This window comes from Bos taurus, chromosome 12 (genome assembly GCF_002263795.3).
Source record: "Bos taurus isolate L1 Dominette 01449 registration number 42190680 breed Hereford chromosome 12, ARS-UCD2.0, whole genome shotgun sequence".
Classification (NCBI taxonomy): Eukaryota; Metazoa; Chordata; class Mammalia; order Artiodactyla; family Bovidae; genus Bos; species Bos taurus.
This window is the reverse complement of record NC_037339.1, coordinates 38,051,196-38,123,284: the sequence shown is the minus strand read 5'-3', so window position 1 is coordinate 38,123,284 and position 72,089 is coordinate 38,051,196. Positions and strand designations below refer to the sequence as shown.

General features: G+C 38.0%; 1 pseudogene; it reads left to right on the top strand.

Moving 5' to 3' along the window:
• Positions 1-36,933: 36,933 nt before the first annotated feature.
• Positions 36,934-70,609, top strand: LOC100296100 (leishmanolysin-like peptidase; annotated as a pseudogene).
• Positions 70,610-72,089: the final 1,480 nt, after the last annotated feature.

Genomic DNA, 72,089 nt, shown 5'->3' with positions numbered 1-72,089 from the left:
AAGAATACCCAGGAGAAATAAGAACGCCTTCCTAAGTGATCTGCATGCCACCACGGCTAAGTCACTAAAGTTGTGTCCAGCTCTGTGTGCCCCTATGGACAAAGCCCACCAGGCTCCTCCGTCCACAGGATTCTCTAGGCAAAAATACTGGAGTGGGTTGCCTTTTCCTTCTCCAACCTGAGTGATCAATGCAAAGAAATAGAGGAAAACAATAGAAGGAGAAAGACCACGGCATCCAGTCCCATCAATTCAGTTCAGTTCAGTCGCTCAGTCGTGTCCGACTCTTTGAGACCCCATGTATTGCAGCACGCCAGGCCTCCCTGTCCATCACCAACTCCCAGAGTTCACTCAGACTCATGTCCATCGAGGCAGTGATGCCATCCAGCTATCTCACCCTCTGTCATCCCCTTCTCCTCCTGCCCCCAATCCCTCCTTCACAGTAGTTAGATGGGGCAACAATGGAAACCATGAGACTTTATTTTCCTGGGCTCAAAAATCACTACAGATGGTGACTTCAGCTATGAATTTAAAAGATGCTTGCTCCTTGAAAGAAAAACTATGACAAACTTAGCATATTAAAAAGCAGAAGCATTACTTTGCTGACAAAGTTCCGTATATTCAAAGCTTTGATTTCACTAGTAGTTATGTATTGATGTGAAAGTTGGACAAGAAAGCAAGTGGAGCACTGAAAAGTTGATGATTTTGAACTGTGGTAATGGAGAAGGCTCTTGAGAGTCCCTTGTTCTGCAAGAGGATATAAAAGCAGAAATGACTGAGCGGCTGAACTGAATAGAATGCTCCTGGTAGCCCAACTGACTTCATACTCCAGGATGTCTGGCTCTCAGTTCAGTTTCAGTTCAGTCACTGAGTCATGTCTGATTCTTTGTGACTCCATGTACTGCAGCATTCCAGGCCTCCCTGTCTATCACCAACTCCCAGAGCTTACTCAAACTCATGTCCATCAAGTTGGTGATGCCATCCAACCATCTCATCCTCTGCCATCCCCTTCTTCTCTCATCTTCAATCTTCCCCAGCATCAGAGTCATTTCCAATGAGCCACTTCACATCAGGTGGCCAAAATATTGGAGTTTCAGCTTCAGCATCAGTCCTTCAAAGAATATTCAGGACTGATTTCCTCTAGGATGGACTTATTGGTTCTCCTTGTGGTCCAAGAGACTCTCAAGAGTTTTCTGCAACACCACAGTTCAAAAGCATCAATTCTTTGGTGCTCAGCTTTCTTTATAGTCCAACTCACATAAACACAACTACTGAAAAACTATAGCTTTGACTGGATGGACTTTTGTTGGCAAAGTAATGTCTCTGCTTTTTAATATGCTGTCTAGTTTGGTTATAACTTTTCTTCCAAAGAGCAAGCATCTTTTATTTTATTTTTTTTTTATTCTTCCAATTTTATTTTATTTTTAAACTTTACATAATTGTATTAGTTTTGCCAAATATCAAAATGAATCCACCACAGGTATACATGTGTTCCCCATCCCGAACCCTCCTCCGTCCTCCCTCCCCAAGCATCTTTTAATTTCATGGCTACAGTCACCATATGCTGTGACTTTGGACCCCCCAAAAAAATAAATAAATAAAGTCTGTCACTGTTTCCATTGCTTTTCCATCTATTTGTCATGAAGAGATGGGACTGGATGCCATGGTATTAGTTTTCTGCATGTTGAGTTTTAAGCCAATTTTTTCACTCTCTGATTTCACTTTCATCAACAGTCTCTTTAGTTCTTCTTCACTTTCTGCCATAAGGGTGGTGTCATCTGCATATCTGAGGTTATTGATATTTCTCCTGGAAATCTTGATTCCAGTTTGTGCTTCATCCAGCCAAGCATTTCTCATGATGTACTCTACATATAAGTTAAATAACCAGGGTTACAATATACAGCCTTAATGTACTCCTTTTCTGATTTGGAACCACTCTGTTGTTCCATGTCCAGGTCTTACTGACCTGCATAAGGAATTGCTCAGGATGCAGATCAAGTAGTTTGGTATTCCATTCTCTTTAAGAATTTTCCACAGTTTACTGTAATCCACACAGTCAAAGCCTTTAGCATAGTCAATAAATCAGAAGTAGATGTTTTACTGGAACTCTCTTGCTTTTTTGATGATCCAGCCAATGTTGGCAATTTTATATCTGGTTCCTCTGCCTTTTCAAAAACCAGCTTGAACATCTGGAAGTTCATGGTTCATGTTCTATTGAACCCTGGATTGGAGAATTTTGAGCATTACTTTGCTAACATATGCTGCTACTGCTGCTGTTAAGTTGCTTCAGTTCAGTTCAGTCGCTCAGTCTTGTCTGACTCTTTGTGACCCCATGAATCGCAGCACGCCAGGCCTTCCTGTCCATCACCAACTCCCGGAGTTCACTCAGGATCACATCCATCGAGTCAGTGATGCCATCCAGCCATCTCATCCTCTGTCATCCCCTTCTCCTCCTGCCCCCAATCTCTCCAAGCATCAGAGTATTTTCCAATGAGTCAACTCTTTGCATGAGGTGGCCAAAGTATTTGAGTTTCAGCTTTAGCATCATTCCTTCCAAAGAAATCCCAGGGCTGATCTTCAGAATGGACTGGTTGGATCTCCTTGCAGTCCAAGGGACTCTCAAGAGTCTTCTCCAACACCACAGTTCAAAAGCATCAATTCTTCAGCGCTCAGCCTTCTTCACAGTCCAACGCTCACAACCATACATGACCACAGGAAAAACCATAGCCTTGACTAGACGGACCTTTGTTGGCAAAGTAATGTCTCTGCTTTTCAATATGCTATCTAGGTTGGTCATAATTTCCTTCCAAGGAGCAAGCGTCTTTTAATTTCATGGCTGCAGTCACCATCTGCAGTGATTTTGGAACCCCCCAAAATAAAGTCTGACACTGTTTCCACTGTTTCCCCATCTATTTCCCATGACGTGATGGGACCAGATGCCATGATCTTCGTTTTCTGAATGTTGAGCTTTAAGCCAACTTTTTCACTCTCCTCTTTCACTTTCATCAAGAGGCTTTTTAGTTCCTCTTCACTTTCTGCCATAAGGGTGGTGTCATCTGCATATCTGAGGTTATTGATATTTCTCCTGGCAATCCTGATTCTTGCTTGTGCTTCTCCCAGTCTAGTGTTTCTCATGACGTACTCTGCATATAAGTTAAATAAGCAGGGTGACAATATACAGCCTTGACGTACACCTTTTCCTATTTGGAACCAGTCTGTTGTTCCATGTCCAGTTCTAACTGTTGCTTCCTGACCTGCATACAGATTTCTCAAGAGGCAGGTCAGGTGGTCTGGTATTTTCATCTCTTTCAGAATTTTCCACAATTTATTGTAATCCACACATTCAAAGGCTGTGGCATAGTCAATGAAGCAGAAATGGATGTTTTTCTGGAACTCTCTTGCTTTTTCCATGATCCAGCAGATGTTGGCAATTTGATCTCTGGTTCCTCTGCCTTTTGTAAAACTAGTTTGAACATCAGGAATTTCACGGTTGATGTATTGCTGAAGCCTGGGTGGAGAATTTTGAGCATTACTTTACTAGCGTGTGAGATGCGTGCAATTGTGCAGTAATTTGAGCATTCTTTGACATTGCCTTTCTTTGGGATTGGAATGACAACTGACCTTCAGTTGTGTTCAACTCTGTGGGATCCCATAGATGGCAGCCCACCAGGCTCCCCTGTCCCTAAGATTCTCCAGGCAAGTACACTGGAGTGGGTCGCCATTTCCTTCTCCAATGCATGAAAGTGAAAGTGAAAGTGAAGTTGCTCAGTCTTGTCCGACTCTTAGCATGTGAGATGAGTGCAATTGTCTGGCTCTAGGTGAGTGCCAAGAACATCACGGTTATCTAAGTCATTAACAACCTTTTTATATAGTTCACATGTATATTTTGGGGTTCCCTGGTAGCTCAATTGATAAAAAATCCGTGTGTAGTGCAGGAGACCCCAGTTAGTTCCTTGGTTGGGAAGGTCTGCTGGATAAGGGATAGGCTACCCACTCCATTATTCTTGGGCTTCCCTTGTGGCTCAGCTGGTAAATGATCCACCTGCAAGGCGAGTGACCTGACTTTGATTCCTGGGTTGGGAAGATCCCTGGGAGAAGGGAAAGGTTACCTACTCCAGTATTCTTGCCTGGAGAATTCCATGAACTGAATAGTCCATGGGGTCACAAAGAATTGGACGTGACTGAATGGCTTTCACTTTCATGTGTATTTTGGCATCTCTTCTTAGTCTCTTCTGCTTCTATTCAGTCCTTGCCATTTCTGTCCTTTATTTTGACCATTTTTGTATGTCATGTTCCCTTTATATCTCCAACTTTCTTGAAGAGATCTCTAGTCATTCCCATTCTGCCATTTTCTTCTATGTTTTTCTCTCTAAACCTATGGGATGCAGCAAAAGGAGTTCTCAAATGGGAATTCACAGCAATATATTCCTACTTCAAGTAGCAAAACAGATATTGAATAAATAACCTAACTCTATACATAAAGCACTGGAAGAAGAACAAAAAAAACAACAAGATTAGTAGAAGGAAAGAAATCTTAAAGATTAGAGAAGAAATAAATGAAAAGAAAATGAAGGAAGAAATCAGTTCAGTTCAGTTCAGTCGTTCAGTCATGTCTGATTCTTTGTGACCCCATGAATTGCAGCACACCAGGCCTCCCTGTCCATCACCAACTCCTGGAGTTCACTCAAACTCACATCCATCGAGTTGGTTATGCCATCCAGCCATCTCATCCTCTGTCGTCCCCTTCTCCTCCTGCCCCCAATCCCTCCCAGAATCAGAGTATTTTCCAATGAGTCAGCTCTTCGCATGAGGTGGTGAAAGAAGCAATAATAAAGATTGATAAAACAAAGAGCCATTTCTTTGAGAAGATAAACAAAATTGACAAACCATTAGCCAGACTTATTAACAAAAATAGGGAGAAGACAAGTCAATAAAGTTAGAATCGAAAAAGGAAGGATTACAACAGACAGTGTAGAAGTACAAAGTATCATAATTATGAGAAACTATATGCCAATAAAGTGGACAACCTGGGATAAATGGAAAAATTCTTAGAAAAGCTCAACCTTCCAAAACTGAAACAGAAATAAATAGGAACTGTGAACAAGCCATTTACAAGCACAGAAATAGAAAATGTGATCCAAAATCTCCAGAAAACAGACGCCCAGGGTCATATGGCTTCACAGGTGAATTCTATCAAATGCTTAGAAAGGAGGTAATGCTTATTCTTCTGAAAGTCTTCCAAAAAACTATAGAGGAAGGAGCACCTCAAAAACCATTCTGTGAACAAAACTAGAAAAACATATTACAATGAAAGAAAACTACAGGGAAATATCACTGATGAACGAAATGCAAATTTGTCCAAAAAAAAAAAAAAAACCTAGCAAGCAAAAATCAACAACACATTAAAAATACCATACACCATGATCAAGTCACATTTATCCCAGGGATGCAAGTGTTCTTTAGTATACTGGAATTAATAATTGTGAAACATAGTATTAACACCTGAAAAATAAAAACCATAGGATAATCTCAATAGATCCAGAAAAAGCTTTTGACAAATTCCAGCATCCATTTATGATAAAACCTCTTCAATAAATGGATGCGGAAGGAATTTATCTTAACATAATAAAGGCCACATATGACAAACCCACAATAAACATTGTTCTGAAACATGTAAAAGAAAGCAATTTCTCTAAGCTAAGGAAAAAGACAAGAGGACCCACTCTCACGACAATTATTCAACACAGTTTTGGAAGTCCTAGCTCTGGAAATGAGGGGAAAAAAAAAAACAGAAATAAAAGGGGTTCAGTTTGAAAAAGAAGTAACATTCTCACTGCTTGCAGATGACATGATATAATACATAGAAAACTCTAAAGATACTATCATAAAATTGCAAGAGCTAATCAGGAAATGTATTATAGTCACAGGATACAAAATCAATACAGAGAAATTGCTTGCATTTCCATACACTAACATAAAAAAATCAGAAATATAAATTACATAATAAATTATATTTACCTTTGCAACAGAAAGATTAAGATGCCAGGAATTAAACTACCTACACAGACAAAGGTGCTATACAGAAAGCTTTAGGAAACTGATGAAAGAAACCAAAGACATAAATAGCTGGAGACATATTCCATGTTCCTGGGTAGGAAGAATCAATACTGTAAAAAATATTATACTACCAAATGAAATATATAGATTCAATGAAATCCCTATCGAATTACCAATATCATTTTCCACAAAACTAGAACAACAACAACAAAATCACAATTCTTATTGTGATTGGAATTGACCCCAACTATTCAAAGTAATCTTCAGAAAGAAGAATGGAGCTGGAAGAATAAACCTCCCTGACTTCAGACTATACTGCAAAGCTATAGTCATCAAGATAGCATGGTACTGATACAAAAAAGATAAATAAGGACACCTACCTTTGACAAAGGATACAAGAATATACAACAGAGAAAAGATAGTCTGTTTAACAAGTGGTGCTGTGTAAACTGGACAGCTACAGGTAAAAGAATGAAATCAGAAAAATTCCCAATACAATGCACAATGGAAAGCTCAAAATGGATTAAAGCCTTAAATGTAAGACCAGAAAGTATAAAACACTCAGAGGAAAATGTAGGCAGAACACTCTATAATATAAATCACACCAAGATCCTCTATGACTCACCTCCTAGCGTAATGGAAATAAAAACAAAAATAAACAAGTGGGACCCGATTTAACTTAAAACTTTGCACAGGAAAGGAAAGTGTAAACAAGGTGAAAGGACAGCCCTCAGAACAGGAGGAAATGATAACAAATGAAACAACTGATAAAGGATTAATTTTCAACATATACAGGTAGCTCATGAAGTTCAATACCAGTAAAACAAACCACTCAATTAAAAAGTGGAAAAAAGACCTAAACACACATTTCTACAAAGAAGACATAAGTTCAGTTCAGCTGAGTTCAGTCGCTCAGTCGTGTTAGACTCTTTGTGACCCCATGAATCGCAGCACGCCAGGCCTCCCTATCCATCACCAACTCCCAGAGTTCACCCAAACTCATGTCCATCAAGTCAGTGATGCCATCCAGGCATCTAATCCTCTGTAGTCTGCTTCTCCCCCTGTCCCCAATCTCTCACAGCATCAGGGTCTTTTCCAGTGAGTCAACTCTTCGCATGAGGTGGCCAAAGTATTTGAGTTTCAGCTTTAGCATCAATCCTTCCAAAGAACACCCAGGACTGATCTCCTTTAGAATGCACTGGTTGGATCTCCATGCACCTCAGGGACTCTCAAGAGTCTTCTCCAACACCACAGTTCAAAAGCATCAATTCTTTTGTGCTCAGCTTTCTTCACAGTCCAACTCTCACATCCATACATGACCACTGGAAAAACCATAGCCTTGACTAGACGAACTTTGCTGGCAAAGTAATGTCTCTGTTTTTCAATATGCTATCTAGGTTGGTCATAACTTTCCTTCCAAGGTGTAAGTGTCTTTTAATTCCATGGCTGCAGTCACCATCTGCAGTGATTTTGGAGCCCCAAAAAATAAAGTCTGACACTCTTTCCACTGTTTCCCCATCTATTCCCCACGAAGTGATGGGACTAGATGCCATAATCTTTGTTTTCTGAATGTTGACCTTTAAGCCAACTTTTTTACTCTCCTCTTTCACCTTCATCAAGAGGCTTTTTAGTTCCTCTTCACTTTCTGCCATAAGGGTGGTGCCATCTGCATATCTGAGGTGATTGATATTTCTCCGGGCAATCCTGATTCCTGCTTGTGCTTCTTCCAGCCCAGTGTTTCTCATAATGTACTTTGCATATAAGTTAAATAAGCAGGGTGACAATATACAGCCTTGACGTACTCATTTTCCTATTTGGAACCAGTCTGTTGTTCCATGTCCAGTTCTAACTGTTGCTTCTTGACCTGCATACAGGTTTCTCAAGAGGCAGATCAGGTGGTCTTATATTCCCATCTCTTTCAGAATTTTCCACAGTTTATTTTGATCCACACAGTCAAAGGCTTTGGCATACTCAATGAAGCAGAAATAGATGTTTTTCTGGAACTCTCTTGCTTTTTCCATGATCCAGCGGATGTTGGCAATTTGATCTCTGGTTCCTCTGCCTTTTCTAAAACCAGCTTGAGTGTCTGGAAGTTCATGGTTCACATATTGCTGAAGCCTGGTTTGGAGAATTTTTAACATTACTTTATTAATGTGTGAGATGAGTGCAATTGTGCAGTAGTTTGAGCATTTTTTTGGCATTGCCTTTCTTTGGGATTGGAATGAAAACTGACCTTTTCCAGTCCTGTGGCCACTGCTGAGTTTTCCAAATTTGCTGGCATATTGAGTGCAACACTTTCACAGCATCATCTTTCAGGATTTGAAATAGCTCAACTGGAATTCCATCACCTCTGCTAGCTTTGTTCATAGTGATGCTTTCTAATGCCCACTTGACTTCACATTCCAGGCTGTCTGGCTCTAGGTCAGTGATCACATATTCGTGATTATCTTGGTTGTGAAGATCTTTTTTGTATAGTTCTTCTGTGTATTCTTGCCACCTGTTCTTAATATCTTCTGCTTCTGTTAGGTCTATACCATTTCTGTCCTTTATCGAGCCCATCTTTGCATGAAATGTTCCCTTGGTATCTCTAACTTTCTTGAAGAGATCCCTAGTCTCTCCCATTCTGTTGTTTTCCTCTATTTCTTTGCATTGATCGCTGAGGAAGGTTTTCTTACTTCTCCTTGTTATTCCTTGGCACTCTGCATTCAGATGCTTATATATTTCCTTTCCTGCTTTGCTTTTCGCTTCTCTTCTTTTCACAGCTATTTGTAAAGCCTCCCCAGACAGCCATTTTGCTTTTTTGCTTTTCTTTTTCCTGGGGATGGTCTGGATCCCTGTCTCCTGTACAATGGAGTTGAACGGTTCTATGAAGACCTCCAAGACCTTTTAGAACTAACACCCAAAAAAAAAAAAAAAATATCCTTTTCATTATGGGGGACTGGAATGCAAAGTAAGAAGTCTAGAAACACCTGGGGTAACAGGCTCAATTTAGCCTTGTAATACGGAATGAAGCAGGGCAAATGCTCATAGAGTTTTGCCAAGAGAACACACTGCTCATAGCAAACACCCTCTTCCAACAACATAAGAGAAAACTCTACACATGGACATCACCAGATGGTCAATACCAAAATCAGATTGATTATATTCTTTGCAGCCAAAGATGGAGAAGCTCTATACAGTCAGCAAAAACAAGACTGGGAGCTGACTGTGGCTCAGATCATGAGCTCCTTATTGCCAAATTCAGACTTAAATCGAAGAAAGTAGGGAAAACCATTAGACCATTCAGGTATGACCTTAATCAAATCCCTTATGATTATACAGTGGAAGTGAGAAACAGATTTAAGGGACTAGATCTGATAGATAGTGTGCCTGATGAACTATGGACGGAGGTTCAATGGCTAATAAACATACGATTCTCTCAATATTGCTCATTATTAGAGGAATACAAATCATAAACCACAAGGAAATATCACCTGACACCAGTCAGAATGACCATCATCAAAAAATCCTCAAACAATAAATGCTGGAGAGGGTATGGAGAAAAGGGAATATTTTGGACTGTTGTTGGAAATATAGTTGATTTAATCACTATGGAAAATATTATAGAGATTCCTTAAAAAATAGGAATAATTCTACCCCATGACCCAACAATCCCACTACTGGGCATAGACCCTGTGAAAAGCGTAATTCAAAAATTCACATGTACTGCAGTGTTCATTCATTGTAGCACTATTTATCATAGCTAGGACATAGAAGAAACCTAGATGTCCATTGGCAGATGAATGGATAAAGAAGCTGTGATACATGTATGTAATAGAATATTACTCAAACATAAAAAGGAACACACTTGAGTTCTAATGAGGTAGATGAACCTAGAGTCTATTATACAGAGTGAAGTAAATCAGAAAGAGAAAAATAAATATTGTATTTTAACACATTTATATGGAGTCTAGAAAGATGATACTGAGGATACTAGGGCAGCAATGGAGACACAGACATGGAGAACAAAGGTATGGTTATGGAGTAGGAGAAAGGAGAGGGTGCAATGAATAGACAGAGTAGCATGAAAACGTATATACTACTATATGCAAAATAGATAGCCAGTATGAATTTGCTCTATGACTCAGGGTACTTAAATTGGGGGTTCTCTGATGAGCTAGGGGAATGGGATCAGGTGGGAGGTGGAAGGGAGTTTCAAGAGGAAAAGAACATATATATATATACCTATGACTGATTCATGTTGATGTGTGGCAGAGGGCAATACAATATTGTAAAGAAATTATCCTTCAGGTAAAAATAAATAAATTTTTAAAAAATGTGATAATGGTTTATATCAGTCCACTTATACCAACAAACAGGCCATCCAGAAGAAAATACACACTCATCTTAAATAACACAGTAAACCAAACTGACACTTTATGCACACACACACACACAAACATATTCCTCTCAAATGTACAAGAAATATTCTCCACAGTAGGTCAGAGGATAAGCAACAAAAGACATCTCAGTAAATTTGAGAAAGTTGACATGATATAAAGCATATTTTCTGACCACAGTTCAATTAGACTAGAAATCAAATACAAGAAATAAAACTGCAGAAAGCACAAATATATGTAGGTAAGAAATGCTACTAAACAACAAATGAATCACTGAAGAAATCAAAGAAGAAATTAAAAAAAATGATAATAAAATACATGTAAGTGCCTGAAAGTAGATGAAAGCAAAAGCACAGTAATCCAACGCAGAAAAAGCAGTTTTAAGAGGGACAGTAATAGCAATTCATGCCTACCAAGCAGCACACGCCTAGAAAACAACAAATCTCAAAGAAGCAACCTAACCTTATGCCTATAGCTATAGGAACTACAAAATGAAGAACAAATAAATAACAAAGTTAGTAGAATAAAATAAATTATAAAATATTAAGACAGAAATAACTGAAATTGAGACTAAAAAAAAATACAAAAGATCAGTGAAACAAAGAGCTGCTTCTGTGAAAACAAACAAAATGGATAAACCTTTACCCACAGTCATTAAAAAAAAAAAAAAAGAACCCAAATCAATAAAGTGAGAAATGAAAAAGGGGTCATTACAACATATACCATGAAAACACCAAGAATCATGAGAAATTACTATGAACAAATATATATCAATAAAATGTGGATGAACAGGATGGATTCTTAGAAATGTACAATCTCTTAAGACTGAAATATAAACATATAGAAAATATGAACATGATTATCAGTAATAAAATTGGATCAGTCATTTAAAATTTACAAACAAGCTAAAGTTCAGGGTCAAATACGTTCATAGATAAGTTCAACCATCATTAAGCAAATAATTAACACCTATGCTCCTCAAAATATTTCCAAATGTGCAGAGGAAGACATGCCTATGAGCTCATTCTATGAGGTCAGTATCACTCTGATGCCAAAAGCCAGACAAAGATATTACATACAAAAAAAAAAAAAGAAAGAAAGAAAGAAAATTACAAGCCAACTACACACTCTAGCATATATGCAAAAATCCTCAAAAGAATATTAGCCAACCAAATTCAATATTAAAATGTTTACACAACAGGATCAAATGGGATATACACCAGAGATGTTACATGGTTCAACATCCATAATCAATTCATGTGATACTCTGCATTAATAAATTGAAAAATAAAAGTTATATGATTATCTCAATAGATCAGAAAAATCCTTTCATAAAATTTAATATTCTTTCATTACAAAAACTCTCAACAAAGTTCATATAGAAGGAACATACCTCAACACAGTAAAAGTTATTATGATAAATCCCACAACTAGAACCATGATTCTACGGACAGGGAAGCTTGGTGTACTGCAGTCCATGGGGTCACAAAGAGTTGGACATGACTGAGCAGCTGAACTGAACTGAGAATCATGGTTAATGGTAAAACATTGAAAGCACTTCCTTCAAGATCAGGAACAAGACAAGAATGCCAACTTTGCATTCTTATTCAACACAACATTGGAAGCCCTAACCACAGCATCAGACAAGAAAATGAAATGTAAGTATCAATTAAGTCCACCTCATCTAATGTGCCATTTAAGGCTTGCATTTCCTTATTAATTTACAGAGTCCAACGACACATTGAACAGTCATATGCCATGATTAAGTGGTTTATCCCAGGAATGCAAGGATTATTCAATATAGGCAAATCAATGTGATACACCACATTAAAAGTTGAAAGATAAAAAAATATATATGATACAATCAATAGACAGAGAAAGCTGTCAACAAAATACAATATCCATTTATGATTAAAAAAAAAAAAATGATCTCCAAAACGTGGGCACACAAAGTACCTATCACAAAATAGTAAGGGTCATATATGACAAACCCACAGCAAACATTACTCTCAATGGTGAAAAACTGAAAGCATTTCCTCTAGGATCAGAAACAAAACAAGGGTGCCCACTCATGCCACTATTATTCAACACAGATTTGGAAGTCCTGGCCAAAGCAGTTAGAGAAGAAAAAGAACCAAAAGGAATCCAGAATGGAAAAGAAGAAGTAAAATTCTGTTTGCAGATGACATAATATTATAAATATAAACTCCTAAGCATGACACCAGAAAACTAATAGAGTTAATCAATGAATGTATAAAAGTTTCAAGCTATAAGTTTAATGCATAGAAACCCCTTGCATTCCTATACACCAAAAACAAAATCTAGGAAGAAATTAAGGTGACAGTTCAATTCAGCTTTGGAACAAAAAGAATAAATTATTTAGGAATAAATCTACCTAAGGAGACAAAATCCTGTATGATACTGATAATGTATCTAGTCAGATACTGATAAAAGTAATTAAAGATGACACAAATAGATGGAAGGATATATCACATTCTTAGATTGGAAGAAGCAATATTGTTAAAAGTGACTCTACTACCCAAAGCAATCTACAGACTCAGTTAATTTCCTATCAAATTACAAATGGCACTTTTTTCCAAAGAATTATAGCATTTTTTTTTTTTTACAATTTGTATGGAAACACAGAAGACCCTGAATAACCAAAATAATCTTAAGAAAGAAAAATGAAATGTGATGAAACAACCTCCCTGACTTCAATTATATAACAAAGTGACAGTCATCAAGACAGTATGGTCCTTGAACAAAAGCAGAAACATAGATCAATAGAACATGACAGAAATTCCAGAGATAAACTCCCACACCTGTGCTTACCTCTCTTTGAAAAAGGAGGCAAGTATATACAATGGATAAAAGACAGCCTCTTCAATAAGTGGTGCTGAAAAACTGGACAACTACATGTAAAATAATGAAATTAGAACACTTCCTATAATCAGTTCAGTTCAGTTGCTTAGTCATGTACTACTCTTTGCAACCCCGTGAACTGCAGCAAGCCAGGCCTCCCTATCCATCACCATCTCCCGGAGTCTACACAAACTCATCTCCATTAAGTCAGTAATACCATCCAAGTATCTCATACTCTGTTGTCCCACTTTCTTCCTGCCTTCAATCTTTGCCAGTATCAGGGTTTTTTCCAATGAGTCACTTCTTTACATCAGGCAGCCGAAGTATTGGAGTTTCAGCTTCAATATCAGTCCTTCCAAGAACAATCAGGACTGATCTCATTTAGGATGGACTGGTTGGATCTCCTTGTAGTCCAAGAGACTCTGAAGAGTCTTCTCCAACACCACAGCTCAAAAGCATCAAATCTTTGGCACTCAGTTTTCTTTACAGTCTAACTCTCACATCCATACATGACCACTGGAAAAACAATTGCCTTGATGAGACAGACCTTTATTGGCAAAGTAATGTCTCTGCTTTTTAATATGCTACCTAGGTTGGTCATAACTTTCCTCCCAAGGAGTAAGCATCTTTTAATTTCATAGCTGCAGTCACCATCTGCAGTGATTTTGGAGCCCCACCCCAAAAGTCAGCCACTGTGTCCACATCCATTTGCCATGAAGTGATGGGACCAGATACCATGATCTTAGTTTTTTGAATGTTGATTTTTAAGCCAACATTTTTAGGCTTCCCTTTCACTTTCGTCAAGAAGCTCTTTAAGTCTTCTTCACTTTCTGCCATAAGGGTGGTATCATCTGCATATCTGAGGTTATTGATATTTCTCCCGGCAATCTTGATTCCTGCTTGTGCTTCATCCAGACAAATATTTCTCATGATGTACTCTGCATATAAGTTAAATAAGCAGGGTGACAATATACAGTCTTGATGTACTCTTTTCCAGTTTGGAACCAGTCTGTTGTTCCATGTCCAGTTCTAACTGTTGCTTTCTGACCTGCATACAGATTTCTCAAGAGGCAGGTCAGGTGGTCTGGTATTCCCATCTCTTTCAGAATTTCCCACAGTTTATTTTGATCCTCACAGTCAAAGGCTTTGGCATAGTCAATAAAACAGAAATAGATGATTTTCTGGAACTGTCTTGCTTTTTTGATGATCCAGTGGATGTTGACAATTTGATCTCTGGTTCCTCTGCTTTTCTAAAGCCAGCTTGAACATCTGGATGTTCATGGTTCATTTATTGCTGAAGCCTGGCTTGGAGAATTTTGAGCATTACTTTATTAATGTGTGAGATGAGTGCAATTGTGCGGTAGTTTGAGCATTCTTTGGCATTGCCTTTCTTTGGGATTGGAATGAAAACTGACCTTTTCGAGTCCTGTGGCCACTGCTGAGTTTTCCAAATTTGCTGGCATATTGAGTGCAGCACTTTCACAGAATCATCTTTTAGGATTTGAAATAGCTCAACTTGTATTCCATCACCTCCACTTGCTTTCTTTGTAGTGATGCTTCCTAACTCACACTTGACTTCACATTCCAGGATGTCTGACTCTAGGTGAGATCACATGATCTTGATCATGATAATCATGATCACACCATCATGATTATCAGGATCCTGAAGATCTTTTTTGTGCAGTTATTTGGTGTTTTCTTTCTAACTGTTCTTAATGTCTTCACCTTCTGTTATGTCCATATAATTTATCTCATTTATTCAGCCCATCTTTGCGTGAAATGTTCCCTTCGTATCCCTAATTTTCTTGAAGAGATCTCTAGTCTTTCCCATTCTGTTGTTTCCCTCTATTTCTTTCCACTGATCACTGAGGAATGCTTTCTTATCTCTCCTTGATATTCTTTGGAACTCTGCATTCAGGTGGGTATACCTTTCCTTTTCTCCTTTGCTTTTTGCTTCTCTTCTTTTCACAGCTATTTGTAAGGCCTCCTCAGACAGCCATTTTGCTTTTTTGCATTTCTTTTTCTTGGGGATGGTCTTGCTCCCTGTCTCCTGTACAATGTCACAGACCTCTGTCCATAGGTCATCAGGCACTCTGTCTGTCAGAACTAGTCCCTTCAATCTATTTCCCACTTCCACTGCATAATCGTAAGGGATTTGATTTAGGTCATACCTGAATGGTCTAGTGGTTTTTCCTACTGTCTTCAATTTATATCTGAATTTGGCAACAAGATATTCATTATCTGATCCAAGTCACCTCCCAGCTCCATACTTCTCCATCTTTGGCTGCAAAGGATATAATCAATCTGATTTTGGTGTTGGCCATCTGGTGATGTCCATGTGTAGAGTCTTCTCTTGTGTTGTTGGAACAGAGTGTTTGCTGTGACCAGTGTGTTCTCCTGGCAAAACTCTATTAGCCTTTGCCCTGCTTCATTCCGTATTCCAAGGCCAAATTTGCCCGTACTCCAGGTGTTTCTTGACTTCCTACTTTTGCATTCCAGTCCCCTATAATGTAAAAGGACATCTTGGGGGGTGTTAGTTCTAAAAAGAGACTTAGCAGCAGCAGCAGCAGTTCTAAAAAGTCTCGTAGGTCTTCATAGAACCACTGAACTTCAGTTTCTTCAGCATTACTGGTCGGGGCATAGACTTGGATTACTGTGTTATTTAATGGGCTGCCTTGGAAACGAACAGAGATCATTCTGTCGTTTTTGAGATTGCATCCATGTAATGCATTTCAGATCCTTTTGTTGACTATGATGGCTATTCCATTTCTTCTAAGGGATTCCTACCCACTGTAGTATATTTAATGGTCATCTTAGTTAAATTCACCCATTCCAGTTCATTTTAGTTCACTGGTTCCTAAAATGTTGACGTTCACTCTTGCCAACTCCTGTTTGACCACTTCCAATTTGCCTTGATTCATTGACCTAACATTCCAGGTTCCTATGCAATATTGCTCTTTACAGCATCAGACCTTTCTTCTATCACCAGTCACATCCACAACTGGGTGTTGTTGTTGTTGTTGTTTTCCTTTCACTCAGTCTCTTCATTCTTTCTAGAGTTATTTCTCCACTGATCTGCAATAGCATATTGGGCACCTACTGACGTGGGGAGTTCATCTTTCAGTGTCTTATCTTTTTGCCTTTTCATATTGTTTATTCAGTTTTCAAAGCAAGAATACTGAAGTGGTTTGCAATTTCCTTCTCCAGTGGACCACAGTTTTTCAGAACCCTCACCAAGACCTGTGCATCTTGTGTGGCCCTATATGGCATGGTTTATTTTCATTGAGTTAGACAAGGCTGTGGTACATGTGATTAGATTGGTTGGTTTCTGTGATTACAGTTTAAGTCCATCTGCCCTCTGATGCCCTCTCTCAGCTCCTACAATCTTATTGGGGTTTCTATTACCTAACATAACGCATGAGGATAAACTCAAAATAGATTAAACACTTGAGTGTAAAACAGAAACTGTAAGATTTTTAGAGGAAAACATAGGCAGAACACTCTGATATAAATATCAGCAAAATTCTCTTTGACTCACCTCCTAGAGTAAAGGAAATAAGAGATGGGAATACCAGAGGAAATAAGAAAGTAAGGAATAATAAGAGAGAGTAAAGGAAAAGAGAGATGGGAATAGTTTACCTGCATCTTGAGATAATTTTATGCAGGTCAAGAAGCAACAGTTAGAATTGGACATGGAACAACAGACTGGTTCCAAATTGGGAAAGGAGCATGTCAAGGCTGTATATTGTCACGCTATTTATTTAACTTATATGCAGAGTACATCATCAGAAATACTGGGCTGGATGAAACACAAGCTGGGATCAAGATTGCCAGGAGAAATATCAATAACCTCAGATATGCAGATGACACCACCCTTATGGCTGAAAGCAAATAGGAACTAAAGAGCCCTTTGATGAAAGTGAAAGAGGAGAGTGAAAAAACTGGCTTAAAACTCAACATTCAAAAAACTAAGATCATGGCATTTATATCCATCAAGTCATGGCAAATAAATGGGGAAACAGTGACAGACTTTCTTTCCTTGGGCTCAAAAATCACTGCAGATAATAACTGCAGCCATGAAATTAAAAGACCCTTGCTCCTTGGAAGAAAAGCTATGACAAACCTAGACAGCATATTAAAAAGCAGAGACTTCACTTTGCCAACAAATGTGCATACAGTCAAAGCTCTGGTTTTTCTAATAGTCATGTACAGATGTGAGAGCTGGACCATAAAGAAAGCTGAGCACTGAAGAATTGATGCTTCTGAACTGTCGTGTTGGAGAAGACTCTTGAGCTTGCCTTGGACAGCAAGAAGATCAAACCAGTCCATCCTAAAGGAAATCAGTCCTGAATAATCATTGGAAGGTCTGGTGCTGAAGCTGAAACTCCAATGCTTTGGCCACCTTATATGAAGACCTAACTCATTGAAAAAGACCCTGATGCTGAGGAAGATTGAAGGCAGGAGGAGAAGGGGATGACAGAGGATGTAATGGTTGGATGACATCACCAACTCAAAGAATACGAGTTTTAGCAAGCTCAGGGAGTTGGTGATGAACGGCGAAGGCTGGTGTGCTATATAGTCCATGGGGTCACAAAGAGTCAGACAGTCCTGAGTGGCAGTACTGAACTGATTGATGCTTATTCAGACATGAGGTGGGCAAGGTGTCAACAACTGCAGAATATGTTCCTGCTTTGTTGGGAGTCTCTCCTAAAACCCATAGAACCAGGAGCTGGCATATGGGAAGAGAGGCCAGGATAGTGGCCCTGCCCTTTGCATGACACTCAACTGTGCTTCCTTCCAAGGCAGTACACTCCCCCAGAAGCATTCCCTGCTGTTGAGCTCTTCATTTCCATCCCATCAGGCCAACTCTATGCAGTAGCAGTCCTTCCCCTTACTCAATGCTTCAGCACCCAACCCCCACCTGCTTTGGTGAGCATTCATCTCAGTCTGGGTTGCACAGGGCTGTGGCACAGACCATTCAGAGAAGTCTCACTCTGTCCTGCCTGCCACAGACCAGTCACTGCAACTTTCTTCTGATACCCTTGAACCACCCACCCTCAATTTCAGCTGATCTTTCACTGGTGAGGGGGCCTCCCTGGGTGTAGTAACTACTCCTCTCCTTCTGCTCCCCCCACCTGGAATGCAAATTATATCCTGCTTCCTCTTTTCTTTTTCTTCCCTTTCTTTTCTTCATCTTACCCAGTTATGTGGGGATTTTTTTTAAGGTGTCTGAGATCCTCTGCTAGTGTTCAACAGGTGCTCTGTGTGAATTGTTCCACTTGTAGATGTATTCTTGATGTACTTGTAGGGATTAGTGAAATCTAGTTCCTCCTATTTGATGGCCTTAATGTAAATCAGTGAGCATTTGACATATATTGACTTTACCAATCCTCACTGCAAACGGATAAAGTATTTTCTATTTTGGGGTTCGCCTTGTAGCTCAGATGGTAAAGAATCTGACTGCAATGCAGGAGACCCTGGTTTGATCTCTGGGTCAGGAAGATTCCTGGAGAAGGTAATGGCAACCCACACCAGTATTCTTACCAGAAGAATCCCATGGACAGAGAAGACTGGGGGACTACAGTCTAAGGGGTCACAAGGAGTACTTAATTTAAAAGTAAGAAATTTGAAGCTCAAAGTCAGCTTCAACTCACTCACCATGAATTGTTCAATGTCACCTAAGTAACAGTACAGGGATGCCACATAGGCTGCTTGACTTTAAAGTTAACAATTTTTCCCCTGTTATTTTTAAATTGAGGTATACTTGGCATATAGCATTATATTAGTTTTAGGTCACAACATAATGATTTGATATTTGTATCTGTTATGAAATGTTTACCACCATAAGTCTAGTTAACTGACATCTGTTACCATGCATAGCTGCAATTTTTTTCTTGTGATGAGAAATTCTACTATCTACTATCTTCACAGTTTCAAATATGTGATACAATGTTATTAACTGTAATCACCACGTTGGTATTCTTAGTCACTCAAGCACGTCCAATTTACGACCCCATGTACTGTAGCCCACAAAGCTCCTCAGTCCATGGGGATTCTCCAGGCAGGAATACTGATGTGGGTTGCCATACCCTCCTTCAGAGGATCTTCCCAATCCAGGGATCAAACCCAGGTCTCCCACATTGCAGACAGATTATTTACTGTCAGAGCCACCAGGGAAGCCCAAGAGTACTGGAGTGAGTAGCCTATCCCTTCTCCAGGGGATCTTCCCGACCCAGGAATTGAACCAGGGTCTCCTGCATTGTAGGAGGATTCTTTGCCAGCTGAGTTACCAGGGAAGCCCCATAGTCACCATACTATACATTATATCACTATGAATTATTTATTTTAAAGCTAGTGCCTTTATAGATAGTGTCTTTTGACCCCCTTTCATATATTTTTAACATTTTCACCCACTTAATTTTTTTTAGTTTAATTCTTAATTTTGTTGATATTTTTAGCTATGAAAAAAGTAAATATATACACTTATGTATGTAGATAGGTGTGTGTAAGTATATGTATATTAAGCATGTATTCACATAAAAATCAACCTAAGGCATGTTATATTTGAAGTCATATATAAGGATATAACTTTTTAATTTTAATGTAACCATATCAATCTTTCACTTTATGGTTTGCATTCTGTCATGTTTGAGATGGAGAAGGCAATGGTACCCCACTGCAGTACTCTTGCCTGGAGAATCCCATGGACGGAGGAGCCTGGTGGGCTGCAGTCCATGGGGTCACGAAGAGTCAGACACGACTGAGCGATTTCACTTTCACTTTTCACTTTCATGCATTGGAGAAGGAAATGGCAACCCACTCCAGTGTTCTTGCCTGGAGAATCCCAGGGATGGGGAGCCTGGTGGGCTGCCATCTGTGGGGTCTCATAGAGTCAGACACGACGTGATTTAGCAGCAGCAGCAGCAGCATGTTTGAGAAATCTCTTTCTACCCTTGATGGGAGAGCTTTGAACTGTATTTATGTTTTGGTTCTCTGTGCCCACACTCACCTAGTTTTCTCACTGTCTTAGTTCAATCAGACTGTTATAACAAAAATGTCATTGAGTAGGTGAAAAGAAGTATTTCTTTCTCTCAGTTTTAGAGCCTGGGAAGTCCAAGATCAAGGCACTGGCAGATTTGGTGTGTGGTGAGAACCTGCTTCTTGATTCGTAGATAACCCTCTTCTCACTGTATCCTCAAATGGAAGAATAAAGGAGAGAGCTCTTTGGAGTCTCTTTTATAAGGACACTAAATTCATTCATGAGGGGTTTATCCACCTAACCTAATCATCTCTGAAATGTTCCAGCTCCTAATGCTATCATATTAAGGCATAGGATTTAAACAACTGGATCTTAGAGGAACACAATCATTCTGTCCATAACAAAACTGGTTGCTACTGTAATGTCATAAGAATTCTATCTTTACAATGATTTTGATACATGGCTTCCCTGATAGCTCAGTTGGTAGAGAATCCTTCTACAATATGGGAGACCTAGGTTTGATCCCTGGGTTGGGAAGATCCCCTGAAGAAGGGAAAGGCTACCCACTCCAGGATTCTGGCCTGGAGAATTCCATGGACTATACAATCCATGGGGTCCCAAAGAGTCTGACAGGACTGAGTGACTTTTCTTCCCTTATAGCTCAGTTGGTAAAGAATCAACCTGCAAAGCAGGAGACCCCAGTTCAATTCCTGGGTTAGGAAGATTCACTGGAGAAGAGGGGGTCTTCCCGACCCAGGAATTGAACCAGAGTTTCTTGAAGTACAGGTGGATTCTTTACCAACTGAGCTATTAGGGAAGCCATATGGGCATACAGTCTATGATTTCCACATGTTAATATATAATATATGTCCCTGTAATGATGCATAAAAGTCTCTGTGGCCTTTCCACATAGACACTCAGACATTGGACATTTTAGGAAATTGGACGCTTTTTGAGTTATCTATAAAAATATTGTCTTCTTAATATGTTTCTGTGCCTTATACTATGCCATCAGCATTCAACAATTTCCTTTAGTTCTTTAGTTTTCCTGTTTGTAAAATGGAGATAAAGTTAATTTCCCTTTCCTGCTAGCTGAGGTGGATATGTACTTTAAAACACTGAAAATAAAAAGTACTTGTGTTTATCATTAGCTTTTAATATTGACTTAAAAAAAGAGAGAGTCATTTGAGCATTTTGCAATGCAAAGAGTTGTAGTAACATTAAACAGCAGCTGTAGGGAAATATAAATTGTGGAAATAAATATATGGAGAAAGCTTTTAAAAGATTACCACTTTCTTCATTTCTTCATGATCAAAATTCCCTAAAAAGTTTTGAGTATGTTTGTTTGCTTGTTTGTTTGTTTACAGTGCTCATAAGAGGCTTTGTACAGTCAACATAGATGTAAACAAAAATATTATTTTTCACATCAGACATAGAGAATCATTATTTTCAGCTTAAGGAATCCGGGTTTTCTAGTTTAAGAAGTATCAGGTTGGGTTAAGACTGAAAGAAAGTATTTAATTTTTTCCAACATATAACTGCAGAGAAGAGCTTGCACTGAATTTAATTTAAATATTATACATTGTTGCTCTTATTGTGCTAAATTATTTGAACATATAATGATTGAAAACACAAGTTACTAATTTCTTATTGAGACTGACAAGAAAGTAGAATTGAAATAAACTGATTATATTTGCCAAAATTATATCTTATTAATCACACTCAGGGAAAATAATCGCAAACTCAAATGACTGGCATTTTACATTTTACGTAATTTGTACTGTAAGTAGTTTTCTAAAGGAGAAGAACCTGCTATTGAAGCTTTGTAAAAGTGGCATCTAACAAAATTCTTTATTTAGTTCTACTAGTTTACTGCAATGGCACCCCACTCCAGCACTCTTGCCTGGAAAATCCCATGGACAGAGGAGTCTGGTAGACTGCAGTCCATGAAGTCACAGAGAGTCGGACACGACTGAGCGACTTCACTTTCACTTTTCACTTTCATGCATTGGAGAAGGAAATGGCAACCCACTCCAGTGTTCTTGCCTGGAGAATCCCAGGGATGGGGGAGCCTGGTGGGCTGCCATCTCTGGGGTCACACAGAGTCAGACACGACTGAAGTGACTTAGCAGCAGCAACAGTGTACTGCTCTGCAATGGTTTTTATTATTAATAGTAAGGAGACAGATTTATTTCTATTAAAGTCATTGATCAATACATGTATATTGTAGTAAATACTTGATAGAACTCAGATATAAAATTAAGTAGTAACAGAGAATCACTTTCAGACAATAGTTATATCTCTAAACAAAACAAAATAGGAATTCAGCAATTGATCAGAGAACTTTACCAAGAAAGATAGAAAAAATAGACTATATTAAGCAGTTAAGAATACTGAGGGTAGTTTGTTGTTGTTGTTGTTTGGGGGGAGTCTTCTAACAGAATGATTCTAAAGTGAATTTAGTAAATATTCAGAATATGCAAATGAATTAAACAAAACTGGTATTAATTTTTATGTTGGAAAAAGCTATTGCTTTAGTGATAGTGACCTATCATTTTATTTTGAAAGGAAATATAAAGGTATAAATTTCTTCCTAAGACATATTCTTTGTATTAATCACTAAGGAAGGCTTTCTTATCTCTCCTGGTTGTTCTTTGCAACTCTGCATTCAAATGGCTATATCCTTCCTTTTTGCCTTTGCCTTTAGCTTCTCTTCTTTTCTCAGCTATTTGTAAGGATTCCTCAGACAACCATTTTGCCTTTTTGCATTTCTTTTTCTTGGGGATGATCTTGATCACTGCCTCTTGTGCAATGCCAGGAACCTCCATCCATATTTCTTCAGGCACTCTATCAGATCTAAGCTGGTGAATCTATTTGTCATTTCCACTGTATAATAGTAAGGGATTTGATTTAGGTCATACCTGAATGGTCTATTGGTTTTCCCACTTTCTTCAATGTAATTCTGAATTTAGCAATAAGGAGGTCATCATCTGAGCCACAGTCAGCTCCTGGTCTTGTTTTTGTTGACTGCATAGAGCTTCTCCATCTTTGGCTGCAAAGAATATAATCAATGTGATTTAGGTATTCAGCATCTGGTAATATCCACATGTAGAGTCTTCTCTTGTGTTCTTGGAAGAGAGTATTTGCGATGACCAGTGCACTTTTTGGAAAAACTCTGTTAACCTTTGACCTGCTTTATTTTGTACTCCAAGGCTAAATTTGCCTGTTACTCCAGGTATCTTGTGACTTCTTACTTTTTCATTCCAGTCCCCTATAATGAAAAGGACATCTTTTTGGGGTGTTAGTTCTATAAAGTCTTGTTGGTCTTCATAGATCCTTTCAATTTTAGTTTCTTTAGCATTGCTGGTTTGGGCATAGACTTGGATTTAATGTGATATTAAATGATTTGCCTTGGAAATGGACAAAGATTATTCTGTAACCTAGATAGCATATTCAAAAGCAGACATTACTTTGCCAACAAAGGTTCGTCTAGTCAAGGCTATGGTTTTTCCTGTGGTCATGTATGGATGTGAGAGTTGGACTGTGAAGAAGGCTGAGCACCGAAGAGTTGATGCTTTTGAACTGTGGTGTTGGAGAAGACTCTTGAGAGTCCCTTGGACTGCAAGGACATCCAACCACTCCATTCTGAAGGAGATCAGCCCTGGGGTTTCTTTGGAAGGATTGATGCTAAAGCTGAAACTCCAGTACTTTGGCCACCTCATGTGAAGAGTTGACTCATTGGAAAAGACTCTGATGCTGGGAGGGATTGGGGGCAAGAGGAGAAGGGGACGACAGAGGATGAGAGGGCTGGATGGCATCACTGACTCGATGGACGTGAGTCTGGGTGAACTCTGGGAGTTGGTGATGGACAGGGAGGCCTGGTGTGCTGCGATTCATGGGGTCTCAAAGAGTTGGACACAACTGAGCGACTGAACTGAACTGAACTGATTCTGTCACTTTTGAGATTGCATCCCAGTACTGCATTTCAGGCTTTTTGTTTACTATGATGGCTACTCCATTTCTTCTAAGGGATTTTTGCCCACAGTCATAGATATAATATTCATCTGAGATAAATTCACCTATTTCAGCCCATTTTAGTTCACTCACTCCTAAAATGTCAATGTTCACTCTTACCATCTCCTGTTTGATGACTTAAAATTTGCTTCGATTCATGGATCTAACATTCTAGGTTCCTATGCAATATTGCTCTTTACAGCATCGGACATTACTTTCATCACCAGTATCATCTGCAACTGGGTGTTGTTTTTGCTTTGACTCTGTCTCTTCATTCTTTCTGAAGTTATTTCTCCACTGATCTCCAGTAGCATATTGGGCACCTACCGACCTGGGGAGTTCATCTTTCAGTGTCCTATCTTTTTGCCTTTTCATACTGTTCATAGGGTTCTCAAAGCAAGAATACTGAAATGGTTTTCCATTCCAGTCCCCAGTGGACCACGTTTTCTCAGAACTCTCCACCATGACCCATCTATCTTGGGTGGCCCTACATGGCATGGCTCATAGTTTCATTGAGTTAGACAAGGCTATAGTCCATGTGATCAGTTTTGTTAGTTTTCTGTGATTGTGGTTCTCAGTCTGTCTGCCTTCTGATGAAGGATAAGAGGCTTATGGAAGCTTCCTGATGGAAGAGACTGAATGAGGGGGAAACTGGATCTTGTTCTGATGGGCGGGGCCATGCTCACTAAATCTCTAACCCAATTTTCTGTTGTTGGGCAGGGCTGTGTTCCCTCCCTGCTGTTTGACCTGAGGCCAAACTATGGTGGAGGTAATGGTGAAGGAAATGAGGTGCTGAATGAAGCACAAGCTGAAATCAAGATTACTGGGAGAAATATCAACAACCTTACATATGCAAATGACACCACCCTTATGGCAGAAAGCAAAAACCCAAAGAGCCTCTTGATCAAAGGGTAAGAGGAGAGTGAAAAAGTTGGCTTAAAACTCAACATTCAGAAAACTAACATCATGGCATCCAGTCCCACCACTTTGTGGCAAATAGATGGGGAAACAATGACAGACTTTTTTTTTTTTTTTTTTTTGGGGGGGGGGGGGGGCTCCAAAATCACTGTAGATGGTGACTGCAGCCATGAAATTAAAAGACGTTTATTCCTTGGAAGAAAAGCTATGACCAAGTTCAGTTCAGTTCAGTTCAGTCGCTCAGTCGTGTCCGATTCTTTGCGACCCCATGAATCGCAGCACGCCAGGCCTCCCTGTCCATCTCCAACTCCCAGAGTTTACTCAAATTCATGTCCATCGAGTTGGTGATGCCATCCAGCCATCTCATCCCCTGTCGTCCCCTTCTCCTCCTGCCCCCAATCCCTCCCAGCATCAGGATCTTTTCCAATGAATCAGTTCTTCGCATGAGGTGGCCAAAGTATTGGAGTTTCAGCTTCAGCAGTTTTCTGAATGTTGAGCTTTAGGCCAACTTTTTCACTCTCCTCTTTCACTTTCATCAAGAGGCTTTTTAGTTCCTCTTCAATTTCTGTCATCAGGATGGTGTCATCTGCATATCTGAGGTTATTGATATTTCTCCCAGCAATCTTGACTCCAGCTTGTGCTTCTTCCAGCCCAGTGTTTCTCATGATGTACTCTGCATATAACTTAAATAAGTATGGTTACAGTATACAGCAAGTAGACAGCATATTAAAAAGCAGAGACATTATTTTGCCAACAAAGTTTTGTCTAGTCAAAGCTATGGTTTTTCCCAGTAGTCATGTACAGATGTAATAGTTGGACTATAAAGAAAGCTGTGTGCCAAAGAATTGATGCTTTTGAACTGTGGTGTTGGAGAAGACTCCTGAGAGTCCCTTGTACTGCAAGGGGATCCAACTAGTCCATCGTAGAGGAAATCAGTCCTGAATATTCATTGGAAGGACTGATGATGAAACTGAAACTCCAGTACTTTGGCCACCTGATGCGAAGAACAGACTCATTGGATAAGACTTTGATGATGGCAAAGATTCAAGGCAGGAAGAGAAGGCAATGACCTAGGATGAGATGGTTGGATGGCATCACCAACTCGATGGACATTAATTTGAGTAAGCTCCGGGAGTTGGTGATGGACAGGGAAGCCTGGTGTGGTCCAGTCCATGAGGTCGCAAAGAGTCGGACACAACTGAGTGACTTAACTGACTTTAAGGCATATTAGCTAATAATAATTTTATATCACTATAAAATGATGCAATGTGCTATAGAACGTGTGGAAAACACACATATACATATGTCTTAGTATTTAGTCAGTTTCCGTCTAGAATAATTTGGCTATGTGCAGAATCAGAGAGCTATATCTATTAAACTTTTGTTTTTTCATTTTTTTTATTTTAACTTTACTATGAATGTGAAAAACATTCTGAAAAGACTGTCTGAATAATAATATGCTTGCTTCAAGAATATCTTAGTCATATTTTGAATAAATTATTCAAATAAACCATTCAAATTTTCATTTGTCTTACCTAAAATAGTCTTGGGTTAATTAGTAAGCATTCACTTTTCACTGATCCTATTATGGTTAATATTCTACTGAGGAAATTGAAATAGGGGTTATATATTAAATTACAATGATTTAGAAGCACTTGGCAGCTATTCAGTTAGTAATAAATAAAGTGTGTCCATGAACATAATTTGTGAATATTCTCTGACCATACTGATAAATTAACTGTTTATTTATTTATTTATTTATTTAAATTGGGGTATAATTGTTTTACTATGTTGTGTTAGTTTCTTCTATACTAACACTGGATCAGCTATATGTATGCATATATCCCCTTTCTATTGGACCTCCCTCCCACCCCACCCCCATCCCATCTAGGTCACCACAGAGCACCAATTTGAACTCCCTGTGCTATACAGAGCAAGTTCCCATTAGCTACCTGTTTTACACATGGCAAAGCAGACACATCAATTTCAATCTCCTAACTCATCCCACTACCCCCTCCCCATGTCCACAGGTCCGTTTTGCAATTGGTATATCTATTCCTATTCCTGCCCTGCAAATAGAACACCATAATTCAAAAAGATACATGTACACCAGTGTTCATTGCAGCACTATTTACATTAGCCGTGATATGGAATTAACCTAAATGTCCATCAATAGATGAATGGATAAAGATGCAGTACATATATACAATGGAATATTACTCAGCTATAAAGGGAATAATATCAGGCCACTCATAGGGAATGCTTATTTTTATTTAAAGATGTTTACTCTAAAATTTAGAGCCTAGTAAATAATTAAAGATGCAGAAATTAAGGACAGATATCATATCAGCAACAATTACTACAGCAAAATGAGTAAACCATGATAATAGTAGTTTATCTCATTTCATTTTATTCTATTTGAGTAGTGAAATGGACAAAAGTGTCAAAATGTATAAACTTCCAGCTATAAAATAAATAAGTCCTGAAGATATAATGTACGGTATGGTGAATGCAATTAATCACACTGTATTGCATATTTGAAAATTGCTTAGTGTACTTGTTAAAAGTTCTCTTCACAACAAAAAAGTGTCACTCTGTGTGCTGAGGATTATTAACTAGATTTATTGTGGTTATCATTTGCAGCATATACATATACTGAATCATTATGATATATACATGAAACTAATATTATATTCCAATTACATCTCAAAAATATTTTCTTTCTAAAATTAAAAACATATAGATGACAAATATTTCATTGCTAATATTATTATTCACTTTATAGATACTGTCATTTACCTTTATATATTTCTGCTCTAGCTAATGTAAAAATTTAGTGGTTGGAAATCTATACTAGTATAATAAGAATAAAAAATGTGAATTTGTTGTATTATGAATTGAGATTCATATTCTAGCCAAATTATGCTTCCCTCATCTTTTTAAAAACATAACCATTCTTTCTCTTTCTTCCACATCAATCCTTTACCTTTCCTCCATCACTATTTTCTTCTTTTCCTTCTTTTGTTTCAGCTGTCACAACAATGATAGCATACAATGGGAAATTTTGTCATCATAAGTAGAATCATAACTTCTAAGTTAGAAAAGTTAGTGAATAAGCAGGAGATAACTTACATTTAGAAATATTAGAATGGACATCATCATAATCAAACAATTTAAATTAAACCTTCAAGTTATCTATAAGAGAAGTAATATTTAAAATGTCATCTGAACAATATTATCTCAATTAAAAAAATAGATTAAGCAAGTTAATTTTACTTGAAGCGCATTAAGAAAATTGTTATCGAAGAAATCTAAAGATCTCCAACAAGATTACAGAACTCTAAATCTGACATTCATATTAAATATGTAAGTTACAAAATAAAATTGACATTTTATTTTAGAAAATAAATACATATGAATCATATTTTCTAAAGAGTAATATTGGACTATCTTAACAGCTAATGATTATTTTCATACACAAGTTGGATAATTACATGCAAATTTTATGTGGATTACCTTGTTATTATTATTCTATACTTATTCATTGAAATAACCATCTCCCATGTTATGAAAGGGTACATGATTAAATATTTCATCATTTAATGAAAGTGAATATATGTAATACATTACTATATTTTTGAAATGGGCTTCTTACAAGTTTAAAAAGGAGTGTGTGTCTATGTACATGTAAGAACTCAAAAAAAAAAAAGGAAAAGGTGTAAGTAATATAAGGATAAGTGGTTCCCCATTATATCTAATTCAACTTAATGAGAAGTAGTTCTTAAATTTCAGTCAACTTCAATGTAGCATAATATTCAAAATAACTTTTAGAGGAAACTTTTAAAGCTAGAATCCTAGCCCTTTTGCATTTTGTCCCCTTAATAATAGATTTTCTAATTTAGCTCAAAATTTTTGGGAAGCAATTATTAAAATATATGCCATTGAGTCCATTTTTTAAATCATAAAACCTTTATATCAGCTAAGAGTTGTCTAGGTTGTCAAGGGAATTTACCAGTTTATGTCATTCATATTGTTTCATAATCAAACACAGTTTTTTGTTTTTTGTTTTTTTTTTAATGTGTGTGCATGCTTAGTTGCTTAGTTGTGTCTGAGTCTTTGTGAACCAATAGCTTACCAAGTTCCTCTATCCATAGGACTTTTCAGACAAGCATACTGGAGTGGGTTGCCATTTCCTCCTCCAGGAAGTCTTCCTGACTCAGGGATTGAACCCAGGTCTCCTGTGTCTCCTGCATTACAGGCAGATTCTTTACCCACGGAGCCATCAGGGAAGTGCCATGATTCATGTCGATGTATGGCAAAAACCACTACAATGTTGTAAAGTAATTAGCCTTCAATTAAAATGAATAAATTAATTTTTTTTTAATCTAGAGATTTTGGTAAATTCTTATTCTTAGATAATGTAAGGAACTTCACATTAATAATTAATATGTCCAGACCAATGAAATAAATCACAACACACACACACACACACACACACACACAAATGGTAGTCACCCCTCTTTCCTATCTGGTCTACTGTAGGTGAGCCACTAGTAATCAGGAATTAAGAACGGCAGTAGTTTAGCTTCTTTCCTTTCCTGTTGTTGTTCAGTTGCTCCGTCAAGTCTGACTTTTTGACACTCCATGGACTACAGCATGCCAGGCTTCCCCGTCCTTCACTGTTTTTGGAGCTTGCTCAAATTCATGTCTATCGAATTGGTGCTGCCATCCAACCATTCCATTCTCTGTCATCCCCTTTTCCTTCGTACATGCATACACACACAATTCTTTTTTCTACTATACCTGATAAAAGTTTGAGAAACAACAAAAGAGAGAAATTGGGAAACAAACGAAACGATATGAGAGCACTGGTTTTTAAAAATATCTTTGATATTAATTTCTCATTTAAATGCATTCTTCTCTGCAATCATCCTCTGTGTTTTTTTCAGTCTTTTAACATTATTAAAGCTTCCAAAGGGTAAATCAAAGTTTTTTTCTTGGTAAACGTCATATTGCTCTTGAAAATGTGTGTGCATGCATAGTAAGTTGCTTCAGTCATGTCTGAATATGTGCAATCCCATGGTTGGAGCCCATTGGGCTCCTCTGTCCGTGGAATTTTCCAGGCAAAAATGCTGGAACGGGTTGTCATGCCCTCTTCCCAAGGGCTTTTCCTGACCTAGGAATCAAACCTGTGTCTTGAACATTGCCTGCATTGGCAGGTGGGATCTCTACAATTAGCACCACCTGGGAAGCCCCTGAAAATACATGAATTATTTTCAAACATTGTTTGATACTGATTTCTAACATAATTCCACAGTTAAAAGGGAACAGACTCTGCATAACTTCAATATCTTTAGACCATGAAAATTTTGCACTTTGTTTTATGTCCCTGTATATATTCTAGTGTCTCCTGGTGTATAGTCTATGGAAACTTAAGTATAAATTGTATCCTGCTGTTGTGTGAAAATTTTATGAAGCTTAATTATATTGAATTGGTTCATAGTGCTTTTCAGGTCTACTGTTATATCCTGCTAATATTGGGTCTATTCATTCTATTAATTTTAAGATTTGATGTTAAAACTCAAGCTAAAAATCTTTATTCATCTACTTAAAAAAATTGTAATATAAAGTGGAAATATTTATAACTTTGTTATTTGTATTTTCCAAGTCTCCTGTAAATGTGTCATCATACTTTTATAAATTAAAAAATAATTTAAAAGGGTACTAATAAAAAAGAAAAAAAAAGACTTCAAAAACATATAAGTAAATAGCTTCTAAGATCTTCCAAAAAATACGATTCTGTAAACTCAGCTTCAGAATGATTATGGAATATTAATATTCAATAATTCACATTTATTAATGATAATTACATGATTTTTGTTCTTGTTTAGTCAATGAGTCAGGGCCGACTCTTTGCAGCCCCATAGACTGCAGCACACCAGGCTCTCCTATCCATCACTATCTCCTGGAATTTGCTCAATTCATGTCCATTGAACTAATGATGATATCTAATCATGTCAGCCTTTGCTACTCCTTCTCCTTTTGCTTTCAATCTTTCCCAGCACCAAGGTCTTTTTCAATAAGTCAGCTTTTCACATCAGGTAGCCAAAGTATTAGAGCTTCAGCTTCAGCAGCAATTTTTCCAATGAATATTCAGGATTGATTTCCTTTAGAGCTGACTGATTTGATTTTTTGCAGTCCAAGGGACTCTAGAGAGTCTTCTCCAGTATCACAATTTGAAACTATCAATTCTTCAGGGCTCAGCCTTCTTTATGGTCCAACTCTCACATCTGTGCATGACTACTGGGAAAACCATAGCTTTGACTGTATGCATCTTTGTTGTCATAATCAAGCCTCTGATTTTTAATATGCTGCCTAGGTTTGTCATAATTTCCTTCCAAGGAGAAATTGTCTTTTAATTTCATGGCTGCAGTCACCATACTCTGGAAAGAAAGAAGATAAAATCTGTCACTGCTTCCATTTTCTTCCCTTCTGTTTGCCATGAAATGAAGGGAATGAATGGTATGATCTTAGATTTTTTTAATGTTAGATTTTAAGCCAGTTTTTTTCAGTCTATTCTTTCACACTCATCAAGAGACTCTTTAGCTCCTGTTCACTTTCTGCCACTGGAGTGATATTTTCTATATATGTGAGGCTTTTGATATCATTATTGCAACCTTGATTCCAGTTTGTGATTTATCCAGCCTGCCATTTCACATGATGCACATATAAGTTAAATAAGCAGGGTGACAATCTATAGCTGTGTCGTCATCCTCTACCAATTTTGAACCAATCAGTTATTCCATGTCTAGTTCTAGCTGTTGCTTCTTGACCCACATACAGGTTTCTAAAGAGACAGGTAAGGTTGTCTGGTTTTCCCATCTCTTTAAGAATTTCCCACAGTCTTTGTGATCCACACAGTCAAAGGCTATAGTGTAGTCAATGAAGCAAAAGCAGACTTTTTTGGAATTCCCTGGCTTTTTCTATGATCCAATGGATGTTGGTAATTTGATCTCTAGCTCCTCTGCCTTCTCTAAATACACCTTGAACATCTAGAATTTTTTGGTTCACATATTGTTGAAGTCTAGATTGGAGAATTCTGAACATTACTTTGCTAGGATGTGAGATGAGCACATCTGTGCAGTAGTTTGAACATTCTCTGACATTGCCTTTCTTTGGGAGTGGAATGAAAACTGACCTTTTCCAGTCCTGTGGCCACTGCTGAGTTTTCCAAATTTGCTGGCATATTCAGTGCAATAATTTAACACTATCATCTTTTATGACTTTAAGTAGCTCAGGTGGTATTCCGTCACCTCTATTAGCTTTGTTCATAGTAATGCTTACTAAGTTCCACTTAACTTCACATTGCTAGATATCTGGCTCTAGATGAGTGGCCACACCATCATGATTAGTCAGGCTGTTAAGACTTTTCTGTATAGTTATTTTGTGTATTCTTGTCATCTCTTCTTAATCTCTTCTGCTTTTGTTGAGTTCTTACTGTTTCTGTCCTTTAACCTGTTCATCTTCGCATAAAATGTTCCCTTGATATTTCCAATTTTCTTTAAGAAATCTTTAGTCTTTTCTATTCAGTTGTTTTCCTCTATTTCCTTGCATTTTCCATTTAAGAAGGGCTTCTTATCTCTCATTGCAGTTCTCTGGAACTCTGTATTCAAATGGATATATCTTTCTCTTTCTCTATTGTCTTTCAATTCTTTTTCTTCGCTATTTGTAAAGCCTCCTCAGGCAACTGCTTTGCCTTTTTACATTATTTTTCTTTGAAATGGTTTTGGTCACCACTTCCTGTACAATGTTATTAATTTCCATCCATAGTTCTTCAGGTGCTTTGTCTACCAGATCTCATCCTTTGAATCTATTTGTAAACTCCATTGTTAACATAAGGAATTTGATTTAGGTCATATCTGAATAACCTATCTGTTTTCCCTATTTTCTTCAATTTAAGCTTGAATTTTGCAATAAGGAGCTCATGATATGATTTACAGCTAGCTCCAGGTCTTGTTTTTGCTAACTGAATAAAGCTGCTCTGTCTTCAGCTTCAAAGAATATAATTAGTCTGATTTAGTATTGACCATTTGGTGATGTCCATGTATAGCATCATCTCTTATGTTGTTGGAAGAGGGTGTTTGTTATGAACAGTGTAGTCTCTTGAGAAAACTCTGATATCCTCCACCCTGCTTCATTTTGTACACTAAGGCCAAACTTGCCTGTTAAATCAGATATTTCTTGACTTTCTACTTTTGCATTCCAATTCCCAATGATGAAAAGGACACTGTGTGTGTGTGTGTGTGTGTGTGTGTGTGTGTGTGTGTGTGTGTGTTAGTTCTAGAAGGTCATGTAGGTCTTCATAGAACTGTCAACTTCAGCTTCTCAGACATTTTTAATTTGGACATAGACTTGGATAATTGCTACATTGAATGGCTTGCCTTGGAAACAAATTGAGATTATACTGTTGCCTTTGAGATTGCAACCAAGTAGTGCTTTTCTGACTCTTTTCTTGACTATGCAGTCTAACCCATATCTTCCAAGGGATTCTTGCCCACAAAAGTAGGTATAAGAGTCATCTGAGTTAAATTTGCTCATTCTTGTCCATTTTAGTTCTCTGATTCCTAAAATGTTGATATTCACTTTTGCCATCTCCTGTTTATCCACATCCAATTTATCTTGAGTCATGGACCTAACATTCCAAGCTCTTATGCAATATTGTTCTTTATAGCATTGGACTTTATTTTCACCATCAGACAGACCCACAGCATCTTCATTCCTGCTTTGGCCCAGCAGCTTCATTCATTCATTTTGGAGCTCATAGTAATTTCCCTCTGTTCTTCCCCAGGAACATATTGGACACCTTCCAACCTGGGGGTCTCATCTTCCAGTGTCATGTATTTTTGCATTTTCTTACTGTTCTTGGGGTTCTCTAGGCAAGAATACGGGAGTGATTTGCCATTCCCTCTTTCAGTGGTCCACATTTCATCAGAAATCTTCACTTTGACTCATTCATCTTGGATGGCCATGCATGGCATGATTCATAACTTCATTGAGTTTCACAAGCCTATTCTCCATGACAAGGCTGTGATCCCTGATGGGTATTACATGGTAGACTCTGTTCTAAAATATGGATAATAGATGCTCATATATGACAAGCACTTTATATCTCATGTAATCTATATTCTCCTAGAAAGAAATGAAAATTGGAGAAATTAAGTTTAGTAGGTTGCCTGTGAGAGGCACTAAGAAAAACGAAGCAAGGGGAGAGATTAGGAAATTTTGGAGATAGGTTTTATAATGTCAGATTATGGTGCTCAATTATACCATTTAACAAGTCACATATGAACAAATATTTGGAAGGTCATGAGAGTGTGCAACCTTTTAGAACTAACACCCAAAAAAGATGTCTTTTTCATTATAAGGACTGGAATGCAAAGGTAGGAAGTCAAGAAACACCTGAAGTAACAGGCAAATTTGGCCTTGGAGTACAGAAGGAAGCAAGGCAAAGGCTAATAGTTTTGCCAAGAGAACACATTGGTCATAGCAAACACCCTTTTCAAACAAGACAAGGAGAAGGCTCTACACATGGACATAACCAGATGGCCAACACCAAAATCAGACTGATTATATTCTTTGCAGCCAAAGATGGAGAAGCTCTATTCAGTCAGCAAAAACAAGGCTGGGAGCTGACTGTGGCTCAGATCATGAACTACTTATTGCCAAATTCAGAATTAATTTGAAGAAAGTGGGGAAAACCAATAGACCATTCAGGTATGACCTAAATAAAGTCTCATATAATTATACACTGGAAGTGAAAAATAGGTTTAAGGGACTAGATCTGATAGACAGAGTGCATGATGAACTATGGACCGAGGTTCGTACATTGTACAGGAGACAGGGATCAAGACCATCTGCAAGAAAAAGACATGAAAAAAAGTAAAATGGCTGTCTGAGGAGGCCTTACAAATAGCTGTGAAAAGAAGAGAAAATAAAAGCAAAGGAGGAAAGAAAAGATGTACCCATTTGAATGCAGAGTTCCAAAGAATAGCAAGTAGACATAAGAAAGCCTTTCTCAGTGATCAGTGCAAAGAAATAGAGGAAAACAGTAGAGTGGGAAAGACTAGAGATCTCTTCAAGAAACTAAGAGATACCAAGGGAACATTTCATGCAAAAATGGGTTCAATAAAGGACAGAAATTGTATGGACCTAACAGAAGAAGAAGATATTAAGAAGTGGGAAGAATACACAGAAGAACTGTACAAAAAAAGATCTTCACGACCCAGATAATCATAATGGTGTGATCACTCACTTAGAGCCAGACATCCTGGAATGTGAAGTCAAGTGGGCCTTAGGAAGCATCACTATGAGCAAAGCAAGTGGAGGTGAGGGAATTCCAGGTGAGCTATTTCAAATCCTAAAAGATGATGCTGTTAAAGTGCTGCACTCAATATGCCAGCAAATTTTGAAAACGCAGAAGTGGCCACAGGACTGGAAAAGATCAGGTTTCATTCCAATCCCAAAGAAAGGCAATGCCAAAGAATGCTCAAACTACTGCACAAGTGCACTCATCTCACATGCTAGCAAAGTAATGCTCAAAATTCTCCAAGCCAGACTTCAGCAATACATGAACCATGAACTTCCAGATGTTCAAGCTGGTTTTAGAAAAGGCAGAGGAATGAAAGATCAAATTGCCAGCATCTTCTGGATCATTGAAAAAGCAAGGGAGTTCCAGAAAAACATCTATTTCTGCTTCATTGACTATGTCAAAACCTTTGCTTGTATGAATCACAATAAACTGTGGAAAATTCTTCAAGAGATGGGAATACTAGACCACCTGACCTGCCTCTTGAGAAACCTATATGCATGTCAGGAAGCAACAGTTAGAACTGGACATGGAACAACAGACTGGCTCCAAATAGGAAAAGGAGTATGTCAAGGCTGTATATTGTCACCCTGCTTATTTAACTTATATACAGAGTACATCATGAGAAACGCTGGGCTGGATTAAGCACAAGCTGGAATCAAGATGGCCGGGAGAAATATCAATAACCTCAGATATGCAGATGACACCACCCTTATGGCAGAAAGTGAAGAGGAACTAAGAAGCCTCTTGATGAAAGTGAAAGAGGAGAGTGAAAAAGGTGGCTTAAAGATCAACATTCAGAAAATTCAGATCATGTCATCTGGTCCCATCACTTCATGACAAATATATGGGGAAACAGTGACTTTATTTTTTTTATTTTTTGGGGCTCCAAAATCACTGCAGATGGTGATTGCAGCCATGAAATTAAAAGACACTTACTCCTTGGAAGGAAAGTTATAATAAACGTAGGCAGAATTTTAAAAAGCAGAGACATTTCTTTGCCAATAAAGGTCTGTCTCGTCAAGGCTATGATTTTTCCAGTGGTCACATATGGATGTGAGGGTTGGACTATGAAAAAAACTGAGCACCGAAGAACTGATGCTTTTGAACCGTGTTGTTGGGGAAGACTCTTGAGAGTCCTTTGGACTGCAAGGAGATCCAACCGGTCCATCCTAAAAGGGATCAGTCCTGGGTGTTCATTGGAAAGACTGATGTTGAAGCTGAAACTCCAATGTTTTGGCCACCCAATGCAAATAACTGACTCATTTGAGGAGACCCTGATACTGGGGAAGATTGAAGGCAGGAGGAGAAGGGGACGACAGAGGATGAGATATTTGTATGGCATCACTAACTCAACGAGCATGAGTTTGCATAGACTCCTTGAGTTGGCGATTGACAGGTAATCCAGGAGTGCTGTAGTCAATGGGGTCACAAAGAGTTGGACACGACTGAGCGACTAAACTGAACTGAACTGAGAGTGTGCCTAGAACAGAGATAAAATAGATTTAAGTAGTGATATCAGATGTAATTGGAGTCAAATCTTTGAGTAGACTTGTAGGCCACTGTAAGACTCATGGTAAATCTAGATCTTGGAGAAAGCCTATCAGACATAACTATGAACAATATCTCCTTTTCTCTCATTGCTCAGTAAATGTAGGATTAGTCCTTTTAAGTTTTAGGAATGGAGGTATGATTTGAAGTGTAAAGTATATGTCATTAAATCCCATGCATCTGAAATGAATGAATTACTGAAATTTCTATTGTTAATAATGTTAGTAAAACAATAAAATGAAATGTATATGTGACATTTTATAAACATTCAAGGACAGTGGCATTTAAGCTGATTTTGGTCAGAAGATGCTACACAATAGCACCACAGCGTTCAAAAGATTTATCAAAATAAAAATATATATTCCAGGCATTACCGTCAAGTTTTTCACTTCATAAATATTTTTTGTGTCTAAAATGCAGTGCACAGATGCTAAGTGAACTTGGTTTTGAATTTTATGCTTCACAGCATAAATTTCTTCATTATCTAATGCTGATGCATCCAAGGAGATTGTGGTTAGTTCTATATTCAAATTATTATAAATCTCTTATAAGTTTTATAGAAAATGAAGCCATTTGTGCTATATAGTTCATATGTAGATTTATTCATTGATGTAATTCTTTATAGTAGCTTGCATTGAATTTTAACTACATTATCAATCCTTCTTGAGTTACTTTTATTCATTAATTATGCATTTAAATAAAATGAAATAATGCTTCTTTTAGGAAATTTTCTTACATCAAAGGAAAGGATTTTATTAATAATCATAAATTCAACTTTAAATGAAAATATATTACTTAGATTTGTTTTTCAGTAAGTGTGTTGAATCTACATTAGTAGATTTTCCACTCTAGTCAGATTTTCCCCAGTATTTCCAATAATCAACAAAATAAAAATAGTATGTATTAAGTATACCTAGTCTTAATAGTTTTATTCAAGTTTGACTATCATTATTTGATGATATAAACATGAATTACTTTATCATCATTTCTTCTAGATTCAAATTTCATAGAAGTTTGAAGTAGTAAAGGGTGATACTGCTAAAAAGACTCCCTGCTTCTCTTCAATACTACTTGTCTTTTAAATCATGGTGTTTTCCAAGTAAACATAAGTTATTCTTCCAATTTCCTGTTATTTCAGTTCTAGAAATTCTCTTCTCTTATGATCTTTTCTTCCACCATACATCAGCCTCTCACTTCCATAGTCATTACTGAGACCTTGATTTCCAGCAATTCAACACACACTCCATAATGTCAATATTATGTGTTCCATTCTCTGACCAACTCTTTTTTAATCTTTTTGTTTTTAACTTTCAAGTGCCCTGAATCCATCAATCCTTCCATGTCAACTGGATCCTTGATATGACCATGTTTTTATATTCTAAACTTCTTCAAATATGGATTCCACTCTTACTTTATATTTCATTTTCAATCACTATAATCCTTTTCTAAAAACCTTGACATCACTTATCCATCTCCTGATCTGTTGTAGAACCATGGTGATAGATGTAACTCACTATTTTTGCACTACCCTCATTTAGCTGAGTGAGCAACAACAGGACTTTGCTGCTGGTAGGCAGTTATGTTTTAAACTTCTTACTCATTTGTTCACTCCTCCAGGTGACTATTTTACATGGTTTTCTTTTTCCTGAAACCTCCAGTATGTCTCAACTGATCTGCCTCCTCAACTGATGGCATTACTATCTACATAACTGAAGAAAATTAATTTGGTGGGAATGCAAACTAGTACAGCCACTATGGAGAACAGTGTGGAGATTCCTTAAAAAACTGGAAATAGAACTGCCATACGACCCAGCAATCCCACTGCTGGGCATACACACCAAGGAAACCAGAATTGAAAGAGACATATGTACCCCAATGTTCATCTCAGCACTGTTTATAATAGCCAGGACATGGAAGCAACCTAGATGTCCATTAGCAGATGAATGGAAAAGAAAGCCGTGGTACATATACACAATGGAGTATTACTCAGCCATTAAAAAGAAAACATTTGAATCAGTTTTAACGAGGTGGATGAAACTGGAGCCTATTATACAGAGTGAAGTAAGCCAGAAAGAAAAACACCAATACAGTATACTAACGTATATATATGGAATTTAGAAAGATGGTAAAGATAACCCTGTATGCAAGACAACAAAAAAGACACAGATATCTAGGTCAGTCTTTTGGACTCTGTGGGGGGGGGGGGGAAGAGGGGGAGGGTATGATTTGGGAGAATGGCATTGAAACATGTAATTATCACATGTGAAACGAATCGCCAGTCCAGGTCCGATGCAGGATACAGGATGCTTGGGGCTGGTGCATGGGGATGACCCAGAGGGATGGTATGGGGAGGGAGGTGGGAGGGGGGTTTCAGGATTGGGAACACATGTACACCTGTGGCAGATTCATGTTGATGTATGGCAAAACCAATACAATATTGTAAAGTAATTAGCCTCTAATTAAAATAAATAAATTTAAAAAAAAACAAACAGTCTTATGGACTCTAAGGGAGAGGGAGAGGGTGGGAAGATTTGGGAGAATGCCATTGAAACATGTATACTATCATGTATGAAACGAGTCGCCAGTCCAGGTTCAATGCACGATACTGGATGCTTGGGGCTGGTGCACTGGGACGACCCAGAGGGATGGTATGGGGAGGGAGGAGGGACGAGGGTTCAGCATGGGGAACACATGTATACTTGTGGCGGATTCATTTCGATATTTGGCAAAACCAATACAATATTGTAAAGTTTAAAAATAAAATAAAATTAATTAATTAATTAATTAAAAAATTTAAAAAGAAAATTAATTTGAAGAAATCCTGTACTGCTGCTGCTAAGTCGCTTCAGTCGTGTCCGACTCTGTGCGACCCCATAGACGGCAGCCCACCAGGGACTGCCTGGTCCATCCCTGGGATTCTCCAGGCAAGAGTATTGGAGTGGGTTGCCATTTCCTTTTCCAATTCATGAAAGTGAAAAGTGAAAGTGAAGTCGCTCAGTCTTGTCCGACACTCAGCGACCCCATGGACTGCAGCCTTCCAGGGTCCTCCGTCCATGGGATTTTTCAGGCAAGAGTACTGGAGTGGGGTGCCATTGCCTTCTCCGAAGAAATCCTCTAGAAATCACCAAACTTCACTCATCCACCTCACATCTTCAATCAGAAGTTTTATTGTCCTACTTTATCCTATCTAAAGACAGTTCTCTATTTATAAATAGGATCCTGTCTCTTGCCACCTACTTGATGATATCTATCTGTAATCCTTCCCTCTTTCCTACATCATGACATTTAAAGTTTCTATTAATACACTAACTTTCCCATCAGCATAGGAATAACTCTTTATTTCTCCCATTTTGCAGTCCATTTTTTTTGCTTCTTTCTCCATCAATTATTACCCCATTCCTTTATTCCCCTTTAGGTAAACCATTTCAAAAGAGTTGCCTTTGTTCACTGTCCATATTCTTGTTAAAAACCACAACATTGAATCCTTTTGCTAAAGACACTTATGTCTACCATGTTACTGAACATACCTTCATTTATCAGTGCTTAGCTTTGATCACCAAGATTTGACACAATTGATTCCTTATCCCCATTTTGCATTTTCTTTTCTTGACTTTCGTGACACCAAAACCTTGGTTTCCCTCCTACTTCACTGGCCACTCATTCTCAATCTTTCCTTATAGTTCTTATTTTCCTCTTAAATGTCAAATTTAAAATGTCCCAGGAATCAGATTTTGACTCTCTTTTTTCCCCAATAGCTATAACATTTCCCAATCTTATGCACTCTCCTGATTTTTATTATCTGTTAAATTTCCAGCTCAGAACCCTTTCAAGAACTCAACACTCACAGGTACATTGCATTGCCTGTTTGGCATCTCTATCTGGATGACTAATAGAAATTTCAAACTTTACAAGTCTAAAATCAAATATCTGGTCTCCCCCACTCCACCCAAACATCCTGCTATCACAGTCTTCCCTTCTCAATCAATGACAATTGCACCAATAGAGCTGTTAGACCAATAAAAGAAAAAGAAAGAAAGAAAATCAAAGAATCATGCCTAATATCTCTTATCCCCCTATATCAAAATCCTGTGGTCTCTACTTTCAAAGTATATTCAGAATCTGACTAATTCTTTCCAAATCCTCCATTCCAGTATCTCTGTGTTTGGAGCAACCAACATTTCTAACCTGGATGTCTGCAATAGCCTCCTAACGGATTTCTCAACTTCTAACCTTGACACCTGAGAATTCACCCCTTTATATAATCTCTCCTTAATCCATTTAAAAAATTCTGATCACATTACTACTCTATCCAAAACTGTCCAGTGATTCTCACTTCAGAAAAGCAAAACCTGCAAGACCCTGTAATGTGCTACTTGACTTCCCCCAGTTACATCACTTAATACAGTCCTGATGGTTTCTATTCTGCTCACTCTACTTCAACACATTAGGCTTCTTTCTATGTGGTTGAAGTAGACTGACCAGGAACTTTGTTGTAGGCAATATATATTGCAAACCCTCTGTCCCAAATGTTTTTCTGAAAATATCTGCATGGTTCACATTTGAGTTTACACAAATGTTACCATGTCACTAGTACTTCTTTAAAATTATACACATTGGGTATTTAAAACCCCAATGTGTATAAACTCTGTTCCTCTCAATCCCCTTGCCCTTCTCTACATGTTTGCCCCTGTATCCTTTATCACATTCTAACTTATTATTTGCCTTTAAATTATGCCTTTTGTGTAATTTCTATTTTCACTACTAAGTGCTGGCAGAAAAACAGCAATAATTTATTTATTAATGTATCCCAAGGACACAAGTTTCTTGAATCATGAGAAGCACTTATTTCAACTAAATGAAATAAAAAGAGCTAAGTTCCATAAAAGCATCTGTTTCTGCTTTATTGACTATGCCAAAGCCTTTGACTGTGTGGATCACAATAAACTGGAAAATTCTGAAATAGATGGGAATACCAGATCACCTGACCCGCCTCTTGAGAAACCTGTATGAAGGTCAGGAAGCAACAGTTAGAACTGAAAATGGAACAACAGACTTGTTCCAAATAGTAAAAGAGGTATGTCAAGGCTGTATATTGTCACCCTGCTTATTTAACTTATATGCAGAGTACATCATGAGAAACGCTTAGCTGGAGGAAGCATTTCCTTGATTCCCAAGCTGGAAATCAAGATTACTGGGAGAAATATCAACAACCTCTGATATGCAGATGACACCACCCTTATGGCAGAAAGTGAAGAGGAACTAAAGAGCCTCTTGATGAAAGTGATAAAGCAGAGTGAAAAAGTTGGCTTAAAGCTCAACATTCAGAAAACTAAGATCATGGCATCTGGTCCCATCACCTTATGGCAAATAGATGGGGAAACAGTGGAAACAGTGGCTGACTTTATTTTGGGGGGCTCCAAAATCACTGCAGATGGTGATTGCAGCCATGAAATTAAAAGACGCTTACTCCTTGGAAGGAAAATTATGACCAAACTAGAGAACATGTTAAAAACCAGAGACATTATTTTCTCAACAAAGGTATGTCTAATCAAGGCTATGATTTTTCCAGTGATCATGTATGGATGTGAGAGTTGGACCATAAAGAAAGCTGAGCACAGAAGAATTGATGCGTTTGAACTGTGGTGTTGGAGAAGACTCTTGAGAGTCCCTTGGACTGCAAGGAGATCCAACCAGTCCATCCTAAAGGAGATCAGTCCTGGGTGTTCATTGGAAGGACTGATGCTGAAGCTGAAACTCCAATACTTTGGCCACCTGATGCAAAGAGCTGACTCATTTGAAACGACCCTTTTGCTTTTGAAAGATTGAGGACAGGAGGAAAGGGGGACAACAGAGGATGAAATGGTTGGATGGCATCACCACCTCAATGGACATGGGTTTGGGTGGACTCCAGGAGTTGGTGATGGACAGGGAGGCCTGGTGTGCTGCGGTTCACGGGGTCACAAAGAGTCAGATATGACTGAGTGACTGAATTGGACTGAACTGAAATAATTTTCAGGCACTGTACTAAGTGTATCATATGTCTAATAGCTACTATTGAAACTAACATATAGCTATTGCGGTAGAACAAAAGAACCTCTTGATGAAAGTGAAAGAGGAGAACGAAAAAGCTGGCTTAAAACTCAACATTCAAAAAATGAAGATTATGTCATTCAGCCCCATCACTTCCTGGTAAATAGATGAGGAAGCAATGGAAACAGTGACAGACTTTTTTTTCTTGGGCTCCAACATCACTGAGATGGTCTGACTGCAGCCATGAAATTAAAATACGCTTGCTCCTTGGAATAAAAGCTCTTACAAATCTAGACAAAGTATTAAAAAGCCAAAACATTACTTTACTGACAAAGGTCTGTATAGTTAAAGTTATGGTTTTTCTAGTAGTCATGTTTAAATGTGAGATTTGGACCATAAAGAAGACTGAACCCTGAAGAATTGATATTTTTGAACTGTGATGTTAGAGAAAACTCTTGAGAGTCCCTTGGAGAGCAGAGAGAGATCAAACTAGTCAATCCTATAAGAAATCAACCTTAAATATTCATTGGAAGGACTAATGTTGAAGGTGGAACTCCAATACTTTGGCCACCTGTTGCGAAGAATGGACATATTAGAAAAGACCCTGATGCTGGGAAAGATTGAAGGCAGGAGGAGAAGGGGATGACAGAGGATGAGATGGTTTGATGGCAACACCAACTCAATGGACGTGAGTTTGAGCAAGCTCTGGGAGCTGGTGACAGACAGGCAAGCCTGGGGGATTGCAGGGGTTTGTCTGCCCCCCTGCAATCTATGGGGGGTCACAAAGAGTCAGTCATGACTGAACTGATTGAGGTGGAAGGATAGAGTCAGATACTGTTCTAAGGGATCTATACAGATTAACTCATTTTAAGTGAACATAAAATTGTATGAAGTGAGTACTACTACATTTTCTATTTTGTCAAAGGAGAAAAAATGAAGTACAGAGGATTTTGTAACTTGCTTTAGGCTGCATAGCTAATAAATTGTGAAGCTTGTTTTTACATCTAGGCAGTCTGGCTCTGGCATCCAAGACTTTAATCATATGTATACTAACTCATGATACAAAGTAGGAGAGCTGAGATTTGAAGACAAGCAGTCTGAGTCCAGAGCCCACTTTATTAATGACCAACATATATTTCATTCCCTTTCAGACTCTTAGAAATACATTAGAGTTCATTGGCTAACTGAATGTGCTCTTTTTCAGTTCTATTAAGTTGTCAAAGGTGCGAGAAAGAAAGAGCAGAAAGCTATAAAAGTAATGTCTGAAATTACTTTGAGATACAAGAATTTAAATAACTTCTTATGCTTGTGCTGCTGCTAAGTCACTTCAGTCGTGTCTGACTCTGTACAGCTCCATAGATGGCAGCCCACCAGGCTCCCCCGTCCCTGGAATTCTCCAGACAAGAACACTGGAGTGGGTTGCCATTTCCTTCTCCAATGCATGAAAGTGTAAAGTGAAAGTGAAGTCGCTCAGTTGTGTCCAACTCTTCACGACCACATGGACTGCAGCCCACCAGGCCCCTCCGTCCATGGGATTTTCCAGGCAAGAGTACTGGAGTGGGGTGCCATTGCCTTCTCCATCTTATGCTTATAAACCCTTTTAATTGGTATCTACACTGAGCAACTCTGATAGATATGTAAATAATAATAAATACCTGTAAGAACATAGGTAAATCACTTAATCACTCTATGCTGCATTTTTTATTTCCCCCAAATGTTAAAAGTTTGAATTTGAAAGATATAAATTTTCAATTTTAAATAAAATGTTATGATCACAAGTATCAACAATGAATTTACACTTTATCTTTTTATTTGTTTGCAATTTTACATGAATATTTTACATAACTCAAGAAGAAATTGTCATTACCCTTTATCAACATCATCATAGTTGACACTACTGTTTCAATACATATATTGAAATTCAATACACATATTAAATTCAATGCATATATTGAAATTCAATACACATTTAATTTAAAAATTATATTAGCATTTATATGTTAGTAAATGCATTAACAAATGAAATGATAGGTAGAAATGAATCTATAGCAAGAACTGCAATTGCTCTTTTTTTCTGTTGGACTTTTTTTACTGTTGGACTGTGATTATAATTTCCTCTTTACAGTCTATTTCTTCAAAAAAATCACAATATATAGCTGCTATTTGTTAAATGAGTCCTTAATAATTACAAATTGTGTTTGCCAAGTTACAGGACTTGGTATTAGATCCTGTCTTTGTTATATCCTTATGTTCAAGCAATGAAATCTTCCAACCTCAATTTCTCCATCAATGAGGCAACACAATGACCCTCATACTCAGAGTTGCCCATAAATTGTTTACTGTAAAATAACATATAGTTGCATTGTTATTCTTAAGCATTTTAAAGGTCTGTACTTATTCCAGCAATAGTCAATGGTAAGCACAAAATTATGTCTGCAAAATGTCAGTATAAATGTGTCAAAATTTGGTTAATCTCATTTGTTTCCTATCTCTTAAATTATGGAATTCCACTCTAAAATGTTTATTGGAGTACAATTAATTTGCAATTTTGCGTTAGTTTCTGATCTACATAAAGTGAATCAGATATATATATAGATATAGATATAGATATAGATATAGATATGTCTAATCCCATATAGGTCAATACAGAGTACTGCATAGAGAGTTCACTGTGCAATATAGCAGGTTCTTATTACCTATTTTAAATAGAGTAGTGTTTATATGTCAGTTATAATCTTCCAATTTATCCCTTCCCCCTTTCAGTTCAGTTCAGTTCAGTCGCTCAGTCGTGTCCGACTCTTTGCGACCCCATGAATCAGAGCACGCCAGGCCTCTCTCTCCATCAACAACTCCCGGGGTTTACCTAAACTCATGTCCGTTGAGTCAGTGATGACATCCAACCATCTCATCCTCTGTCATCTCCTTCTTTGCCTGTCCTCAATCTTTCCCAGCATCAGGGTCTTTTCAAATGAGTCAGCTCTTCATATCAAGTGACCAAAGTATTGGAGTTTTAGCTTCAACATCAGTCCTTCCAATGAACACCCAGGACTGATCTCCTTTAGGATGGACTGGTTGGATCTCCTTGCTGCCAAAGGGGCTCTCAAGAGTCGTCTCCAACACTGCAGTTCAAAAGCATCAATTCTTCAGCGCTCAGCTTTCTTCACAGTCCAACTCTCACATCCACATACCACCACTGGAAAAACCATAGCCTTGACTAGACGGACCTTTCTTGACAAAGTAATGTCTCTGTTTTTTAATATGCAATCTAGGTTGGTCATAACTTTCCTTCCAAGGAGTACTGCTAAGTCACTTCAATCGTGTCTGACTCTGTGCGACCCTATAGATGGCAGCCCACCAGGCTCCCCCATCCCTGGGATTCTCCAGGCAAGAACACTGGAGTGGTTTGCCATTTCCTTCTCCAATGCATGACAGTGAAAGTGAAAGTGAAGTTGCTCAGTATCTGACTCTTAGCAACCCCATGGACTGCAGCCTACCAGTTTCCTCCATCCATGGGATTTTCCAGGCAAGAGTACTGGAGTGCGGTGCCATTGCCTTCTCCTCCAAGGAGTAAGTGTCTTTTAATTTCATGGCTGCAATCACCATCCACAGTGATTTTGGATCCCCCAAAAATAAAGTCAGCCACTGTTTCCCTATTTCCCATGAAGTGATGGGACCAGATGCCATGATCGTAATTTTCTGAATGTTGAACTTTAAGCCACCTTTTTCACTCTCCTCTTTCACTTTCATCAAGAGGCTTCTTAGTTCCTCTTCACTTTCTGCCATAAGGGTGGTATCATCTGCATATCTGAAGTTATTGATATTTCTCCTGGCAATCTTGATTCCAGCTTGTGCTTCTTCCAGCCCAGCATTTCTTATGATGTACTCTGCATATAAGATAAATAAGCAGGGTGACAATATACAGCCTTGACATACTCCTTTTCCTATTTGGAATCAGTCTGTTGTTTCATGTCCAGTTCTAACTGTTGCTTCCTGACCTGCATATAGTTTTCTCAAGAGGCAGGTCAGGTGGCCTGGTATTCCCATCTCTTTCAGAATTTTCCACAGTTTATTGTGATCCATACACTCAAAGGCTTTGGCATAGTCAATAAAACAGAAATAGATGTTTTTCTGGAACCCTCTTGCTTTGTTGATGATCCAGCAGATGTTGGCAATTTGATCTCTGGTTCCTCTTGCTAACTATAAGTTTGTTTTCTATATCTGTGACTCACTTCTGTTTTGTAAATAGGTTCATTTTTACATTTTTTTAAAGATTCCAAACATGATATTTTAAACAGACATGATACTTGACTTTTCTTTCTTTTTCTGATTTTGTCTGATTTCACTCAGTATAACAATTACTAGGTCTATCTATGTCACTACAACTAGTACTATTTTGTTCTTCTAATGGCTGAGTAATATACTCAGTATACTCAGTAATATACTCAGTAAAGAATACTCCACGTATTCTTTATTGATTCTTCTGTTGATGGACACTGATTTTGTTTCCATATCCTGGCTATTATAAATAGGACTGAAATAAATTTTAGATGTCTGCATCTTTTTGAAGTATAGATTTCTCTAGATATATGCCCAGGTGTGGGATTGCTGTATCATATATTACCTCTATTTTTAGTTTGCTTGTTTCTTTTTATTAAATCTTCATACTGTTCTTCACAGTGGCTGTACCAGTATACGTTTCTAACAACAGTGTACGTGGGTTCCCTTTTCTCCACATTGTCTCCAGCATTTGTTTGTAGATTTTTTATGAGAGCCATTCTAATTGATATGAGATGATACCTCATTATACTTTTGATTTGGATTTTTCTTATAGTCATGTTAAGAATATTTTGATTGCCTCCTAGATATCTGTATATCTTCTTTACAGGAATGTTTATTTAGATCTTCTACCCATTAAAAAAAAAATTGAGCTGCATGAATCGTTTGTATATTTTAGAGACTAATCCTTTGTTGATCACTTCATTTGCAAATATATTCCCCATTCTGTGTGTTTTCTTTTCCTTTTTGGGGTGGCTTCTTTTACTGTGCAAAAGGTTTTAAACTCAATTAGGTTTCATTTGTTTTTATTTTCACTTTTCTAGAAGGTGAATCATAAAAGATCTTGCTGGAACATATGTCAGAGAATGTTCTGTCTGTGTTTCCTTCCAATAGTTTTATTATATCTGGCCTTACATTTAGCTTTTTAATGCATGTTGAGTTTATTTTTGTGTAACATGTTAGGAAATGTTCTGATTTCATTCTTTAATATGTGGCTGTCTTGTTTTTCCTAGAAACTCTTATTGAAGAAGCTATCTTTTCTACATTGTATATTTCTGCCTCCTTTGTCATAGGTTAGGTGCATGAGTTTATCTGTGGACTATCTAACCTGTTCTATTGATTTATATTTCTGTTTTTGTGCCAGTAATAATGTTTTGATGATTGTAGCTTTGTACTATAGCCAGAAGTCAAGGAATCTGGATGCTTCCAGCTCCATTTTTCTTTCTCAAGATTGATTTGGATAGTCAGGATCTTTTGTGTTTTCATACAAATTCTAAACATTTTTGCTCTAATTTGTGAAAAACACCCATGGTAATTTGATAAGGATGGTATTGAATTTGTCAATTATTTTGGATCATATATTCATTTTGATAATATTGATTCTTCCAGTCCAAGAACGTGGACTCTCTTCATCTGTTTATATCATTGTTGATTTCTTTCATCATTAAGTTTTCTGAGAACAGGTTCTTCTGCTTCTTTATATAGTTTAGTTTCTGGATATTCTTTATGATGTGACGGTAAATGGGATTGTCTCCTTAATTTCTCTTTCTGTTCTTTCACTTATAGTGTATAAGAATGTAAGTTATTTCTGTGTATTAATTTTGTATCCTGAAACATTACCAAATTAATTGATGAGTTCTAGTAATTTTCTGGTAGCCTATTTAATAATATTTTCTATATATAATATCATATAATATGCAATTTTACTTTTTCTTTTCCAATTTGGATACTTTTATTTCTTTTTTGTCACTGATGGCATGACTATGACTTTCAAAATGATGTTGAATAAAAGTGGTATGAGTAGACATCCTTGGCTTATTCCTGATCTTAGAGTCTTATGATTATTTGTATTTCTGTAGTATTCATTGCAACTTCTTTTTTATTTTTAATTTTACTGATTTGAGTGCTCTTATTTGCTTAACAAGCCTAAGTAAAGTTTTTCCATTCTTGTTTATCTTCTCAAAGAACTAACTTTTAGTTTCATTGATCTCTGCTACTGCTTTTTTTTTTTTTTTTTAATCTTAAATTCTAGTCTGATATGATACCTTTCCCTCTACTAATTTTAACTTTTGTTTGTTCTTATTTTTCTGGTTGCTTTAGGTGTAAGTTTAGGTTGTTTCTTTGATTTTTTTTTTTTTTTCCCCTGGAGGTGAGATTATATTGGTAAAATCTTCCCTCTTAGAACAATTTTCCCAGGTCCTATAGACTTTGGATCACTATGTTTGTTTGTTTTGCCTGTAGGTAGTTTTTTATTTCCTCTTTGATTTCTTCAGTGATCCATCGGCTGTTTAGTAACATATTGTGCCGTCTCCATGTGTTTGTGTTTTTTACAGTTTTTAAAAATTGATTTCTAATCTTATATCATTTTGGGCAGAAAATATATCATTTCAATTTTCTTAAATATAGGAAGGCTTGATTTGTGACCTAAGATGTGATCTATCCTAGAAAATGCTCCATGTGCACTTGAAAAGAAATTATACTCTGCTGTTTTCAAATGGAACATCTCATAGATATCAACTAAGTCTCTCTCATTTAATGTTTCATTTTAGGCTTATTTCATTTTATTTTTGTCTAGATGATCAGTCCACTATATGGGTGTTGTTGTTGTTCAGTCATCTAGTCATATCTGTCTCTTTGTGACCCCATGGTTTGCTGTATGCCAGACCTCCCTGTCCCTAACCATCTCCAAGAGTTTGCCGAAATTCATGGCCATTTTATCAGTGATGCAATCCATTTATCTCATCCTCTGACACCCTCTTCCTCTTCTGCCCTCAATCTTTCCCAGCATCAGGGACTTTTCCAATGAGTTGGATGTCTGCATCAGATGAACAAAATACTAGAGCTTCAGCTTTATCTTCAGTCCTTCCAATGAGCATTTAGGGTTGATTTCCTTTAAGATTGAGTGGTTTGATCTCTTTGCTGTTCAAGGGACTCTCAGGATTCCTTTGCAGTGAAAGTGATGAATAGATTCAAGGGATTAGATGTAGTAAGCAGAGTGCCTGAAGAACTATGGACAGAGTTCCATAATATTGTACAGGAGGCAGTGAAACAAAGCCATCCCATTGAAAAATAAAAGCAAGAAGGCAAAGTGGTTATTTGAGGAGGCTTTACAAATAACTGAATAAAGAAAATAAACAAAAAACGAAGGGAGAAGGGAAAGGTACACCCAACTTAATGCAGAGTTCCAAAGAATAGCAAGGAGAGACAAGAAGGCCTTCTTCAGCAAATGAGACATAAAAGTAGAGGGAAACAACAGAAGAGTAAAGACTAGAGATCTCTTCAGAAAAATTGGAAATATCAAGGGGACATTTCACCCAAAGATGGGCACAATAAAGGGTAGAGACCTAGTAGAAGCAGAAGAGATCAAGAAGGGATAGAAAGAATACACAGAATTATAAACAAATGATCTTAATGAACAGTATAATCACAATGGTGTGGTCAGTCACCCAAAGCCAGGTATTCTGAAATGTGAAGTAAAGTAAGCCTTAGGAAGTACTGCTGTCAATAAAGCTAGTGGATGTGATGGAATTCCAGGAGACCTATTCAAAACCCTACAGATGATGTTTTCAAAGTGTTGCACTCAATATGTCAGCAAATCTGGAAGACCCAGCAGTGGCCATAGGGCTAGAAAAGGTCAATCCTTATTCCAGTTCCTAAGAAGGGCAGTACTAAAGAATGTTCAAACCACTGGACAATTGCATTCCTCTCCCATGCTAGTAAGGTCATGCTTAAAATATTTTATGTTAGGCTTTAGCATTACATGAGCCAGGAAATTCCAGAAGTCCAAGCTAGGTTTAGAAAAGACAGAGGAACCAAAGAACAAATCGTCAACACTACCTGAGCATAGAGAAAGCAAGGGGATTCCAGAAAAAACATCTACCTCTGTTTCATCGACTACACTAAAGCCTTTGACTGTGTGTATGATAACAAACTATGGAAAGCTCTTAAAGATATGGGAATACTGGACCATCATACCTGTCTCCTGAGAAAGCTGTATGTGAGTCAAGAAACAACAGTTAGAACCCTGTATGGAACAACTCACTGGTTCATCTGTCCTGGCCCAATCAGCCACTGTGTCAGTGCCACCTATCCCTGTGGGAGCAAAAGTAAGAGTGTGTCTGCCTCCCTCAAAGTGACCAGCCCCTCTCTTGGTACACTAGCATGGGGGCTGCAAGATTGAGAAAAGAGTATGACAGATTTGTCTGTGTCTTTAACTTATACACTGAGCACATCATGAGAAATGCTGGGTTGAATGAGTTACAAGCTGGAATCAAGAAAGACAGGAGAAACAACAACTTCAGATATGCAGATGATAACACTCTAATGACAGAAAGCAAAAAGGAACAATAGAACCTCTTGGTTAGGGTGAAAGAGGAGAGTGAAAAAGCCGGTTTAAAAATAAATATTAAAATAAACTATGATCATGGCATCTGGCCCCATTACTTCATGGCAAGTAGAAGGGGAAAATGTGGAAGCAGTGATAGATTTCCTGTCGTGGCCCAGTTGGCCACTGTGTCCATGTCACTTATCCCTGTGGGAGCAAAGTTGAGATTGTGTTTGCCTGCCTCAAAGCAACAAACCCATATCCCTAGTCCCACTTTCCATACATCAGCATGGGGACTGCAAGAGGGGATGGCCCCTCAGTTCTTCAAGTGGTGCTGCACCCTTCCTGGACAAAGCCTGGGCCCTTGGTGTCCTCCCAGAGGGCAAAGTGAGTCAGTTGCCTGGTGATAGCCTCCTACCTTCCTCATTTCTTGCAGGAGGCCTGGCATCCAGGGTTCCTTGAGCTCTCTTCAGGCTTCTCTGGTGACACAGATAGTAAAGAATCAGTCTGCAATGTAGGAGACCCAGGTTTGATCCTTGGGTTGGGCAGATACCCTGGAGAAGAGAATGGTAACCCAATCCAGCATTCTTGCCTGGAGAATTCCATGGAGAGAGAAGCCTGGTGGCTACAGTCCATGTAGTCACAAAGAGTGGGACTCTACTGAGTGACTAGCACTTTCAATTTCATCCCTATACAGTCTACATGGATTTAATATTTTTTGTTGTGATGATGGTAGCCTGTACTAGATATTAAGCAGGGCCTCTCCTTAGCTCTGTGGTTTTCACTGCCCTGTCAGAGGTGGGATCTATTCCATATTTGTTGGAGTAAAAGGCCACATATCTGTTTCTTAGTAATTTCTGATATGTGGCGAGAGTCAGGTGGGATTGGAGCACTCCCAGTGACAGGGAAGCCACTGAGCTGTGGAAATGTTCACCTGGGGGGGTGCTCTGTTGTATCATTTGTTCCCATTATACAAACTCTCAGATTACACTATTGTTGGCATTGCTGTTGGCCCCATCTTAACTGTGGATATACTGGCAAAGGGCCTTGCTGTTTTTTGGATATTGTATCACCAAACCACCAGCAAAAATTCACCAAAGTAAGGTTCCAGGATTGCAATAATGGATCTGGACCTGCTGCGGGTGTTGTGAGCACAGCTAAGACTGTAACCTGGCTTACCATTCACTTGAATGTGCCCAGAAAGTTTCAGTTCAGTTCAGTTCAGTCACACAATCATGTCAGACTCTTTTTGACCCCATGGACTGCAGCATGCCAGGCTGCCCTGTCCATCACCAACTCCCAGAGTTTACTCAAACTCATGTCAGTGATGCCATCCAGCCATCTCATCCTCTGTCGCCCCTTTCTCCTCCTGCCTTCAATCTTTCCCAGTATCAAGGTCTTTTCCAATGAGTCAGTTCTTTGCATCAGGTGGCCAAAGTATTGGAGTTTCAGCTTTAACATCAGTCCTTCCATGATTCAAGACTGCTTTAGAATGGATTGGTTGGACCTCCTTGCAGTCCAAGGGACTCTCAAGAGTCTCCTCCAACACCACAGTTCAAAAGTATCAATTCCTCTGCGCTCAGGTTTCTTTACAGGCCAACTCTCACATGCATACATGACTACTGGAAAAATCATAAATTTGACTAGGCAGACATTTGTTGGCAAAGTGATGTCTCTTTTTTTTAATATTCTATCTAGGTTGGTCATAGCTTTTCTTCAAAGGAGCAAGCCTCTTTTAATTTCATGGCTGCAGTCACCATCTGCAGTGATTTTGGAGCCTCCTCCACCTGGCCAGAAAAAAATAAATAAAGTCTGTCACTGTTTCCATTGTTTCCCATCTACTTGCTATGAAGTGATGGGACCAGATGCCATGATCTTAGTTTTCTGAATGTTGAGTTTTAAGCCAACTTTTTTACTCATCTCTTTCACTTTCATCAAGAGGCCCTTTAGTTCATCTTCACTTTCTGCCATAGGGTTGGTGTCATCTACATATCTAAAGCTATTTATATTTCTCTCAGCAAGCTTGATACCAGTTTGTGCTTCATCCAGCTTGGCATTTTGCATGATGTTCTCTGCAAATAAGTTAAATAAGCAGGGTGACAATATACAGCCTTGACGTACTCCTTTCCCAATTTGGAACCAGTCTGCTGTTTCATGTCCAGTTCTAACTGTTGTTTCTTGACCTGCATACAGACTTCTCAGGAGACAGGTCAGATGACCTGGTATTCCCATTTCTTTAAGAATTTTCCACAGTTTTCTTTTGGAAAGTCAAACGCTTTGGCGTAGTCAATAAAGTGAAAGTAGATGTTTTTCTGTAACTCTCTTGCTTTTTTGATGATCCAGCCCATAAATTTTACAGCTGTTCTAAATTTAGGTCAGTCTCAGCCATACAAGAACTCATCTTTTCAGAAGTTCTGTAGGCACTGAGTCTACAAAGCCAAATTTGAGGGTGTGAATTTGACCATCTGCAAAGAGAAATATTTTTATTCCTTATTTCCTCTGGGGCTCAGTTTTGTTTTCAGTCTCAACTTTATGTGTGTGTACCCCACAGAGGTGTGCTCCCAAGGCTGTCCTGGAGCACATGTGTCTGCCCTGTGATGAGGGGACACAGAGATATTTATAGCCACTTTATTCATAATTACCAAAACATGGAACAAACCAAGATATGGTTGGATGGCATCACCAATTCAATGGACATGAGTTTGAGAAAACTCCAGGAGACAGTGAAGGACATGGCATGTCTTTGGCATGCTGCAGTCCAAGTGGTCACAAAGAAATGGACACAACTGAGCAACCACAATTTTTTTCTTTTATGTTTTATTGGATTGTGTCTTTCAAAAAAAAATTGTTCCATTTCAAACACGTGAACATAACATTGTTGATAATACTCCTTTACTGTTTTTGTCCATGTGAAGTGTAGTGATAGAACACTTTAACTTCTCATAGTAATAATTATGTCTTCTCTCATCTTGGTTAGTCAGTATAGAGGCTTACAATTTTACAGATCTTTTTAGAGAACCATTTTTTCTATGATTTTTAAATTGATTTATAATTCTTAATTGCATTGATTTCTCCTCTAATTACTATTATTTATCCTGCCTCCTGTAGGTTGAATGTGATCTTCTTTTAGTCTATAAATTTTGCAATCTGAGAAGGAAGGAGAGTAGATTATCTTGTGATTTCTTGATTAAGCTACTTTGTTCAAATAAATTAGAGAAATATTAAGGTAGATGGTCATCTTCAAGTTGTCCAAAAGGAAAAAAAAAAAAATTTGATGGGTTATTTATTTTTTGATAAAAAAAAAAAGTTTGATGGTTTTATTAAAACTAAACAGAGACAATTAATTTGACTAGTTGAAAATTCCCATTATTTAAGATTTATTTAATCAAATGAATACATTATTTTGTTAAACATATGAACTTAGTGTTGAAGAACAAGGATACCAAATCTGATTCAATCCTTTGCTCTTAAATAAAAATCCAGTTCTTCTTAACTAACAGTATAATGGGGGATTCCCTGGTGGCTTAGCTGGTGAAGAATCCATCTGCAATGGAGGAGACCTGGGTTTGATCCCTGGGTTGGAAAAATTCCATGGAGAGGGGAATGGCTACCCACTCCAACATTCTGGCCTGGAGAATTCCAGGGACTGTATAGTCCATGGGATCCCCAAGAGTCAGACACAACTGAATGACTTTCATTTTCATGTCTCAGTGGCAAAGAATCTGCCTGCCAACACATGAGACACAGGTTCAATACTGGGTCTGAGAAGGCTCCCCATACTGTTGAAAAATTAATTCCGTGAGCCACAGGTGTTGAGCCTGTGTTCTAGAGCCTGGAAACCACAACTGTTGAGCCCTCATGCCACGATTGAAACTACTGTGCCCTAGAGCCTGTGCTCTGCAATAAGAGAAGCCATAGCAATGAGAAGCCTGCACATTGCAATGAAGAATAGCCCCCACGTACTGCAACTAGAATGAAGCCTGGTTCAGTGACGATCCAGCACAGACAAAAATAAATGAATAGATAAAAATTAAAAAGTAATAATGTAATAAGAACATCAAGTATTGATCAAATAACATTAAAATACTCATAAAATTATTGTGCTGAATATTTCCAGTGGTTTACTATCAGTGACTAACACAGTATGTAGTACATACAAAATACTCAATAAATATAGGCTGAATAAATGAGTTAACAAATAAAAGTGTCATGTGAGTCAACTGATTTTGTAAGAGTACATAACAGGAATAAATTATTCTCAAAATTAATGTGGGTTGTTCAAGAAGGCTTTCTATGTGCAATGATGCTCAAACAAAGTCTGAGAAATGAAGTAGGATAAGAAGTGAGACATACACATTACTGATGGAAAATTCTACATCCTGTGGATGGAGAGAACACAGCCATAAGAAGTTCTGCAAAATGGTCAGTACACCCCAAGAACACAAAATAGGGTGTTACTGAGTATGAAAATGGTGAAATGAAAAGTAGGAAAAAAATCTATCTTGAATTTTCTATATAGTTAGATATTTTCTTATGTTTGTACTTGTCATTAGACATACACACTAGTTTCAAATAATAAAAGGAAGTGACTGCAATTTTCATATTGTATAACTCATTTTCAAATCATAACTGCTTGGTAATATGCAAGATTTAATGTAATATATCTTTCCTGTCATGACAGAAATAGAATCAAGGGAATATATCTGTTCCATCAATGAAATTGGAGACAAAGGTGAAAATAAGATATGAGGTGATTATAAGGAAATGAAAAAGCTGATTATGACCCATTGTGGAAATGACCACAAGGTCTTATTTTAGTTAGTTGCAATATGTTATATTGAGCTGGCATAAAACATTAAATTGTCAAATCAGAATTTCAGAAATTAGGCAATTTTTTAGAATATTAAGCTTTACTCCTAAGCTCAAAGATCTGTAAAATAAAAGGAATGGGCAAAGGAAAAGATATTGAGATATGTGATGTGGTTTCCTAGGACCTTTTTTTTTTTTTTTTTCATATTAGACACATGCTTACTGTCCCTGAGTAGCAGATGCAGTCTCTATGTGAGGTTGACATGTCATTTCATACAGTAGAGATCATTTAAGTTTTGAAACACTTCTGTATTATATCCCAGATGGTCAACTAACTTATGTGACATTTGTCAGGTCCACCCACAGCAGAAATACCACAGATGTCCTATATTTGTTATGCCTGAGTTAGAAGCAGGAGGGCTTAGATATCCATCCAGCTGCACTATCCTAACATCTATTCCTGTAAATTTCAAAATTATTTTCCATTTTCCTTACTGAGAATCAAACTCTCCCTGAACCAATCTAGTGTCTGAAGTCATGATAACATTAACTGCTCTATTTAGCCCACGTTCCAACAAGTTGAGGTCTGTTGAATTTCTCCTAAAAAATTACTATTAAGAAATAGCATTGTCAACACCCAAATCTTGTCATTTCCTAGAAGTTTCTGTTGATACTACTCACCTGTCTTCCCCTCACCCCTTTAGGTTCAACAGATTAGATTCCCTAAGAAGTTCCTGCAGCAAATCAAATCAAACTTATGCTTCCCATGCATTTTGGTCACTGCTTTGGGGGGAAATCTCTTGCCTTAGAGTCCCAATTTATGACCACAATCATTTTTCTGGCTCTTATACTTCCTTTATGATTTCTCCACTTTCAGAATTTCCTGACTAGGAATTTTCAGTTTAGAGTGTAGTCTAAATAAAGTATCTTTCTCTTTCCAAAATGATAATAATTTTGATATATGGGCCAGTCAATTTAACCAAAAACTGTAGAATTACTGAGTAATACTTAAGTTAGAATGGCAGAAATGATATTTGATTTACTCTTTACACTGCATACTCAGAAATAGGAGAAATCAACTTTATCTCAAAGAATACTGAAAAAAGCTTATATGCAAGACAATGTTCTATGTTTTGTGAATAACAGAAAAATAAATGAAAATACATGATTTCTATGTTGATAGTCTGAAAATAAGAATTGTAACTGCTCAAGTTCTATATTTGTGTTCTTTCTTTAGAAAGATAAATAAATAGAATCTATTGATATTTTTAGATAATTTCTGATATAGCAATATCATAAAATGATTTGCTAAACAATGTATTTCAAACACTATTTTTCATAGACAAAAGAGGTGTTCCTAGAATGTGGATATTTCTACTACAAACTAAGATTGAATTTAAGATCACTATAAAATAAAACTAGACACAGTCATATATAATGTACTAAAAATCTATGTGCTCACTTTCTTAAAAATAGAAACTTTCATATTTTTCAGACAGCATTTTATTTTTTGAGTTTATCTGAATAAATTCAGAAACACTTGATAATTCAATCCCTCTAAGCAGGGAAGCTCCTGTATCCAGGGAAACCAGTCTGGGTTGCCAGGACCTAAAGTTAAGACAGGAGAAACCCTGCTGCCTGGGATGTAAGGAAGCAATCTGTTAGCCTTCTCTTTTAGTCAAGGATTATCTGTGCCTCTGATGCCTCCTGACCAATCTGGACACCCACCTATGCCCAAGTCATGTTTGTTATCTACAACCTTACTGTCCATAGTCACAGCCCACCTCACCCATGGAGATAATAGTCATGATCAAAAGCAAACATTTTCAAATCTGTACCGGTGTCCATGGCTCCACTTGCCAACAAGAAAACAACAGAAGGAACAGCAGTTATCTCCTGAATCACAGTGATAAACTTCTAAGATCTTCACTTAGCAGCTGCTTTCTCAGAGTCACTGAGCCAAAAGCACTGGCCTGTGTTTAGTATAGTGCGAGAACACAAGTTCTAGAATCAGAATGACTGTTTTGAAGTCTTGGCATTGCCATTTGCCACCTGTCAAGATTTTAGTGAATTACTTAGCCATGTTGATGTTCTATAATCTTATTCAATAAATAAGGGTAAATATAGAGGCTGATTCAGAAATGTTGAGTGGATTAAATGAGACAATGTATCTAACAGGCTTATCATAATGTGGGAATGAAATCATAGCTACTTAGTAATGACATTTGCTAGTATTTTTTGGGTATGTTTATTTCTTCTCTTCTTTGACTTCTAGTGTATAGAAAAATGTACATGTACATAGCTAGATATATTAGAGAATATGATGTATGTTTTCATGATATTATGCAAATCTTCAGTGTGAGATTCACATGCTCTGCTGTGTCTACAGAAGCAAAACAGCAAGATAACTGAATCCTTAGAACAAGTTTCAAATCTGTTACCATATTGTTAGGATGAAGCTGTGGGCTTGATTCCCTCACTAGCCTTGGTAGTAAAGAGGGAAATTAATGCTTTGTCCTATATGCTTAATTCCTACCTGGTCTTGATTGCCTAGCTCATAACTTGGGAAATAATCTATACCTATTCCTGATTGAGAGAAGACTGAAGAGAGAGCATATCACTTTTGGAAATGAAACATCCTGGTTTCCATTAATCCTTGAAGAAAGAAGAATGAAAAAGAGGAATGAAGTGTTTTAAATTATAATTGACATCTAATAAAGTGACCCCACTAGACCTCTAATAAGTCTTGACCCAGTGGATGTCAAACTCTGAAAATAGCCACTCCTTTATAGAGGAGATGATAGAAAGCTCCCTTCTAAATTTCTGTGCATAGAGAAAGATTTCCTTTCTTAGATAGACCAAGATAGTTTCTAAAATGAATAAGCATAAGCCTCTTCTTTCCTATAATTATACATTAGAAAATTGAATTGATAGATTGTTTTCATTATCATAATCTTATCATTATAATTCTTTTATTGTAATTACTTACCTGATTAACTGTGACTCTTCTCACTTTAATCTTTCATTTTAGGACAATTCTGAAAACAAACAAACAAAAAATACACAGAAAATCAATTATTACAGCAAAAGAATGAGAAAAACTAGAGTCAATGGTGGCCAAAGTTCCTTCCTCAATTTTCAATGAATCATTCTATGATTGGCATCAACATGGACCTTACAGACACAATGCATTCCTGTCAACCATCTGTCACTCTCCTTGTGTCCACAGTCAGGACGTCTACCAAGCTTTCCTCTTACAAACCATTCCTTTTCCTGTTCATTACTGCCACTTTAAATTGTTGGCCTAAAAATAAATGGACTACCAATTATTTCTCCTGCAAAAATTGACTTACACAAAATCAGTAGAGAATTGCAGTTCAAGGTCTGCAACCATAGTGAGCCTTGAGCAAACTCCCAGCAAAGAAAGGAAGTGAGAACTCTTTATGGTGGAGAAAATGAAGTTGGGAAGACTATTTAATAAAAGTCCAAGTTTTTCATTGGTTGGGTCATTGCCAAGAAAAAACAGGAGTCTTTTTTCTTCCTGTGGGGTTCTGCTATCTTTGCAGGGTATAAGAGTTTTTCCCTTTGGTCTCTTCACTTATTTAATTGAGGTTTCTTAATTTTTTGTGAAGTAAAATCACATCTAAATTATAAACAAGCTCTTATTATTTAGCAAAGTAAATTTTGCTAGAAATTGGTGAAAGGTGGCATAAATTGCAAAATGAACAATTACATTAAGAAGCATAAATATACCAGCAAATTTGGAAAACTCAGCAGTGGCCACAGGACTGGAAAAGGTCAGTTTTCATTCTAATCCCAAAGAAAGGAAATGCCAAAGAATGCTCAAACTACTTCACAATTGCACTCATCTCACACGCTAGTAAAGTAATGCTCAAAATTCTCCAAGCCAGGCTTCAGCAATACATGAACAGTGATCTTCCAGATGTTCAAGCTGGTTTATAAAAGGCAGAGGAACCAGAGATCAAATTGCCACCATCCGCTGGATCATGGAAAAAGCAAGAGAGTTCCAGAAAAACATCTATTTCTGCTTTATTGACTATGCCAAAGCCTTTGACTGTGTGGATCACAATAAACTGGAAAATTCTTCAAGAAATGGGAATACCAGACAACCTGACCTGCCTCTTGATAAGTCTGTATGCAGGTCAGGAGACAACAGTTAGAACTGGACATGGAACAACAGACTGGTTCCAAATAGGAAAAGGAGTATGTCAAGACTGTATATTGTCACCCTGCTTATTTAACTTATATGCAGAGTACATCATAAGAAACACTGGGCTGGAAGAAGCACAAGCTGGAATCAAGATTGCCAGGAGAAATATCAATAACATCACCCTTATGGCAGAAAGTGAAGAGGAACTAAAAAGCCTCTTGATGAAAGTGAAAGAGGAGAATGAAAAACTTGGCTTCAAGCTCAACATTCAGAAAATGAAGATCATGGCATCTGGTCCCATTACTTCATGGGAAATAGATGAGGAAACAGTGGAAACAGTGTCAGACTTTATTTTTGGGGGCTCCAAAATCACTGCAAGTGGTGATTCCAGCCATGAAATTAAAAGACTCTTACTCCTTGGAAGGAAAGTTATGACCAACCTAGATAGCATATTCAAAAGCAGAGACATTACTTTGCCAACAAAGTCCGTCTAGTCAAGGCTATGGTTTTTCCAGTAGTCATGTATGGATGTGAGAGTTGGACTGTGAAGACAGCTGAGCGCCAAAGAATTGATGCTTTTGAACTGTGGTGTTGGAGAAGACTCTTGAGAGTCCCTTGGACTGCAAGGAGATCCAACCAGTCCATTCTAAAGGAGATCAGTCCTGGGTGTTCTTTGAAAGGAATGATGCTAAAGCTGAAACTCCAGTACTTTGGCCACCTCATGCAAAGAGTTGACTCATTAGAAAATATTTTGTTGCTGGGATGGATTGGGGACAGGAGGAGAAAGGGACGACAGAGGATGAGATGGCTGGATGGCATCACCGACTCAATGGACGTCAGTTTTAGTGAACTCTGGAAGTTGGTGATGGACAGGAATGCCTGGCATGCTGCAATTCATGGGGTTGCAAAGGGTCAGAAATGACTGAGCGACTGAACTGAACTGAACTGAATTTAAAATATGCTAATTAAAATATCACTCAAATCTTCTAATCAATTCAGAGGTTAAAAATTAAGGTTTTAATGTAAGTCCATCTTTATTTATTTCACTTGTTCAGTCGTGTTTGACTCCTTGTGATCCCATGGAATGCAGCACTCCAGGCTTCCCCGTCCTTGCAAATTCCCAGAGCTTACTCAAACTCACATCAATCAAGTCAGTGATGGAATCCAAACATCTCATCCTCTGTTGTCCCCTTCTCCTGTCTTCAATCTTTCCCAGCATCAGGGTATGATGAATCAGTTCTTCCCATAAGGTGGCCAAAGGACTGGAGCTTCAGCTTCAGAATCAGCCTTTTCAATGAATATTAAGGACTGATTTCCTTTAGGATTGACTGGTTTGATCTCCTTGGAATCCAAAGGACTCTCAAGAGTGCTCTCCAACACCACAGTTCAGAAGTATCAACTATTTGGCTCTCAGTTTTCTTTATAGTCCTACTAACACATCCATACATGACTACTGGAAAAAATATAGCTTTGACTAGGACCTTTGTTGGCAAAGTAATGTTTCTGCTTTTTAATATGCTGTGTAGGTTTGTCATAGCTTTTCTTCAAAGGAGCAAGTGTTTTTGAATTTCAAGGTTGCAGTCATCATCTGCAGTGATTTTGGAGTCTAGAAAATAAAGTCTCTCAGTTTCCATTGTTTCCCAATCTAATTGCCATGAAATGATGGGACTGGATGCCATTATCTTAGTTTTCTGAATGTGGAGTTTTAAGCCAACATTTTCACTCTCCTCTTTCACTTTCATCAAGAGGATATTTAATTCTTCTTTGCTTTCTGCCATAAGGTTGGTGTCATCTGAATATATAAGATTATTGATATTTCTTCCAGCAATCTTGATTCCAGCTTGTGTTTCATCCAGCCCATCATTTTACAGGATGTACTCTACATATAAGATAAATAAACAGCGTGACAATATACACCTTGATGTATGCCTTTCCCAATTTGGAAACAGTCCATTGTTCCATGTCTGGTTCTAACTTTTATTTATTGACCAGCATACATATTTCTCAGGAGATGGGTAAGGTTGTGTGGTGTTCCCATCTCTCAAAGAATTTTCCACAGTTTGTTGTGATCCACACAGTCAAAGGCTTTGGTGTAGTCAATAAATCAAAAGTAGGTTTTTATTTTTCTAGAACTTTCTTGCTTTTTTGATGATCCAACGGATGTTAGTAATGTGATCTCTGATTTCTCTGCCTTTTTAAATCCAGCTTGAAAATTTTGAAATTCTCAGTTCATGGAATGTTGAAGCCTCACTTGGAGAATTTTGAGCATTACTTTGCTAGTGTGTGAGATGAGTGAAGTGTGTGGTCGTTTGAACATTCTTTGGCATTGCCTTTCTTTGGGATTGGAATGAAAACCTACCTTTTCCAGTCCTGTGGCCACAGCTGAGTTTTCCAAATTGCTGGCATATTGAGTGCAGCACTTTCACAGCATCATCTTTTAGGATTTGAAATAGCTCAACTGGAATTCCAACACCTCCACTAGTTTGTTGTTCCTGATGCTTCCTGAAGCCCACTTGACTTTGCATTCCAGGATGTCAAGTTCTATGTGAGTGATCACACCATCGTGGTTATCTTGGTCCTGAAGATCTTTTCTGTATAGTTCTTCTGTGTATTCTTGCCACCTCTTCTTAATATCTCCTGCTTTTTTTACATTCATATCATTTCCATCCTTTTATGTACCCGTCTTTACATGAAATGCTTCCTTTGTATCTCTAACTTTCTGGAAGACAATTCTAGTTTTTCCCATCTATTGTTTTCCTTTATTTCTTTGTATTAAAAATTGAGGAGGGCTTTCTTATCTCTCCTTGCTATTCTTTGGAACTCTGCATTCAGATGGGTATACCTTTCCTTTTATCCTTTGCCTTTAGCTTCTCTTCTTTTCTCAGCTATTTGTAAGGCCTCCTCAGATAATCATTATGTCTTTTTGCATTTCTTTTTCTTGGGGATGGTTTTGATCACTGCCTTCTGTACAATGCCATGAAACTCCATCTATAGTTCTTCAGGCACTCTGTCTATCAGATCTAATCCCTTTAGTCTATTTGTCACGTACATTATATAATCATAAGGGATTTGATTTAGATCATACCTGAATGATCTAGTGGTTTTCCCTTCTTTCTTCAATTTAAGTCTGAAATTTGCAATAAGGTGTTGATTGTATAGAGCTTTTCAATTTTTGGCTGCAAAGGATATAATCAATTTTATTTTGGTATTGACCATCTTGTGATGCCATTTGTAGAGTCTACTCTTGTGTTGTTGGAAGCGGGTGTTTGCTATGACCAGTGTGTTCTCTTGGCAAAACTGGTAGCCTTTGCCCTGCTTCATTCTGTACTCCAAAACCAAATTTGACTGATACTCCAGGTATCTCTTGACTTCCTACTTTTGCATCCCAGTCCCCTATAATGAAAAGGACATCTTTTTTGGATGTTAATTCTCGAAGGTCTTCCAGGTCTTCATAGAGCTCTTGAAGTTCAACTTCTTCTGCATTAGTCATTTGGGGCACAGACTTGGGTTACTGTGATATTGAATAGTTTGCCTTGGAAATAAACAAAGATCATTCTGCTGTTTTTGAGATTGCACCCAAATGATGAATTTTAAACTCTTTTATTGACAATGAGGGCTACTCCCTTTCTTCTACAGGATTCTTGTCCACAGTTGTAGATATAATGGTCATCTGAAGTAAATTGCCCCATACCCAGCAGTGATGCTTGGATGAGCTCAAACAAAACCTGTGCACATCAGGACTGAAAGACCCCATAGAGGCTGAGCCAGATATGCCTCTGAGTGTGTGAGTGTCTCCTGTGGAAGCAGTGGCCTGCCATACGGTCAAGGGCTCTGGTGTATCAGACCTGGGTCATGCAGCATGTGGCATAACTCCTCTTGGAGGTGGTTGCCATTAACCCCACATTAGAACCACAGAGCAGATGACCCACAAACTGAAGAACAATTATACCAAATAAATTATTGCACTGATAAAAAAGTTCTGGACCCTAACAGATTTCTCAACTTGGGTATTTGGCAAAGGATCTGAGAACCCGCAGGGAATTTGGCCGCCACATTTTTCATTTTGAAGGCCAGTGAAATTTGACTACAGAACTTCCACAGGACTAGGGAAACAGACTCTTGGAGGGCACAAACAAAACCTTGTGTGCACCAGACCCAGGAGAAATAAGCAGTGACCCCACAAGAGACTGACACAGACTTGCCTGTGAGTGTTCAGGGCTCTCTGGTGGAGGCATGGGGTGACAGTGGCCTGCTGCAGGGGCAGGGACACTGAATACAACAGTGTGTGAACAAGACTTTTGGAAGGAGGTTGTCATTATCTTCATTACCACTACCATAGTTTGGTCTCAGGTCAAACAGGGAGGAAACACAGCCCCGCGAATCAACGGAAAATTGGTTTAAAGATTAACTGAGTATGGCCCTGCCCATCAGAGCAAGACCCAGTTTCCCCAACAGTCAGTCTCTCCCATCAGGAATCTTCCAAAAGCCTCTTATCAGAGGGCAGACAGAATGAAAACCACAATCATATAACACTAATAAAACTGACCACATGGACCACAGTCTTGTTTAACTCAATGAAACTATGAGTCATGCCATGCGGTCCCACCCAAGATGGACGGGTCATGGTGGAGAGTTCTGGCAAAATGTAGTCCACTGGAGACTGGAATTGCAAACCACTTCAGTATGCTTGCCTTGAGAACCCCATTAACAGTATGAAAAGGCAAAAAGATGTGACACTGAAAGATGAACTCCCTAAGTCGGTAGGTACTCAATGTTTTTGGAGAAGAGTGGAGAAATAACTCCAGAAAGAATGAATAGACAGAGCCAAAGTAAAAACAATGCCCAGATGTGGATGTGAATGGTGATGGAAGTAAAGTCTGATGCTCTAAAGAACAACATTGCATAGAACCTGGAGTGTTAGGTTCATGAATCCTTGAATTAATAAAATGAAATACATCATATATTTTATATAATACATATAGTTATATTTGGCTGTGCACATAATTATTTCTAAATGAATATAAATTAATATTAGTCCTCTATAATTAAGTAATACAAACATTAATTGAGCACACTACTGACCAACTACTGTCCATTTTTTCAGAATGAATAGCAACATGTCTGTATAAATTATTTTTGTAGGGATCATTCTCATATTTAGGGAAACATTTTAATAAAATGACAGTCTGAGCAAAATCAAGAGCATTTGCTTCATGACATTACAGTACTTCATGCAGTACAGGAATTGTTGGAAACATGGAAAAATATGAAAGATATAAAGGAGGTGAAGAAAAAAAAACATAATTTCTTCCAACAATGAATTTTATGAATTTAAATACTTGATTGCACAATGCACTGACCTTAAAAGCAGCAAATATTCTGTTACAGTGTTGGCTTCAAGCATTTTTTGTGCTGTTTTATTCTGCCAATTTGGAGAAAGGAGGTAAATTATTAATTTTATTGCTAGAAAGTAGAACTGGCTGTTAGTCTCCAAAAATTGTTACATTTAATAAAGTTAAATGAGAACTTACATATGTACAAGTTGGGTTTAGAAAAGGCAGAGGAATCAAAGATCAAATTGCCAACATTTGTTGAATCATAGAGAAAGCAAGGGAATTCCATAAAAACGTCTATTTTTGTTTCATTGACTACACGGAAGCCTTTGTGTAGATCAAAACAAACTGTGGAAAAGTATTAAGGAAACAGGAATACCAGATCACTTTATCTGCCTCCTGAGAAGCCTGTTTGTGGGTCAAGAGCAACAGTTAGGACAGGACATGTAATAAGAGACTGGTTCAATTTGGGAAAGGAATATATCAAGGCTGTATCAGAGAAGGTGATGGCACCCCACTCCAGTACTCTTGCCTGGAAAATCCCATGGACAGAGGAGCCTGGTAGGCTGCAGTCCATGGGGTCGCTAAGAGTCGGACACGACTGAGCAAATTCACTTTCACTTTTCACTTTCATGCATTGGAGAAGGAAATGGCAACCCACTCCAGTGTTCTTGCCTGGAGAATCCCAGGGACGGGGAGCCTGATGGGCTGCCGTCTGTGGGGTCACACAGAGTCGGACATGACTGAAGCGACTTAGCAGCAGCAGTAGCAGAAAGGCTGTATATTTTCACCCTGTTCATTAAACTTATATGCAGAGTTCAGTTCAGTTCAGTTGCTCAGTCATGTCCAACTCTTTGTGACCCAGCATGCCAGGCTTCCCTGTCCATCACCAACTTCTGGAGCTCTCCCACACTCATCTCAAACATATGCAGAGTGCATCATGAGAAACGATGGGCTGGATGAATCACAGGCTGAAATTAAGATTGCCAGAAGCAATCCTAATGGTCTAGTTAAGGCTATGGTTTTTCCAGTGGTCATGAATGGATGTGAGAGTTGGACTGTGAAGAAAGCTGAGTGTTGAATAATTGATGCTTTTGAACTGTGGTGTTGGAGAAGACTCTTGAGAGTCCCTTGGACAGCAAGGAGATCCAACCAGTCCATTCTAAAGGAGATCAGCCCTGGGATTTCTTTGGAAGGAATGACGCTAAAGCTGAAACTGCAGTACTTTGGCCACCTCATGTGAAGAGTTGACTCATTGGAAAAGACCCTGATGCTGGGAGGGATTAGGGGCAGGAAGAAAAGGGGACGACAGAAAATGAGATAGCTGGATGGCATCACCGACTTGATGCACATGAGTTTGAGTGAACTCTGGGAGATGGTGATGGACAGGGAGGCCTGGCGTGCTGCGATTCATGGGGTCGCAAAGAGTTAGATACGACTGAGTGACTGAACTGAACTGAATGGGAGAAAGTGAGGAGGAACTAAAGAGCCTTTTGATGAAAGTGAAACAGGAGAGTGATAAAGTTGGCTTAAAACTCAACATAAAAAAAGAAAAAACAAAAAACAAAACAAAACTAAGATCATGGGATCTGATCCTATCACTTCATGGCAAATAGAAGAAAAAGTGGAAGTAGTAATAGATTTTATTTTCTTGGGCTGCAAAATCACTACTGATGGTATTGCATAAAAGATGCTTATTCCTTGGAAAATAAAGCTCACTTTACCATCTAAGCCACCAGAGAATCCCATTAAAAAGCAGAGATAGCACTTTACCAACAAAGTTCCCTTCTAGTCAAAGCCATGGTTTTTCCAGTAGTTACATATGGATGTGAGATTTGGGCCATAAATAAGGCTGAGCAACAAAGAACTGATGTTTTTGAACTTGTACTAGAGAAGATTCTTGAGGATCCCTTCAATTTAAAGATCAAACCAATAAATCCTAAAGGAAATCAACCCTGAATATACACTGGAAAGACTGATGCTGAATCTGAAGCTGGAGCATCAATACTTTGGTCACCTGATGCGAAGAGCCAAGTCATTGGAAAAGTCCTGCTTCTGGGGAAGATCAATGGCAAAGGATAAGAGGATGGCAGAGGGTGAGATGGTTAAATAGTATCACCAACTCAATGAATATGAACTTGAGCAAATTCCAGGAGATAGTGAAGGACAGCAGAGCTTGGCATGTTGCAGTCCATGGGGTCACAAAGAGTCACAAGCATCATAGCTACTGAACGACAACAACAAGAATAAGTTTAGAGTATGCTTTTAGTTAACATAAATTTACTTGCATTTTGCTATCTTATGTTTTTATTAAAAAATATTGTTTGGTCTTGACCTGAAGATGGCAGCTGAGTTGAGTAGAAGAGCGAGCTCCTTGGGTTCAAGTTAGGGCCCCAAGCAGGTGGCACAGGAGTGGTTCTTTATGGGTCCAAGGCATTTTACTCTTGTTGGGGGACTCTAGGCAATCACCACATCTATTCCTGTCTTCTTGCACAGTTCTCCTCTCTGCTGGCACCATGCCCCTCTGATTCTGAGGTCATAAATAATCCATCTTAAATCATGTTGTAAAGAGTGATGCTAATTAACATTTAACAAGTAAGACTATAAAAGTATTGAATAGTTGCTTCCTGAGAAATGACAGTTTATAAAGAACAAACTTTTCTCACAAGCTGTTTCCTATTTAGAGAAGATTTTTCAGGTTCTTAAACCTGCAGGCAGTATATTACTTAGTAGACAATGCACAACAAACCAATTTCAATATCTATGGAAGGAAAATGATCACCATAGATGCTGTACTAAAGAATGTGCAGAGCATACAAATATGGGCCCATTATCATGCCTGAGGAGCGCCTCCAGCAATGCAGAGTCCACTCTGGGGATAAGTTGCCCCTGTGGAGCAGTGGATGTGCCAAGTCAAGAGGGAGTCCAGGATGAAGATTTTGTTCTTTATGTAGGTGCTCTGGCCACTAAGAGGTGCCATCATAAGAACATCATTTCTTATTCAGCCTATTGTCAGCAGGAAGCACAAAATGGACAGGCCAATAGCAGGGTGTGCTAACCTGTGTCCAAATATGATCTCTACCCAGCCTCAGGTGCTTCTTGGAATGCTGTCCATAGTGAAACATGAGATTATTCATGCCCTGGGTTTCTCTTCTGGGCTATTCTACCATGATAAAGATGGAAATACTCTAACTTCAAAATATGCAGATGGTCTCCCACTTTTTATCTATCAGATCAGATCAGATCAGTTGCTCAGTCATGTCCGACTCTTTGTGACCCCATGAATCGCAGCAAGCCAGGCCTCCCTGTCCATCACCAACTCCCGGAGTTCACTGAGACTCACGTCCATCAAGTCAGTGATGCCATCCAGCCATCTCATCCTCTGTCGTCCCCTTCTCCTCTTGCCCCCAATCTATAGTTTTGGATTTTATCAATGGAGTGATAAAGTAGTTCCAAAAGTGGAGAGATTATGGGACATTCGCTATAATAAGCGAGTTCTTCACACTGTCTATCTTCTAGTAATGCATTGTGTTGTCGACGAAGCACAGAAACAACTGTCAAATTCTGGAGGGAATGGAACTTGAAAATCTTGGTGGTATGGACACTGAACTTAACCATTGGGAAAAGTGGTTATTAGAAAATCAAGTAATGACTGGTTCTCCTATGCAGAATCTGGTTCTCTCTCAAATCGCCCTGATTTTAATGGATGATATTGGCTGGTATAAAGTTAATTACAGAATAGCTGAGAAAATATACAAGGACAGAGGAGTGGGCTGTGACAGTGTCAGGAAGAGCTATAAATTCTGGATTGACCAGCAGTGACAGGGGAGACAGATGCTGAACCCTTACTGTAACATACTCAGAAGCAATCTATTGCAATTAACTTGCAGGCAGGACCAGAGAGGAGTTTCAGTGTACAATTTGCAGAAGTTTCTGAAACGTCTGCCATAGGAATACCAGCGGTTTGATGAACTCACTGGAGTACCTGCAGAAGATCTGCCTTATTATGGTGGTTTAGTAAAAATTGCTGACTACTGCCCTTTCAGTAATAAATTCAGTTTTTATTTAAGTGGTGAATACCAGTGCAGGTCAGATTGTAAAGTACCAGACTTTGAAAAAACTATGGTGCTGAAAAATATGGACCTCATTCAGTTTGTCTAATTCAGGAATTAGCTTTTGTCATGGAAAAGTGTGAAAAGAAGCCAAGTTATCTGGACTGGGGGCATGGATGCTATCAGGTTTCTTGTTCTCCACAAGTCTGAAGGTTAGGGTTCAGGATATTTTATATTTGTTTAGTTGGGCTGGGCAGATCCTCCCTGTCAATAGCCAGATGAACAGCTGGATTCACCATGTAAATCTGCTATGCCCATTCTGTTGGGACTTCTGTGAGCTTTGTTCCCTTGAGACAGGTTCTCCAGCTGCTAACCTGACTCAAGCACTATACCCTGGATCTCTGTTCCCATTCCTCTAGCCTGGTGGTCACCCTCTGGCTTCTGTTAGGCAATCTATTTCCTCTGCTGGCTTGATTTCTACTGTGCATATGACAATAGAAATGGAAAAGTGAATTCTCAAGGCATTTTTTTTGTGTGTCATGTTCCTCTGAACAAAGCATAAAACCTTGGCAAGTGCCAGCCTATGCAGATGGCAGAAGTATCATTCCTGACTTTGGCTTGGAAGTGCTGACCACAGTCAGGTCTTGCAGCAGAGCTTCACAGCAGTCATTCCTCATCAGAAACCCAATATCCTCAAAGTTTAGAGAAGGAGCAGGAATTCCAAATCACCAAGTCTCTACTTTTCAGGATACATAACCATCTTGAAGTTTTCTTTTGAAGGTAGGATAATAGGTGAAGATTTGGGGGATTACATACCTCAGCATTTTCATTAACATAAAGCAATGGGAAAGTTCATCACTGCTGCAATAATTTAAGTAACAGCTAACCATTGCAAGATTATAAGTTGTGGACTCTTTCCTCAAAAGTATAAATTGTCCTTTGACTTACAGAAAATATTTTTTTTATTTATACATGAACTATGATACCTATTTTGAATTTAATGACTGTATATAGTATACCTAAATCATTGTTCTAAAGGGTTTGCTTTTAAATTTGTTTTTCTAAACCGTATGATTTAACCTTTTTCCAAACCAGCTATTTGACAGTTTCCTGCTGAACCTTTAAATGTTGGTAGCCCTATTCTACTGTATCCATACTCACTGATCTTCAGATAGTAGCTTCCAGTTATATTCTCCATTAGTTTAATAATGTCATGAAAACTGGGAAGCACACAGAGAAAAATACTCTGCCCTGTGAAACACTGAATACATGCAAATAGAGAAAACCTGATTGTCTGTTTTTCAGATGATAGTTATGACAACTGCTATCCAAAAAGAATATAACTTTCCTTTTTGAAAGAAAAAGAAATTAGATATGATTTTTTAAAAAAAGAAATGAAGATAAAACAAAATTCTTGTATAGACAAGTATGCCAGTTTTTTTCAAGTGGGTTTAGAAATGGTTATAGAAGAATTCTTATAATCTGAAAATTATTTTATGTGTAAGAAGAAAAGATGTAAGTCAAAACAAGATAGTCTGAATTGCCTACTAATGGTAAATTTTAGTTTTAGTGTAGGGCTTATCCAGTAGGTTCCACTATATCACACAATGTATGGCTTAGTCAACAGAAGTCAGAAGATTGCTTTTGCTTTAAAAGGAGCTAACATCATTTAGCTCTTGTATTTGACACTCTTTCTGTCACCTATATTTTCTGGTCCTCAGAAGCATTCTGCCCGGGTACCAGAGCTGACCAAATCTACATAATAATTCCAGTGTGAAATTCTTTAATAATGAATAATGCCCAGCTTTTCTTAAAAATTTTCATAAATAAACTTGACTAACAAACTTCATTAGGTCTAAAGCTAATGAAGTCCTCTGGCATTATAAACATAGCCCTTGAACAAACATTCATTCATTTATTGGTTGGTCCTTTAGTTCAGCATACAGTTATTGAACACTCAGTTTAAGAAATT